The following is a 72,089-nucleotide window of genomic DNA, read 5'->3' on the forward strand; positions in this document are numbered from 1 at the left end:
AAAGAAATGAAAAGTATTACAAGACGCCGTTCTGCATTTATTTATATTATTGTCTTTAATACTTCTTGCAATTACATGATTATTAAAATAGGTTTATCATTTTAACAACAATGGCGTCGCTGCAACAATGGACTTACACAAAATGGCCAGGGCAACATTTAATTATTATGTAAATGATAATTATGGGTCAGAGAAGGTACTTTTGCTTCTAACAAAACACGCATACTACCAAGCTATTTGCATATAAATTTAAAAAAAATTATCATGACACTATATATAACTGAAATAATTATTTACAGACCGTGATCTACATGCGACCGTCAGATAGGACGTCAGAACCAACCAGACACAGAAGACAAAGAAGAAGACAAGAGCATGAAACAAAGAAATCTTTTTCTTATATACTACGATACAGAGATAATAGTAATTACAATTCTATGAGCACGTATAGCGGTTCCATTGAAACATATCGATAAGTTGATTTACATTACTTTTTTCAAGAAGCGATGCTATAATGTGTCGTGTACTTTATGGAATGCCGGTGTTAAATTTTATGTAATTTATCGTCCAGTTTGTATTTCATCCCCACAGACATAGTAGCCCGTACTCTGCTGCTTTGTAAATCATGAGGCTCCATTTCGACGTAAACGCCTCTCATGAATTGAAGCTTCAGATTGCGTTCATGTTTGGTAAATTTATTTACAAAATTACTGAGCTGGGTGGAATTTCAGAAGCGTACTTGTTCTCTGAAACTGACCACTGAAGCCAGTTGCGCTCTGACCCAGTAAGCTTACATGTGGAGTAGGGAAGCTTTCTTCTAAATTCTATCTTTCGTTGTGTGAGCGATCATGTGAACGTGGTGTGTGTGATCGTCATATATCGTAACCAGTAATTTATCAGACAACCCCTTAATAATGTTTCAATGAAATTTATCATGATTATTTTATATTGTATACATGGATTGATATTTTATTAAATCATCAAATGATCTTTGAGGTGGCGCCTTTTATCAGTTTAACTAAGTAATATTTTAATAAATAAATAATAAATCAGAAATTTTGTGTTTAGTACGTGCTCAAGGAAAGGTTCTGCTTGCATAGTCATCCTGGGCTTTAGAAAATCAGAAAAGACATATTTTCCGAAGCTGATCCTACAAGTACCTTGGAGTAGTAAAAGACGACACATTCATAATATTCTCACTGCAGTTTACTTCTACCCATGACCAGCATTCTGGGGCTTCATGCAATGACTCATAGTTTTCCTGTCTGGAGATATTAGGAAAGTTATAGACTTCTTTACCCTCATTTCTGGAGCATTACTGCTCCAGTTCTGATTTTGTGGCCACTCCTACCTGTTATCTTTCCAAAAACATGAATTACGATTAATGGCATTATACTAATTATAACAATGTTATTGCCTCTTTTTTGCCAGGGCAATGGTGAGCTAGATGGACTACATTTGGACGACTCCCCTGACAATTTTTTCTGCCCATCACCACAGAAATTCAGTTGTCGTTGCCACCACTACCAACTGATCCATTATTACTATTGTGCCGATTGTTTGTTGAGCATGCCAGGTTGTTCCTATCATGACGAACATTACTGATTCCTTCTTTCACCTCTTCTTATTTGACGTCAGTGGAGTTCAACACTGACATAAACTCCTCCAGGTTGCTTTCTGGTTCAATGATTAATCAGGGTGTATACGACCCGGGACAACCGGGAGATCCGGGAAAAACCCAGGAATTTTTCTCATCCGGGAGAAAACCAGGAAAATCCCGGGAATTTTTTAGAATTCCGGGAATTTTTCATTGTTTTAGTTTTCAGTTAAATTTTTGTAACTTTGACTGGTGAGAACCAATACTCTAACAAAGAACATTACTGTATCTCGCTACTGCAGAATAATACTGCAGCAATAAAAAACGAACGAGAGAAAAAAAACGAAAATAAAATTTAAGCTGCAAAAGAAATTCACCATATAAAGAACAAAACACAGTGCTCTTACAAGCGTCTGCCAACAGCAAAATGTGTCAAAGCCTTTATGAAGACTATGCAGTGTTTCATAACAACAAAATGCCTCCGATTGGCGTGACGTCACAACTTTACATTAGATTCGTTTGAGCGGTCGCGAGCGAGCTTATCTGCATGTGCAGTTGAGTCTGCTTCCGGCTACAGAAGTGTGGCAGTTACCTGTATAAGCAATAGCAGCAAGCAGCCAGATGCTGTCCGGAAAAATTTCACAGGTGCGCCTCAGCTGCCAGATTCACGTATGCGCAACGGGCCCGGAACTAGCGGGCGGGGGAAAACCGGGTTATCTACCCCGCGCGGTAGTTTCAGGGGGGGGGGGGGGGCGCCAAATTCATATTATTGAGGAAAAAGACCTTGTTTCACAAAGCCCCTAGCACTTCGTGAATTATATTCCGTCGTGTTATAAAAATGACCACTTGTGCCAAAACAGTCTCGTTTATTTGGTGTGTGTAACAACTACTGCAATATTGAGCAGGTCTATTTCGTTTTATATAGCAGTGACAAAATACACGTAATCAGATCGAGAAACCACACCAGTCTTGGGTACAATTTGTATTAACAGCTTTTCTGGTATTAGACAACGACATTTCGTTTTTTCATGTAGCAAAACGTTGACCAAGTTTGATGAGGCAGTAGATTCTTTCCCAGAAAGGAAACTACGCCATATAAAGCTGTGGTAAGACTAGAGAGAAAAGAAGCTAGGACTTAACGATTGAAGAAACATGTACTGTCTTGCTTGTCCTATATTTAATTTTATGTCACACAAATCAGCAAGTTATTAGCTAACAGGCAGTAAAGACTGCAAATTTTCTGAAGAGTTCTTGTTCTGCCGGTTACAAATAATACCAACCAGTATTAATTCCAAGATTTTTTTTAAAGAGGAGCAGGATGTCAATAAAGAGGAGCAGGATGTCAAACCGGCCGACTGGGAGCAGGAGAGGCACCACAGGACATTTTAATTTCCACTGGCGTGAATATAGTTTGATGGCACCCAATCCATTACAAAATATTACATGTTTGAATTCCACAGAGTGAAATACAAGAGACGTGCGATGGAAGAATGCTGTGTGGAGAGGCGTGGCACTGCACTTTGCCACACTTAAGACCAAATAACATGTCCTACGTTTCCTCGAATATATATGTTTTATGTATCAGACTCTTCAGAAAAATTTGTGCTACAAAATGAAATTTTTGAGAAGCCGTTTTTTAAAACCTCAAATGCTCAAGGGAGGAGGGAGCGCCACTATCTAATATCGCCCGGGTTCAGAAATATGCTAGATCCGGTCCTGATTTACATAGCAGTCTGAGTTGTAGTGGGAGGTGGTAGTCTCCACGTGACCCGTGTTTACGTTAAGTGATTTTGCTGTTTCCTCTTCATTTATTGCTCTCACTTCAAATGAAAACAAAACGAATTTCTGTGGCTGGGAGCTATCAAGTGAATTAAAATACAATCACATAATTACGGAAGGCTAAAATATGTAATTAGTTTCAGATTTTATTTTGTTTCCATCTTTCTGACAGTCAAGCGTTAATCGCCTTGCACAACAATGAAGTTATTTTTGTCTGTTTGTTAAAGAAATTTGACTTTTACTAATCTTTTCTGCTGAGGCAGTCAATTTATTTGAAACTAAGTGTTTAATTCCTCACTATTGGCTAGATTCAACTGTTCGCTGCATTTCAGGTTCACGTTTTCATCATCATTATGCCTTAATAAAGAACCAAACATGGGATAACACAGTACAGGTACTCCAAGAAAATTTACATCTGAATCTGGACATACGAACGTGCACTTTAAACCGAATGATGCATTTTAGTATAGTTCACAAAATTGCCATGCCCTTGGAGTCTCTACATCTACATCTACATGACTACTCTGCAATTCACATTTAAGTGCTTGGCAGAGGGTTCAAGAAACACAATCATACTATCTCTCTACCATTCCACTCCCGAACAGCGCGCGGGAAAAACGAACACCTAAACCTTTCTGTTCGAGCTCTGATTTCTCTTATTTTATTCTGATGATCATTCCTACCTATGTAGATTGGGCTCAACAAAATATTTTCGCATTCGGAAGAGAAAGTTGGTGACTGAAATTTCGTAAATAGATCTCGCCGCGACGAAAAACGTCTTTGCTTCAATGACTTCCATCCCAAATCGCGTATCATATCTGCCACACTCTCTCGCCTATTACGTGATAATACAAAACGAGCTGCCCTTTTTTGCACCCTTTCGATGTCCTCCGTCAATCCCACCTGGTAAGGATCCCACACCGCGCAGCAATATTCTAACAGAGGACGAACGAGTGTAGTGTAAGCTGTCTCTTTAGTGGACTTGTTGCATCTCCTCAGTGTCCTGCCAATGAAACGCAACCTTTGGCTCGCCTTCCCCACAATATTATCTATGTGGTCTTTCCAACTGAAGTTGTTCGTAATTTTAACACCCAGGTACTTAGTTGAATTGACAGCCTTGAGAATTGTACTATTTATCGAGTAATCGAATTCCAACGGATTTCTATTGGAACTCATGTGGATCACCTCACACTTTTCGTTATTTAGCGTCAACTGCCACCTGCCAGTCTTGTTTCTTTTATGATATAATGTAAGATCTTTTAATGTTTTACACGTGCGAACGTACGGGCTTCCTGCGTCATCGTAGATGCGCAAGCGCTGCGCACCTGTTATTTGGCGCGCTCTGGCAACTGCTGAATCGATTCTATTTATAACTGGTCGCGGGAAAATATTGCGAATGGTCGTTTAGAAAGCGTTACTTTCAAAGTAAATTTCCTTTTACGCAAGATGAACTCTGTGCGCGCGAATGTCCGATGTATTTATTAAATCACAGAGCATTTGACTCTCATTCAAAAATCAGATCTTTGAGGGTGACCATTTAGAATATTTTCGAGCCCAAAAGATCAGACATTTATGTCGTTGTTAAAAAAATTTACTGGCAGATTTTTGTGGTGTATTTTTAAAGTGTAACACGCGCAAAAATGATCATTATGTGTTGAAGCTTAGCTTCTCTTGCAGCTTATTAATCTTAGTGACCAATATTAAACGTAAAAGCTTTTCTTTCATTGTAGCTACACTATATAGCTATATGTGTATATTAATTTAAACATTACCTTTTCCTATTTGTGTGTTCGCGCTACTTAACAGTGATGTTGCTATTGGCTGACTACATCACGTGTCCTACGATCTGAATATCCGCTGTCATCGGCTGGCGAGATCGCTTGACATGCTGGGTTACAAAAGCGCATCGCAATCTCGCTTTCAATCCTTCGGAAAGTAACATGCGGTATTTCGTGGAATTAGAATTTATACTTTCGTAATACGAAAATATGCAGTGTACATGTTGCTGCACATCAGACATCTTTCTAAAATGTGTTTTTTCTCCTGCGTTTCGTTTCCAAAAGTGCCGGTAAATTCTACGACGGTGTATGAAACCACAGCCATTTAAAGGATTGATAAGTTTTACAGTTTCGAGGAAATGTATACTGTTACTTAACACGGAAAAAATGTATTTTCATCCGGGAGAAAGTGTATTTTTAACCGCTAAATCCGGAAAAAATCCGGAAATTTTGTTCGTCGTCCACGTATACACCCTGTTAATGTTTCCCCTATTTGCCCGCATCTCGTGGTCGTGCGGTAGCGTTCTCTTTTCCCACGCCCGGGTTCCCAGGTTCGATTCCCGGCGGGGTCAGGGATTTTCTCTGCCTCGTGAATGCTGGGTGTTGTATGCTGTCCTTAGGTTAGTTAGGTTTAAGTAGTTCTAAGTTCTAGGGGACTTATGACCACAGCAGTTGAGTCCCATAGTGCTCAGAGCCATTTGAACCATTTTCCCCTATTTCAATAAGCAACTCTGCCTTAAGTATTCGTAAATCCCGTCTGTTTGAGATTAGTTGATACTAGTACTTTTCATTATATACTTTTCAAGATATTTGCTGAGATTGCCTTTCTTTATGTTGTATGGATCAGGATTAAATACTTCCCTGCAAAGCCTCTCCTCAATACCCTTGGACCAGTATTTTGCAATGAAAGCACATTTGAAATACTCTTAACTATCACAGACTCTGCTGCCTCAATGGTCCAACCCGTTGTATGCATCTTAGAAACAAATTTGCCCCTGCGTATGTTTCTCCATGAGTGCTGCTGTACAAACTCTCATATGAATACTACTGGATGCTGCTTCCCTTATCAGATACAAAAATCTGCAATGGCCTCTGTCTGATTAGATTTTCTTCTAATAGTGCAGCCATTAGCGATGGTAGTGTGGCATCAAGCAATAGGTTTGTTCAATGGGAATCTGAGCTGCTGGCTTTTTATAGTTGTAAAACTATTGTAGGCTACCAAAGATTACCACAAGTAAATGTAGACTAATGTGGTTTGATCAGCCTTCGTCAGTTAATATCATAATCGCATTATCTGTGCATTAGGTATATTGCATACTTATCGAGTGTAAGCCCCTTTCGATCACTTTGTTTGAATATGTGCTCAGTGTTACTGAGCACATATTCCCCCACAAACTGAAAGCAATGAATGGTCTAGAAACTACGTGAGGATATATGAAGGGCTGCATAACCTATGGAACATTTTCGTTGCACGTAGTTACTGTCCTGTCTGTCGCTTAAAAACAAACAGTATTTGCAACAAAATTAAAAATGCTCACTTCAGGATTTATGAGAAAATTGATGATATGTAATGCAGCACAGAGGGGCGTTGAAGGAAAAAAATGTAGATTTATCTTATAGTTCTAGAAAAAGCAATTTCTTCCAAATAATTTTAAAATTTTGCAAAATCACTTCATGGAATTTTTATAAAACATGTTCCTGTTACTCATAAACAACTTTCCCACTTATCAATAGTAAAAGAAAATGCTTGCCTTTGATTATGATGATGTACATTCTACTGAGTACAAAAACAATAATTATATGAACGTTTTTATGTTTTTGTATTTAAACTGCACTTGCATTAAAAGAAATTGCTTTGCCTATGTAAAATCACATAAGTTATGTGATCAACTAATTTTTATTTCTCATAAAGAGCGATTTGTATATTTTGTAAGGATGTAAAATACGTAATGGACTGAATGATGTGCAGTTCTAATTATGTGCAAAATAAACAAACAAACAAAAAACCAAGAGAAATCGTCACCTCCCACTTCCTCTTCGACAAACCCATTTATGTTTCTTTCCTTACCGACGCTGCTAACATTGTTGGTAATCCTACCACTTACTACATCGTTTATGTGCAGTGCCAAAACTGCTGAAACCTAGATTTGATAGAGCGCAATTATACTTGAACCATAACTCTTTTGTTGTATTGTAACTCAGGGCAGACTGAGATGTTGCATCAATGCTATGTGCAACTGACTCCATATCCCACATAATTGCTCACATTTAACTAAATTCCTTTTCAACTGGCCGTATGTTCTCTCTAATGGTATTCAGCAGAATCTGAACCTGTGGTTTCTCTTAAGTCTTACCCAATTCAGCGCTCTTTATCAGAGTGGACTTCGTTAAGTTGCTTGTCACTGCTTCTTTAAATTTATTTTCAGTTTCTACTTTGTTAGTTGTTTATCAGCCTTTTGCTCATATTCATTAAATTTTGTGCCAGTCATTTCGCCACTTTATTTGTTCTACTTCTCCTTTTTCCCACGCGCCATTCGAGAATGGAATGGTAAAGAAGTAGTATGAAAATGGTTCGATGAACCCTCTGCCAGGCACTTAAGTGTGAATTGCAGAGTAACCGTGTAGATGTAGATGAAATCCATTTACAAAATTTCTGGACCTGTTGACGCTTATGTGAAGCAGACTGCTCTTTTAAAATTCTTTCCTCTCAACTGAAATATTACTTACTTGAGCTCGTAATTTCTGGATAGATGCTGCTACTGCCGTCGGTCTTAAGTTAATTTGAGAAACCTGACCTGATGTCCTAACCAGGACTGTCGAAATTTCGCCTATGTGCGTTAGCCCAGTAGACATTGTTCAGGTCAAAATATATATTTTCTTATAGATATTTGCCAGCGTGTCGGTCGCTTTGATTCTATGAAACGATAATGCTTCCACTTCCATATCATACACAACATCACTTAATTCTTCTCTGTCCTGTTTTTGTTTTTGTCACTCTTTACTAAACACAATAACAATAACAGTCACAATCATAATCTTCTTTTTAAATTAATTACCTTTCATAATAATTCTAATTTTAATTTAAAAAAGTACGCACCTAATGGTGTACAATGTGATGAAACAATCTAGCAGCAATCTTGTCTCCACAAAATGCTTCGAGTAATAGGTAAAACCACGCTATTTAACAAAAAAAACCATTAGTTCTACCAGTTTAATTTTGAATACTGAGAGCACTAGTGCAAACTCAGAAGCAAACGAAAGACAAGAGTAGTAACACTTCCTTAATTTGTATGCCTCAATCCATCAAAGCTGATCTCATCTTAGAAATTTGTTTTTGATTCTTTTTCCTGGATTCTTCCAGTCAATAATCTAACAATAAAATTTTTCTTCTCTAGTACAGCATAATTTTTTTGGTCATGAAAGAAGTAGGTAAAATTTGTAATTACAAACGGTATTATAAACTTTCACAATTATTATTACTTCACAATAATATAATGATAAAAAGTTACAGGATATTGCACCTTGTATTTACCGTTCCTGCAACTTTGGAAACCATTTCTAATATTCCTATCATTTTTTTTATTTTAGTTCCTATTATGTAAATATGTTACCAGTTCAAGCATGAAATTCTGCCTTTGGTGACCAAGTAGGAATCTTAACATGTTAAAGAGAAAGCTAAATCCGTGAGATACCGATCGATGTGAGAGAGAGGGGCTTGTGAAGTGACTATGTACAATATGGCAGAAGATGTCGTCTCATGTCAACAGCGAGAGGTTATCACTCGCTGCGAGTGAAAATGGCGTCGCCTGTAGAAAAGTACTGTCTTCTTCTCAAGGTAATGGACAGGAAAACTGTAGTCTGACTCTAGACGGTAAGTGCCAAGAACAGAGAGAGTTCTCTTCTAAGTCCTCTGACAGCGCCAGTTTGTCCGAAGAGAAGATGGCAAAGTGGGAACTGGGATAACAGTGCTCCAGGGTTTTATGATCTCAGAGTGCCCACTCTTCAGTGAGCTTCTGACCTCAAAACACATGTCTGGTACCTGCTGCTGGCAGTAGCTGTGACCAAGCAAGGACTAGCTGCTGGAACTTTTAGAGAACAGACAATATATTCCATCCGCAGAGGTTTCACATCCTAACTTGGACCCAGACATCAAAACCCAGTCGCCATGGCGTTAGTTTCCCCCTCAAAGAAGAAGAAGAAGAAGAAGAAGAAGAAGGTGTTTGAATTTTTATCTGAATTTCGCTATTGCCGCCATCTTTGCCATATAATAAATTGCTCTTAAAATGGGCAATTTAGAAATGAAGTTCTGGAATTCTTTTCCTCAGTATGCCAGGAAACTATTTATTATTGTTTCCTTCTTCTCTGAAATTTTAGTAATGGTTTAATTTGCATTTAAATTTTGGGAAACATAGAAATAAATTAATAATAGTAAGTTCACCAGCGATTTAATCACACACATTGGGTTCGTAATATGCAATGATGTGTGCGAATTATTAACTATTCGGGATATTTTTGTCTGTAAGAGGTCTCGCACGGAATTACATGTAGGTATGGCGACATGAGGGCAGCCTCGCTAGCGTAGGTATATTACAGTTTCTTCCTTATTGGTCGTCGATAGGTTACATTTGTAGTGTAAACTAAGCTCATTAGTCTGGCCCAGTTATGCAGAAGATATCTATAGTAGGCACTCGTCTTGAATTTGTTTTGTGAAAATTCTGTTTTCTCCGCAAGTATAAAACTAGAAAGAACATCTATATCTCATTCATTCGTTCGAAGTTCAGACACAACATGAATAATCAAAGAGTCCGTACTGCATATAAGACGTAGCAGATGATTTACTCACAGTTAACAATATATTCAGGACTATTACGCAGTGGTCGGACGAATTTCACATTAAACCCAACATTTCGTCCTCATCTGTGGAAGATATTTTCAAGGTGGATGGTAGCTTCTCTGAGCGTTCGAGACCATTAGCAGCAGGGTAGTAGCTTCGAATTCAGTTCATTCCAAGCAATGTTGACAGTGATTTAAAGAGATAAGGCTCGGATTGTTTGCCCTGATCGGTAGTGATGTGGAGGAAATGCCGAAGCGCGAAATCCACTAATGAAAGAGGGTTGTGGCTACAGTTACTGTTTTTGCATCTTTCATATATTTCATTGGATAGGCTTCAGGCCAACGAGAGGAATGATAAATCGGTGTCAGCGAGCGTTGACACCCTTTTAACAGCGGTAAAGGTGCAATGATGTCGACGTAAACATTCTCAGATCGTTGATTCAGTGCTTTGAAAGTATCGAGCAAAGATGTAACGTGCAGAGTTAATTTGTTGTGCTGACAAACACTGCACTAACGGACAAATGTCTTGCAATCCCTCTCGATATTTGGTCAAATAAATAACTTTTTTTCACTTTTCTTACAGCAATCCTTACTTCTGGATAACAGAGGATGAGGAGAGAGAAAACTGCTTACTTGCGAAAATCTTCTGTAACAAACGGTCCCACTTGTGACGTTGGTACGTTGCAGTGCAGAGCTACATTCGTATTTGAACACGTCAGAGCTGTAAGCCTGACATGGCGATGTCTTGTCTCTCTTCTGAAGGAAGGTGAATATGAGCTGCTCATGGTCTGTGATAAGTGTGAAATATCTACCTTCAAGTGTGAGCCTACACTTCTTGGCTGAGGCATATACTATGTAGGCCTCATGGTCGTGTGTTGATCAATTTCCCTGTCAAGGTGGTTTTTTACTTAAGAAAGCTAGAATTTGTTAGTCATGTAGTACATGTCATTGTAATACAGCTCCAATGGCGGTCGATAATTCTTTTATCATAAATACAAGAGTTGTGTCAGGAAGAGGATGAGTTAATAATGCAGCCATTGCAATAGGAGTTTTCACTCTGAGGATGGATGCTTTCTTCTCACCGGTCCGCTGTAGCCTGTCTCCTGATTGCAAGTTTCAGGAATCTGTTGAGAAGCTCTGCCAATAATGTATGCTTGGCACAAGACGTCGAGAAAAATTTGTCAAGCCCAATAAAAGGAGTAATTCACGTGTTGTAGTTGGCTGGGGAAATTGATAACTACCTTCCACTCTTTTATGGGATAGCAGGATTCCTTGTACACTGATACGTTGCCCTGAATAGTTTATTTCTGTTACTCACAGACAAATTATGATGAGTTGATCACCAAGCCACGTTCACGTAGTCCATTGAACTGTTGCTGTGTGGGTGTTAGATGCTTTGCCTTGTTAGATGACATTACAAGCAGGTTATAGATATAGACCTATCAGATGTCTAAGTCTCTAGTTATTTCATCCATGAAGCACTGTAAAGTCTCGGCGGCATTGCTCAATGCGAATCACATTTTCAGAAATTTCTTAAGTCCAAATAGAGTACAAACAGTGGTTTGGGTATATTATTCGGTATGGAGGGTAAGTGATAAAAAACATGGAGAAAATTCTTTTTATGAATGTACATAGTAAAGTACAACATGTGGCGTAGGGAAGCTATCAGATATCTTTCTGGCATTAAGATGGCGATATTAGTAAAGCTATCCGAAATCTGGAACGCAATGACCAAACTTGAACCCTGGCAACATTACGTGCAGTCATTGACCCTCAAAGTACGACGTCACAAGTCATGCCCTCTTTTCAGTTACTACACACTGGTGGGATATCCCTGTTCAATCCAAAAACTGGTATTATGTTTAAAAAATACATAAACCTCACCTGAATTGCAGAAAATGGCGCCATGTACAAAAAAACTGTTGCCAATATGACAATATTCCCATTATGGTAAAAAATGTAAGCTTCACCTGAATTACATAAACTGGTGCCGTTCAGCAAACCCATCTCTCTCTCTCTCTCTCTCTCTCTCTCTCGCTCGCTCGCTCTCTCTTACACACACACACACACACACACACACACACACACACATACATACATACACAAACACACGTACCTGCATTTTGCGCCATGTTCAAAGATTTTCCAAACGAATTGCATTATGTATCAAAAATTTACAAGCTGCTACTAAATTCCGTAAATTGGAGTCATGTTCAAGGTGTCCAGACGATCTGTATAATTTATGAAATATACGTTTATTACATGTACCTCCACATCTAAAATGCATGTCAAAAATACATGACCAACAAAATTTTTGTGTCAAGTGTCACAATCTTATTTTCACGTTTAAAACATGTAAAGGGTGTTACAGTACTTCCGTATCTCAATTGTTCTATTATTTTACAAAGCACATGAGGGTTATGTATAAATACGAATTTCGGAGGAAGGCTGCAACATTTATTGATCAAAACTACGAGATGTAAACACACAACATATCCAAAACAAACGAACTGATCAAGCATAATTTTGGATGGAAAGAAGGCGTTTTGAAGCCTATTTCTTTAATATGCAAATGTAATTTCATAATGCTGCGAATATGAAACGTAAACATACAGCATGGCCAAAGAATATGTTCGACAAAGTTCCGCAGACATAGAGGAACGCTCGATAATTAGGAAATACCACCTTTGTGGCGAAATAAAATTACTTATCATATAAGTAAGAATTTCGATTATCAAAACGCAAGTTAGTTATTGTAATATTTAAGTTTAATTCCAGATCTATGATCATGAACGGAAATTCGATCTTGCAACAATTGTTACTCAAAATACGTATGGTTTTGTGTACAAAACACGTATGGCACTAACGTATTAATTTAACCGTTTTGTAAACTACCAAAATATACATCAGTCATATAAAAATCTCTAATAAAAATTGCAAGTTAAGCAGTATTTGTCGATGACTAGAGTACAATATTTGTGCCACACTTACTGATACACATTTATCCCTTAAATATTTCCAGAGCTAAATTGTCTGTATTACTTATCAAAACACTCGCAGTCTGCTCATTGACACTATTCCCACGACTTACACGTTTGTCGATGACCTCAGTTTGATCTCTGCACCACACTTTAAAGAAATTGAAATACATAAAATTTGTTCTGTAACACTACTGCTGCTCTGACTTCCAGCTTGAAGTGTCGCTATTGGTAAGCATATTTTGATGTTTGTACCAAAGTAAGCTAAGCTATTTCTACATCTAAATTTGTCAAAAACTCGTCCTAGTTTTATTAAAACCGATACCAGTCAGCCAAACATTTTAGAGACAACACCTATGCTAGGGTATTAACATTATCCTTCAGTAGAAAGCATTTATCATCTTTTCCGGATAATTCTATGGTAACTTACCTTGGCACACAGAGGAGGTTATGTGACACTTCAGTGAAATAGCTTACTTAAAATCAGTAATAAACATTTTCATGGATAATAAATGAGGGTTGCTATGCTTTCGAGTACTTTTCAAAGACACTCAAACTTTATGGCTGGGTGTTTGTCTCACAGTATAAAACCTTCATCATCATCTTCTGATAATGTTAACTTATCTTGTTACACAGTGTAGGTTACATGATACTTTGCTACTCTGTAGATCAACATGTTACAGCAAAATTGCGACAAACTGCATTATAATTCTGGAGCAAAATTCCAACAAAATTCTCCATATAACACAATGTTTGTAAAACATGTGTGGGTTTCATATAATGTGTTTAAAGTAATTTTTAAGCTTGGTTTGTTCTTTTTCCAATAGAGACAGGAAGTAAAACAAAAACAAGTTCTGTTGTAAACATTATTTACTGATGCGTATGATTTGTTTTTTTTTACCGTTTTTGTATATTTTGCGTTTTTACACACTAGTGGTGGTAATGGTAGTAATAGTAATAGCAGTAACCGTAGAATATCCTTCTTTTCATAATACTCCTTGGAAGCTGTTGATGTCATAACATATGGCACATACTCCCTCCTTTGTCTTTTATAAGTAACACAGCATCTTCAGGGAGTCATTGTTTCAAATTTTTTGTGCAATGTCTGAGCGTCTTAGCAAAAACAATTATGTCCACTTTTTGACACGTTTCCCATCTTTGAATGAGTATGCTGCTTCAGCTCTACAACTAGTTTGTGAAAACCTTCCATTAGTTAACTTCTGCCAATAGGGACTCTATTCTTTTAACTCTTCAAGATTCGCGTAACTAACTAAGTTTCATATTTTTCAATCAGTGTACAGGAGGAGCCATTTGTATTTGAACTGGACATTTTTCAGAATTTTTATACCTCATATTTGTTATGGGATATTTGTACTGTTTACTAGCACTAGCTATGGGCTATCAATCTTTTTACTGCTCCAAACACATGAAGCAATTGATGTTCTACATAGCTGAGAATCATTTTTTTATTTCCCCTACTCAATCTGCATATGGAGAACTGGAACAAAAAGTATGATAAGCAGGAGAGGCAGCGATAGTTGACACAAATAAATACGCAATCATAACTGAAAGAGTGTTCTAACCTGAAAATAGGGGTCAACTACTCGATCTTAAAACTGCATTGCTACAACAGAACTTCATAGTGTGTTTCTGCAGTGCGTGGCAGCTACTGGATATTAAAACTGTATAGTAACACCAGTAGCTGAAAGTGTGTATGTGCAGTGTATGTCAGCTTCTGGATCTCCAATTGTATTGTTATACCAGTGTGTATGCACAGTAGATGATACTATGGCGAAATTATGGTCAATTGACAGGGTGACAACCTTTGCACCATGTACTATTGGATGCAGCAAAGATGGCCGCTTTATAAGGTGACTGCTATAACCCTGAATTCTTGACAGTAGTAGATGTAACGTAACTTGACAATGAGCCTCAGCTATTGGATCTTAAAACTCTGTTCTACCATCAGCAGCTGACAGTGTATGTGCTATAACTTGGTAGTGGATGTTGGCTACTAGGTCTTCCTCGCTTTATATTTGGTTCCAGTTAAGCATCAAATGAAACTGTATCATACATCATTGTCTCCCTACATCATTGTGTTACACCAAAACCTGTAACAATATACCTCCAGCATAGCAAAATAGTTAGAAATTGCCGCATACATCGCCATGTTACAGTAAAATTACTACATAAATCACCATTGCTACTCGAAATTTTAATAAATGGCCCGGTTATAGCAACAATTGAAACAAATCGCCACATACATCACTAACTAAGCAATCTCAGAACTGTTTCAGCAAGTAGCAACTTGCTCCACTATGAAAAACTGAGTGCTAGTTCCGCAAGGTCTGCAGAAAAGACGGCCGGAGTGGCCGTGCGGTTCTAGGCGCAACAGTCTGGAGCCGAGCGACCACTACGGTCGCAGGTTCGAATCCTGCCTCGGGCATGGATGTGTGATGTCCTTAGATTAGTTAGGTTTAATTAGTTCTAACAAGGGAACCTCCCCATCGCACCCCCCTCAGATTTAGTTATAAGTTGGCACAGTGGATAGGCCTTGAAAAACTGAAAACAGATCAATTGAGAAAAAAAGGAAGAAGTTGTGTGGAACTGTGAAAAAATAAGCAAAATATACAAACTGAGTAGTTCATGGGAAGATATGCAACGTCAAGGACACTGGGAATGCAGGAGCGCCGTGGTCTCGTGGTAACGTGAGCAGCTGCGGAGCGAAAGGTCCTTGGTTCAAATCTTCCATCGAGTCAAAAGTTTAAGTTTTTATTTTCAGTTTATGTGACAAACTCTTATGTTTTCATCACTTTTTTGGGAGTGATTATCACATCCACAAGAAAACCTAAATCGGGCAAGGTAGAAGAATTTTTTTACCCCTTCGCCAAGTGTACAAGTTAGGTGGGTCGACAACATATTGCTGTCATGTGACGCACATGCCGTCACCAGTGTCGTATAGAAAATATAAGATGTGATTTCCTGTGGAGGAATCGGTTGACCTATGACCTTGCGATCAAATGTTTTCGATTCCCATTGGAGAGGCACGTCCTTTCGTCTACTAATCGCACGGTTTTGCGATGCGGTCGCGAAACACAGACACTAAACTTATTACAGTGAACAAAGACGTCAATGAACGAACGGACAGATAATAACTATGCAAATATAAAGAAACTAAAATTTTCACCCGAGGGAAGACTTGAACCAAGGACCTCTCGTGCAGCAGCTGCTCACGCTACCACGGGGCCACGACGCTGCTGAGCTCACTTCGTCCATGATGTTGCCTATGCGGCCCGTGGACTACTCAGTTTGTATATTTTGCTTATTTTTTCACAGTTCCACACAACTTCTTCCTATTTTCTCAATTGATCTGTGTTCAGTTTATCAAGGCCTATCCAATGTGCCAACTTATAACTAAATCTGAGGGGGGTTCGATGGGGAGGTTCCCTTGTAAGTTCTAGGCGACTGATGACCTCAGAAGTTAAGTCGCCTAGTGCTCAGAGCCATTTGAACCAAGCTATTTTCTGCAGGACAGCTTCTGTGAAGTTTGAAAAGCAGGAGACGAAGTATTGGCGGAATTGAAGCTGGAAGGACGGGTTGAGTCGTGCTTGAGTAGCTCAGATGGTAGAGCACTTGCCCGCAAAAGGCAAAGGTCCCGAGTTTGAGTCTCGGTCCAGCAGACAGTTTTAATCAGTCAGAAAGTTTCAAAAACTGATTAGTGAGCAGGTTGAGACTTTTGATGGCATTAAGTCAAGACTTGCTCCAGAAACCAAAAACGCTTAGTCAGATTCGTGATGTCACGGGTATAGGTCACTATCCTACCCACGCGATCACAAGTCATGCCCCCTTTTCTCTGTCACATGCGGGGTCATTGTCTTCTAACACATGATGTCATAAAGACAGGTGGTAAATAAATGTCGTGTGACTAGGGTCTCCCGTCGGGTAGACCGTTCGCCGAATGCAAGTCCTTCGATTTGACGCCACTTCGGCGACTTGTGCGTTGATGGGGTTGAAATGATGATGATTTGGACAACACAACATGCAGTCCCTAAGCGGAGAAAATCTCCGACCCAGCCGGGAATCGAGCCCGGGCCCTTAGGATTGATATTCGGTCGCGCTGACCACTCAACTACCGGGGGTGGACAAGACAGATGATGGAATCCATTATATCATGGTGGTGTTGTATGGGTAATGAAAATAAATCAGCCATTCACACTGCAGTATTTGACTCGCGATTAAAACGATTGTCACTGTGATGTCATGTATTCTGCCATCTTAGACTGTGACATCATACAGTCAATCGCAGTGATATGCACGTAGATGACATCATAGTAAATCTGGTGTTGTATCACCACATCCCCCTTTTAGGATGTAATTTTTTAAACAGACAACATCAGCAGATATCTTTCCTTACACCCAGCTGTTGAAACCTTTCAACCAGGTGCGTATAATAATTCAGCTTGACTGTTTCAGACTTCTTTCCCAGACGGGCATCACAACGAATTTGAATTTCTGCAATGAACTGGTTAAATTAACTTCCTGAAAGCTTGGAAGAAGAGAGAGACAAAAAGTGAATCATTCGCATAACATCATTTTCATGAAAGTTCCTTGACTTCTCAAAAGTTGACATAATTCGTAGTAAAGGGAGTGTTGTGTCGCCACGGCCCCCGTTTTGGTATCTTATTATTCAGACAGACAGCATCAGTAGACATCTTACCTACACCCAGTTGATGAAACTTTTCAATCAGCTACGCATAATAATTCAGCTTGACTGTGAAAGGTGGCTACACTGAGCCACAGCGCCAGAGATCGCGCTAGAGAGTATTGTTCTGCCGCCTCCACTGGCAGTGATTATTGAGAACTCGTAGTGGGCAGTGCTTTGGGAGAACTCGTGGTAGTCAGTGCTGAGATGTCGTAGTGAGGAGTGTTTGTTGAGATGAGCTAGTAGGCAGTGCTTGCTGAGATGTGATACTGAAAAGTTCTTGTTGAGATGTGATAGTAGCGAGTCGGTGTGGAGAGATTGTAATGTCTAGAGTGCTTTTCATCAATATAAATTAAGGTAACAAACTACTTTTCTTTTCTTTCTCATTATTTCAATGTCCTGAATAATGCGTCATTACAGGTTCAGTCAACAAAGCATCTGGCTTGTGTTCTTGTATTAGAGTGTAATTCTGGTTTTCTTGAGTAATTATGGTATTTCTATTTTCTTTAATTAATTCAGTATAAATGATATTTAAAATTTCTTGTGTTGTTGAAGAAGAACCGTGCCAGATGCGTACGTTGAGTCATACTTCCACACACAGAACAGTTACACTTGTGCTTTGGTTTCGTAGGTTTTATAGTTGCTGGGGACTTAATTAATTAATTATGTTAATGAAAATTTCCATTTCATTCTTTGTTGTTGTTCTATGCAGTCAGATTGCGTAATAATACTAGTCAGGGCCAACCGTTACGAGACTTCGTAATCGGACAAACTACTAAATCAAAAAATTAAAATTATTTGCATTATATTTTTAATTAAGCCCCCATGCACGTGGCGACCGCTGTTTCGGATCGTCCCTTGGAATCTTCTGATTGTAAAAATAGTAGACAGTAGTATTGTTGTAGTAATTTGTAGTTTAGTAATTGTAGTCTATGTTGCATGTGTAGATTTAGTAATTGGAATTCTTCTGATGGATTTTTCAAAATTTAATTTTTATTGTCTTGTCTACGGGTTTGATAATTTAGTGCAATTATTTCAATTGTTCGCTAATCGTGTTTGAGGGAAACATTTCGTGTGAATGGTATTGTTGGAGATAAAGAGTCATTGTGTGTAATTTTCATATAGTGACGAGTTTTGTACATTTTGTAAATGATTACGCGATCAATGAAAAAGGCAACAATGATGAATAGTCAGAATAACGAAATTGTTGGCATGGCGAACTCGCCAACACAGGAGAACAGGATGATGAATAATTAAGTGGAAAACAATTTAATAAGTCGGGAAAATAGTCCGGAACCATTTCAAAATTTTTCTCAAACAGAATACGAGATTAACGATAGAAGATTCTGAAATAGTATCGAACACAGATAGCTTTACAGTCATGACGAAAGAAGTTGGTTTCGCGGGAAATGTTAGGGGCGAAAAGAATTTCGAACCGGCTATTATGGAGTAGTTGATGGGTGCAATATTAAATTTGGGATCTGAATTAAAAACAGTGACAACACGGTTAGACTTACAAAGGGGAACAATGGAAACACGGTTAGACTCACTGGGATCACAGTTGGGATCACAAATAGGAACAATTAAAACAGAGATAGGAACAATTAAAACCGAGATGGGAACTTTGGGATCTGAATTAAAAACTGATATGGGAACTTTACGATCTGAATTAAAAACTGATATGGGAACAATGGAAACACGGTTTGGATCTGAATTAAAGACAGAGATGGAAACAATGGAAACACGGTTAGACTCACGAATAGGGACGTGTTTCAAAAATACGAATGTTGAATCAAACAAAGAAATTAGAGAAGAAGTACAAACGGTTTTGAATGCTCACGATAATAGTTTAATTTCAACAGGAATTAGACAAGAGGAACAGGACAGGGAACAGGAAGAAAAAGGTCGCGTGATAGTACAAACATTTTCAGAATTAAATTTACAACGAGCACACGATAAGGAAGAAATATTTGAAAGAATTGAGGAATCCGTACCAAATGACTTAACGCAACAGTGTGAACAGTCAACTACTAAATGTGACAATACCGAAACCCGAGTTGCGGCACTTACGGAAGACGTAGACTTGTTGGAGAGAGATGAGGAGATTTCGGATAAATTGGCAGGTCTTGGTTTACATGGGGACAGAGATTCGGATGATACAGCTCCATTACCATTTGCAGAAACCGAAGAGTACCAGAACATAAATAAGCATGTTGAAAATCAGGCAAAATCTAATGAACGCGTTAAAAAGGAATTTGAGGCATTACAAAAGCAAGACAAATATATTAAAAGCGAAATCGTAGGAAAAGACAGCAGACGAATTTTAGTATCACAGATAGCAGAGGGCTTTGAAGAAAGTAATTTGTTTCATTTACGTGATGCAACAAGAGAGCGCCAGGCGCGCGAACTTGACAATAATCGACATTCGGACTGGAACAGACGCGGTAGGTCTTTGTCGCCGCGAGGCGGAAGCTTTGACTGTAAACACTTCTTGACTGTTCGGAAATTTAAGATCATTCGCAATTCTAAGAATGACATGCATCCATGTTCATGGTTAGATCAATTTACGTACGCACTTCCGCCAAATTTGCCACTAGTTCACAAACTGAAATTTATGTGCAGCTATCAAAATCATCAGGGGATTCACTACACTATGTGAATATGTGCCGTAGCGTTCACAGGGCCCCGAGCTGTAGTGGTGCTATTTCCCTTTTAGTTTTCTGCACCGCTGCCTACTCTTTCACTATTCTTTGCATCTAAAAAAAAAAAAAAAAAAAAAAAACAATTCTTCTACTATCCATCTATCTAGACAGTAGGTAAAGAATAACCGGATTTGACTGTTTTACCCAAAAGTGACTTTGGAAATTACCGTTTGGACTTACTGTATTTTCTGCAGCATTCATTCGTAATTTAAATGAAATTTTACCTGTTTATTTTCGTGACAATATTACTTCATATGTTGACGACATTCTTATTGCTAAACGTTCTTGGAGTGAGCATAACAAAATTTTGGATTCATTATTACGTATTTTTGCACGAGTAGGCATGACAGTGAACTTGGAAAAATCTGAATTTGGTCGTTCTCAGGTGAAATTTCTCGGTCACATTATTTCTACAGAAGGTATTCTTCCTGATCCAGAGAAACTAGACGCTATTCGTAATTATGCTGTTCCTTCCACAAAACGTGATGTTTGTAGTTTCCTTGGTGTCTGTAATTTTCTTAGACGCTTTGTTAAATTGGACGATTTGGCCACACCTCATTTACGCATTTCAGTTATGCGCACTTTGGTCCCAGAAAATGCTTTCATAAATTACGAGAAAATTGTTACTTCAGTAATATGGAAAAACGTATTCGATCTGTTCTTGCCAAATGCAAATTATGTCAAAAGGCTAAGCCGCCAGCTATTTCTCACAGAGCACCGTTGTTTCCTATCATTCCAGCGAAATTAAAGGAGATGGCTGCAGTCGATTTGTTCGGTCCAGTGGTTCGTTCTATTAATGGTTTTGCGTACATTTTCGTAGCAGTGGAATTGACATCAAAATATGTGTGTTTTACACCTTTACGCAAAGCAACAGCTCGTTCAGTATCTAATGCTTTCATCAAACACTTTCTTAAGGAAGTGGGTCATGTTGATAAGGTTATATCAGATAATGGATCACAGTTTCGCTCTAAAATTTGGCTTCGTACTCTACGGCGTTGTAAGATTAAACCAATTTTTATTTCCCTTTTTTCATCCTCAATCTAATGCTTCAGAGAGATGGATGAAGGAAATCAATAAATTGTGCCGTCTTTATTGTCATCAGAATCACAGAACTTGGGATCAGTATCTTCATATTTTTCAAAACATTCTGAATGAACTTCCTAATGACTCAACTTCTTTACCGCCTCTATTGATATTAAAAAATAAAGTACCAACAAATCGCATTTCTGAAATCGTTCCTTTCCCGCCTTCACGGAAACTGCGGCATTCTGAAGTTGTGAACCTGGCTCTGCAAAATATTGCATCTGCGGCTGCAAGAAGAGAGAAATCAGCTAAACGTCCTGGTCGTTTAAAAATTTTGTCAGTTGGTCAAAAGGTGTTAATTAAGTCTCATCGTTTGTCTCATAAAGGAAAAGGCTTATGTCGCAAATTTTTTCTGCTTTATAACGGTCCATATAGAATTCGCAAAATTATTCATGTAACACAGTTGAAGTAGAAACTCTTAAATCTCGACGCTCTAAGGGAATACATCACATATCGAACGTAAAAATTTTTGTGGAATGACATACTTTTGAGAAACCAACAGTTATACGTAAACAGGTGGAGAATGCAAGGATACCGCGCCGTGTTCCGGCGGCGGCAGATACTCAAAGCAACAGTGAAGTCTGCGCGCCGCAAAAGGCAGTCGTTGACCGCAAACAATTACTTCATACGTCACGCGCCTACAGCTGATCGAGCGCACAGTGTGAATGCACTGACAGCCGTAAACAAATACACAGTCTAATTTTTCCGACTAAATTCTGTATAAAGCTATGGTGACTTTATAAATTATGTTATTAACGTTCAGTATTTTTCAGGATACGGTTGTATAAAATATTTAAGACCCTTAGGTAAATTCTGTGCGTGTCCGACGTTAAGACGACTTGCTATGGAGAAAATTTCAGGAAGAATGTAATTTCGAAAAAAAAAGTAATAAACTAAAAAGGGTAACTATTAATTGAGTTTATTTTTCAGGTAACATGTTTCCACTTAGGTACGTACTTTAGACGTAATTTGCTGCTTGCGATTACGTGACTCATACTTTGTGCTAAATTTCATGTTCTATGAATTTACTTGTGAAGCGACGTGCTTGTGTACATTTACTGATTTTGACAATGTTTTATTAATGAACAGTGTTATTACTTGCGTATATTATGCATCGCTTGGCTGCTATGCTTTTTCACTGATGTCATATTTTTTTATTATGTGCCTGTTGTGTTTATTTATTTAAGTTATAATTGTCACCTGATTAATTGTGCTGACAGTGGTTATGTATGTAGGTTACACTTTGTGATTTATCTGCTTGCGCCTTCATGTTTACTTATTAAGATTGCATATGAACATTTATTTGCTTATGCTGAATGATGCTAATGACTTGTTTATTACGTAAGATATATGTTTGCTGCTGTGCGTATGGATTGCATATTTACACACTTCTGTTTTGTTGTCATAACTACTCTTTAATTTAGAATATAGAAATGCTGATATACTGTGTACGAACATAGAGTTTAGGTTACACTGTGGTATTAATTATAGATTGTTTGCTTGGCAGAGCCTCGTTGTAGGGATTGTGCTGCATCCACTTGTTGACATTCTGTTCTCTACTAGTATATTTACTCGCTATTGCATGTTTTGCTTACGCTCGGTGCTTTATATTTTTAAGATAAGAAAATGAACTGCTATAATTCGACGAACGACATTAGTACGAGAAACTTCATAGAAGTCACATGAGCTGGAGGTTTTATGGAAGCTGTATAAATTTATGCTAATAGGAAGGAAGATAACGACATGACATACCAACACTAGGTTTAGACCATCGACAGTTATTACACTGCATTTTTCGTGAGTAATTGAAATAGGAAGTGACACTTGACACAAGAAATACTCCACATGTTTGCTTCTGCCATGATTCTTGAAGTGGTGTACACACTGTGAAATATTATGATCATTCACACTCCGTAATCGTAATTAATTACTGAGAGTTATTCGAACTAAGTCTGTTAGAGGTCATGTACGCATTTCTTTTATTTAATGATGGACAAGGTAAACAAAATGTATCTTATAATTTATAATGAGTAGCAGATTTGGATCAGATGGATTACACGAGAGGTTGTGTGTTGACATTGTGTCTTCGGATTGTATGAGATGATGAATTGAGGTTTGCATTAGGATTTTGTCTGCACTTGTTCGAGGAGACTGACTAGAGGAAAGAGTTGTTATGGAAGTGAAATGATATTGGTGCTGAGGTTTATATGTATCGACGTATTATTGAGGTATTGAGATTATGTGAAGTTGATGATTATTGGAGTTTCGTGGACAAGAGGTAAGGTAAATGAGGTATTATTGAAGTATTGAGATTATGTGATGCTGATGATTATTGGAGTTTTGGTGGATAAGAGGTGAAGTAAGTGAGGAGCATATTTTTTTTTTTTTTTGTTGGTCTATATGGAACAAGGAGGATAAAGATGGCAGACTAGAACACTCAAGTAGAAGGAAGATTGTCTACACACACACTTTGTTAAATCACTAAGCAGTATATTCTTTTTTTGAAGAGAGGAAGTATTTGCATATCTTGGCTCACTGACAGTTGTTCAGCAACCGTACATTTTGATCTGGCTTGGCAAACATTGGTCTTGACATGATGACTATGACGTTGACTAACTATTATTGACTGTTACACATTGCTGCCACTACTACTTGATACACATGATGAACATAAAATTTTGACAGAATTGCATCTACACAGTTAACACTATTCAACTACACAGTAGCACTTAATGTGGATGAAAGATGAGTGAGTGTGTTTTGTGTGTTTTCCTTTTATAATCCCAGAGAAGTGATCCCAACCTATCTCCTAAATATTATTTTACTTGTTGTTGTGGCTTGCTCTGACACCCATAAATATTATAGGTTTACTGGTATTTGTGTATTGTAATAGTTAATAGGACAATTATCTGATATCATTTGTGTGTTTGTTATGATTTGTATGTTTAGTGTAAAAGCATTGTATGTGTATTCAAACTATTGTTCATACCTGAACTGTCTGATTAGTGATGGTGCTGCACTTTTCAACATGATTGGTGCCACTAGGACACGTTTAATTTCTGCTGATGAACAGTGTGATTAGTGATAGTGAATTTTATGGACTGCGGTCAGCAGCTGGTCAACATTACTGGGTGCCACTGATGGACTGCTTCTACCGAAATGGTGTTACTTGTTGATGTCTGCACCTGCTCAACATTGCTGGGTGCCACTGATGGGCTGCTTCTACTGAAAAGATGTCACCTGTTGATGTCTGCACCTGCTCAACGTTGCTGGGTGCCACTAATGGAACTGCTTATACTGATATGGTGCTACTTGTTGGTGTCTGCACCTATTTAACATTGCTGGGTGCCACTGATGGACTGCTTCTACTGAAAAGATGTCACCTGTTGATATCTGCACCTATTCAACATTGCTGGTGCCACTGATGGAACTGCTTATACTGAAATGGTGTTACTTGTTGGTGTCGGCAACTGCTCAACATTGCTGGTGCCACTAATGGAACTGCTTATACTGAAATGGTGTTACTTGTTGGTGTCTGCACCTATTCAACATTACTGGGTGCCACTGATGGACTGTTTCTACTGAAAAAATGTCACTTGTTGGTTTTTGCACCTGTTGACCATTGCTGGGTGCTACTGCTGGAACTGTCAACTACTTGTTTCTTGGGCTATGGAAAGCGTTTATGTGAATATTTGTATAAACTGATTTTTTGTGTATTACTGTTTGTGAAAAGTTATGAGACTCTTACCTGCACATATTCGTCATTGCTGACGCTATTGATTGAACTGTTTAACCACATAATACTTGTGTAAACTATTATGTAAAGTCACATGTATGAAAGAATTTGTATTGCTTACTGTATTTTATATATTAGGTTATTGAAAGGTCAGTGCAAAGCCAAAATTTTATCTAGTATGTGATATTTACGTATTAATATTATCTTTTATTTTTGTCTGTATTTTTTTGACGAATTTGGTGGTATTTTCACCACCAATGCTGGCAAAAATACCATCAAATTCTAGCCTGTGGAGGAAGGGCATATGAAAGGTGGCTACACTGAGCCACAGCGCCAGAGATCGCGCTAGAGAGTATTGTTCTGCCGCCTCCACTGGCAGTGATTATTGAGAACTCGTAGTGGGCAGTGCTTTGGGAGAACTCGTGGCAGTCAGTGCTGAGATGTCGTAGTGAGGAGTGTTTGTTGAGATGAGCTAGTAGGCAGTGCTTGCTGAGATGTGATACTGAAAAGTTCTTGTTGAGATGTGATAGTAGCGAGTCGGTGTGGAGAGATTGTAATGTCTAGAGTGCTTTTCATCAATATAAATTAAGGTAACAAACTACTTTTCTTTTCTTTCTCATTATTTCAATGTCCTGAATAATGCGTCATTACAGGTTCAGTCAACAAAGCATCTGGCTTGTGTTCTTGTATTAGAGTGTAATTCTGGTTTTCTTGAGTAATTATGGTATTTCTATTTTCCTTAATTAATTCAGTATAAATGATATTTAAAATTTCTTGTGTTGTTGAAGAAGAACCGTGCCAGATGCGTACGTTGAGTCATACTTCCACACACAGAACAGTTACACTTGTGCTTTGGTTTCGTAGGTTTTATAGTTGCTGGGGACTTAATTAATTAATTGTGTTAATGAAAATTTCCATTTCATTCTTTGTTGTTGTTCTATGCAGTCAGATTGCGTAATAATACTAGTCAGGGCCAACCGTTACGAGACTTCGTAATCGAACAAACTACTAAATCAAAAAATTAAAATTATTTGCATTAAATTTTTAATTAAGCCCCCATGCAACTGTTTCAGATTTCATTTCCAGAGGGGCGCAACTACGAATCTGAATTTCTTCTATGGACTGGTTACGTTAACTTCCTGCAAACTTGGAAGCAGAGAGAGACAAAAAGTCTGTCATCTGCATAACATCAATTGAATGAAAGTTCCTTGTCTTTTCGGAAGTTGACATAATTCTACTGTCCTCAACAAAACTCAATCATGAAAATTATGAGTCTTCTCCTGGGGAAATCAGACGCAAATTCCATCTACCGCTTCCACATAGACATTCACTTTAGAAACTTTGATAGACAAGAAACAATTTTTCACTTCACCAATGCTTTATATATTAACATAGTCTTTTCAATAACAGTTATGTTTATCATAAGTAGTCAAGCCAAGGACAAAAACTCAGCTAACTACCATTACATTTCCGCTACAATACTGACCGTCCATTTTTAACTTGTGTCATAGAATTAAATACATTTAATTTAATTTATTTGAATCAGAGGGCGATACCCCACACCAGCAATATCTTATACCATGCGAGGCCTTCACCTGGTGAATGATAATGGTCACTTCTCTACTTGGCAGCTACACCAAAGTTGCTGTCATCGTCCTGTTGTTGTGCTGTTCCATGACATGAAACGCACACAAAACAAATAATTTAAAAACACTATTCCAATTTTACAAATGAACAAATACATTGAACAGCCAAAGAAACTGGTACACCCGCCTAATATCGTGTAGAACCTCCTCGAGCACGCAGAAGTGCCGCAACACGACGTGGCATGGATTCGTCGAAAGTCTCAAGTAATGCTGGAGAGAACTGACCATGAATCCTGCTGGGCTGTCCATAAATCACCAAGTGTACGACAGGGTGGAGATCTCTTCTGAACAGCAAGTTGCAAGGCATCCCAGATATGCTCAGTATTGTTCATGTCTGGAGAGTTTGGTGGCCAGTAGAAGTGTTTAAACTCAGAAGAGTGTTCCTGGAGCCACTCTGTTCCTATTCTGTACGTGTGAGGCGTCGCACTGCACTGCCAGAATTGCTCACGTCCGTCAAAATACACAATGGATATGAATGCATGCATGTGATCAGATAGGATGCTTACGTACATGTCACCTATCAGAGTCGCATCTTGACGTATCAGGGTTCCCATGTCACTCCAACTGTACGTTCCCCACACCATTACAAACCTTCCGCCAGTTTCAACAGTCCCTGCTGATATTCAGGGTCCATGGATTCATAAGGTTGTCTCCATACCCGTACACGTCCATCCGCTCGATACAATTTGCAACGAGACTCGTCCTACGAGGCAACATATTTCCAATCATAAACAGTCCAATGTCGGTGTCGACAGAAAAAGTTGATGAATAAAGCTTTGTGTCGTGCAGTCATCAATTGTACCCGAGTAGGCCTTTGGCTCCGAAAGCCCATATCGATGATGTTTCATTGAATGGTTCTCACTCTTACATTTGTTGATGACCAAGCACTGAAATCTGCAGCAATAGGCCGAAGGGTTGTACTTCTGTCAAGCTGAACGATTGTCTTCAGTTGTCGTTGGTCCCGTTCTTGCAGTACCTTTTTCCGGCCGCAGCGATGTCGGAAATTTGATGTTTTACCGGATTCCCGATATTCACGGTACACTTGTCAAATGGTCGTACGGGAAAGCCACACTTCGTCGCTACCTTGAAGATGCTGTGTCCCATCGCTCGTGCGCCGACTACAACACCACGTTCAAACTCTCTTAATCTTGATAACCTGCCATTGTAGCAGCAGTAACCGGTTTAACAACTGCGCTAGACACTTGCATTATATAGGCGTTATAAATTTATATAAAATTTTTTGTTACTTCAATTTGGATACTTTCTGTATTTCTACTGACAGTCAGGTGCCCTATCTTATTTTAGAAGAAGAGACAGACGTTTAGATTAGGTCATACTCTCCTAATACACTTTGTAGTCTATTTCTGTTCTATCGCTAGTTACCATCTAATACCGTTATGACAACAGATGTTACTATCCCTTTCAAGTAGATAACAATAATTATCAGTACTTCTAGTATCACATCTTCTAATGCTACTACCATTTATTATAAATCTTGAATACAGTAAAATACCTTTAACACTTATAGTTATGTTTTGGCGAAATTTACAATTATCATTTTATGTTCTGTCATGTACAGTATTTAAAATAAGATATTACCTTATTGCAACTGGTTTGGAGCATTCATTTCCATGATGTCTTATACCATTTATCATTTGTTAAATTCTTTTTTGTTTTCAGTCTATCAAATAAGTAAATTAATATTAAGTTGATGAATGTATACAAGGAATATACTTCAGATAATTCAACGGTTAAAAATGAGTGGCTGAAATAATACTTGAGTGTATTTCTTTCGATTTTTTTTTTCGTGAGGACCTACCTAAATCTGAATCTGCAGCTGAAAACATGGAGAAACTGCACACAGTGTTATTGGACGATCGGCAAATAATGTTACGTGAAAATAATATCTTAGAAGTATTGGGACAAAATCTAAAGCACAGTTTAGATAATTAACCATACGAAATGCAATGTAAGTTCAAAAAAGTAAAGGAAAGAAAGTGAAGTGAATGTAATCTGACGACCTGGTCTCAAAAATTGTGAAATCAGGGTTCATCTTAAGGAAAGATTATAGTCCTTGTTTTCCGAAATTCAGAGCATAGTTTTATTGATTATCTTATGAAGGACAAAACAATAACTGGCAAATGCTTTGAAATTCTTGTGGACCAACTAGATAAGAAAAGTAACTTCGCCAGCTGGAGTGGCCGAGTGGCTGTAGGCGCTGCAGTCTGGAACCGCGCGACCGCTACGGTCGCAGGTTCGAATCCTACCTCGGGCATGGATGTGTGTGATGTCCTTAGGTTAGTTAGGTTTAAGTAGTTCTAAGTTCTAGGGAACTGATGACCTCAGAAGTTAAGTCCCATAGCGCTCAGAGTCATTTGAACCACCAAAAGTAACTTCCTTATAAGCCTGGATTCAAAGAAAATATGCTATTCCTCCAGAACTATGGAACTATGCACAAAACTGTTTGGCAATAGGAAACCTAAGGAGTTTGAAGTGTGTATTGTTGGAACGGATACCCGATTCACCATACTTAGTACTCTCTGATATCTACCTCTGTGGGCATTTGAAGATATTTGTAATTTGTGGCTGGATAACGTTATGAGTCCAATTAAAATATTGTGGTAGAGGCAATTGGACATTCTGCAAAAAATTAAATCAAAGTTAGAGTATACTGTTAGAAAAAGTCAACACGCTGTAGATAAAAGAAGAATGCGTCGCAAAGTAATTACAGTTTCGAGGTAGAAACGGTTCTCTGCTGTTGGGTTAAAAAATTTACACCCTTTCCTCCTGTAACCTTTATCTACACACGACTGGACGAGCTTCCAGCTTGGTTCGGAAAGTGGTAACTACATTCTCTTGCTACCATTTTGCAACGAACATAACTCCTTCTTCATGAGTCAAAGGAATTCCGCATCTACTAAAAATTAAATTTTTAATTAGCACTGATATTTTTGCTTGTTAGGTAACACTTTGTCCTCTTTTAATGTTTTAATTTCTTATGCTGAAAAATGGTATCTCTTTTTCGAATTCATTAAACTATATAGCGCCGTAAGAGCAGAATAAGTCATCAAATTGAGCTTAGAAAATAAATGACAGGAAGCAGTCCTGAAACATATCGTTACTTAATCGCGAAGCCAATATTCGTATTGTCAGGAACGAAACGATGAGTTGGCAGCAATATATAAGGAAAAGGGCCGTGGGAGAGATCTGGTCTACAGTTGTTGCTGAAGGGACGTAGAGGTGAGTCAGCAATGGATTTTAGCGCATTCACCGCCACATCGGCGGAAGTGGCTGCTTCAGTCGCTCTTCAGCTTGAGAAACGTTTGAAGCACATGAGAGAGTGTAAACCGGGGCGCCGTCGTAGCCTTACCGGACGAGAACTGAATTTAAGTGCTCGAGGATACGTTTCTCTTCCCAGCGACTGCACTTTACCACTTGGTCCATTTATTACAAAATATTTGCCTGCAGGGACGAGAAACTAGTAGGTAGAACACAGAAATCTAAGGGTTCTGATTTAAAACTTGTCTTGGAAAGAACAGACGAAATTACGCAAAGTATCTATCAGTTGATTTTTAGGTCCTATTTGTGTTTGATTTTAATTATGTTCCCGCACTATCGTTTCCCAGTCGACGCTTGACCTTCCTTTTACACTGTACGATATTTTAATATTCCTTCTTTCATTACTCAACCACTTTTGTTTTGCTCATAAAAGAGAAATCATTTTTGCGATTTATAAACATACAGCAGCTTCCGATTAACTGGACGTCCCTTAACGCCCACTCATCATTACCTGCGAAGAGCTAGTTCCTTGAAACTTCGTGGTAGATTAAAACTGTGTGCAGGACCAAGACTCGAACTCGGAACCTTTGCCTTTCGGGGGCAAGTGCTCTACCATCTGATCTACCCAAGCACGACTCAGACCCCGTCCTCACAGCTTTTCTTCTGCCAGTACCTCGTCTCCTACCTTCCAAACATCACAGAAGTTCTCCTGCGAACCTCAAAACTAACACTCCTGGAAGAAAGGATATTGCGGAGACATGGCTTAGCCTCAGCCTGGGGGATGTTTCCAGAATGAGATTTTCACTCTGCAGCGGGCTGTGTGCTGATATGAAACTTCCTGACAGATGAAAACTGTGTGTCGGACCGAGACTCGAACTCGGGACCTTTGCAGGAGAGGTTCTCTAAAGTTTGGAATGTAGGAAACGAGGTACTGGCAGAAGTGAAGCTGGAGGACGGGACGTGAGTCGTACTTGGGTAGCTCAAATGGTAGAACACTTGCCAGCGAAAGGCAAAGGTCCCGAGTTCGAGTCTCGGTCCGGTACACAGTTTTAATCTCCTAGGAAGTTTCATATCAGCGCACACTCCGCTGCTGAGTAAAAATATCATTCCAGCTAGTTCCTTGTTACCCTACTCCATTTAATGGACTATATATGCAAGAGTAGTATGACTATGATAATAATTTTGTGTACTTTAGTTTTGGTTATGTTCAAACAAATTCAAAGAAATAAATTGTACAATGTGCATTTAGCATACATAGAGAGCAACAAATGGATGCATAAATAGGACAAAAATTAAAGTAAGTAAAAAACATAATCGTACACATGTTACAGTCACATTGATGTGGCCACCACCAATGTTCGACGTCAGCGGGCAACCACTCACAGACATCAAGTAGCAACGCTAGCAGTGGAGGGTATGTAGAGCGTATCGGGGGGATTCGGCAAACAGTGAGGTCGTCGTCATAATGCGGAAACGGACTAATTTATCTAACGCCCACAAGGGCATGACCATTGCCTTCAGGCCAAGGGCGGAAGCATTTCCGAAATAGCGAAGTCTCTAAAACTGTTCGCGTGTCCCCATGGTTAAAATATACTGTGCATGACAAAATGGTGCTATCCAAAACCAACACCGAGGAAGCTGTGGTACACATGGGCCATACATGACAGAAGTGAATGACGGCTGCAAAGAAATGTATGGGCGATTAGACGTGCAGTTGTTGGGTAGTTGAGCGCCCACAAGAAGGGGCTACCAGAGATGTCTCCTCAAAGACAGTTCAGCGAACGTTGATGTTAATGGGCTACCTCAGCAGGCCCTGGTTCGTTCATACATGCTGGCTACTGTTCATCGTCCACGAAGGTTGGAGTTTTCACGCCATTGCCGCAGTTGGACGTCCACTGAGTAGCGACAGGTGGCTTTCTCAGATGAATCATGTCCTACGTTCTAACGGACAGATGGGCGTCTGAAAGCAAAGACCCTGCAACAACTATCGGAAGGGTCCAGGCCGGCGGAAGAAGCGTTATGGTCTGGGGAATGTTTTCGTGGCATTCCTTGGTAAAGGAAGTCATTCTGGAAGGCGCAGTAGATCAACGCCAGTTTGCATCCCTCCTTGGGGACCATGTCCATCTCCACACGCAGTTTGTTTTCCCTCGGCACGATGGCCTCTATGTACCAGCAGGATAATGCAGCGTCTCACACAGCTCGCAGCGTAACGTGCGTGGTTTGAAGAGCACCGGAATGAGTTTACCTTATTCTCCTAGTCACCAGACTCCCCGGATTTAAACCCAATCAAGAAATTTTGTAACACATAGATCGGATTGTCTATGTCATGGATCGTCAACCGCGAAATCTAGCGCACCTGACCATGGCACCCTAGTCAGCATGGCTCCACACTCTTGTTGGTACCTTCCAGAACCCCATTGATCCTCTTCCTGCACGTCCAGCAGTGGACCGCGTTGCAAAAGGTGGTTGTTCAGGTTTTTTACAGGTGGTCACATTAACGTGACTGGACACTGTAACTGTAAATAGAAATATCTAGATTTAAATAAACTGCCAAAGAATTACTACCAATCTCATTTCAAAATATATAACACTATATTATTTTCTGTGTATCGTTGATCAATGAGGTTGCCTAGCATAAATAGGCGAAATATGTTTGGTAAAAACAAATTCGGTACCAATAGAACTCTGCAAATCCTTGTGAAGTGTATGGCAGATGGTACATAGCACAGCACCACATCTCAGGTTTCTGCCGCTCCAGTCGCTAATGAAGCGCAGGTAAAATGATTACTTAAACTCCTCTGAACATACTGTAATTAGCGTAATCTTGTTTTCGAGGGCCCGACAGGAGCGATATGTAGAATAGAGAAGAATATCTCCAGATTCTAGTTCTGGGAACTTTGTTGTCAGTAGGATTTAGACGGATCATTGAGGACTGTCTTCGAACGTTGAAACCTTCCCGTCGAATAAAGAAAAGAAAGAATGATTGAATTTAATGCGTTTAGTCGATAATTGTCACGCCTAGAATAAAATAATTTAACTTACTTTCCGTCTAATGAAAGAAAGAAAGAAAGAGAATTGAACTTTTTGTGCCTTGCAGCTTTCCTGTCTGGACTTGCTTTTGACAATGTGTCTGATCTGATAGTCTTTAGCGTACACAGTGTTGTACGCCTTGTGCCTTTATTGGCAACAATATTAATGTGATTGATCAAAAGAAGATTATTTCGACGTGAACACGTAAGCTTACGCCATGGCCCTTAGTACTGGTTGTGTATGCAGTGAATCTGAAAACATACATATATATTTTCCTTAGCTTTTATTTTACTGGGTCACCTCTGGCTATGTATCAATGCGCGGGCTCTCCCGCCAACAAAGAGCTTGGTTGATTTGCTATCGACGTATTTCAACGTCTTCCAATTAAAGATTTTCAACATTTCTGGGTGATTCAAACAAACCTGTGACCATTCGTACCGCCCTCCTCTCCCCCGCCCACCCCCCCCCACCACCCCCCCCCCCTACTTCGTCAGTTTCCGCTGTAGGTCATATTTGGCGCGGCTGCCACACACTTGAGCAATATTCTAATACCGGACACAAAAGTGGTGTGGAAGCAGTCCCCTTTGTAGATTGATTGCATTTTTTCAGTATTCTGCCAATGAACTGAAGTCTGACACCTGCCTGACCTATGAGTGAGACTATGTGATCATTCGACCTCATATCGTACAAATGTTTAGAACCAGGTATTTACATGAGTTTGCTGATTTCATTTGTGATTCATTGGTGTTTCAGTTACAGAATACTACTCTTTGAGTTTTGTAAAGTTCACGCTTTTACACTTATCATCATTTAAAACAAGTTTACAATCATTGAACCCATATGAAATCTTATAAGGAGTGGAGAGCTGAGCAGCTTTTTTCAGACATCAAATGGTTCAAATGGCTCTGAGCACTATGGGACTCAACTGCTGAGGTCATTAGTCCCCTAGAACTTAGAACTAGTTAAACCTAACTAACCTAAGGACATCACAAACATCCATGCCCGAGGCAGGATTCGAACCTGCGACCGTAGCGGTCTTGCGGTTCCAGACTGCAGCGCCTTTAACCGCACGGCCACTTCGGCAGGCTTCAGACATCACTTCATTATAAATAATAGCATACTATACAAAAAGTCTGTGGTTGCTATTAATGTTTTATCCCAGATCATTAGCATACAACAAGGAACAAGAGGAGTCCCTGTAACACTCCTGAAGCTAGTTGTTCTTTGTCACTTCACTGTGGTTTGCATGTAAATGCAGATGTGTGAACAATTAAATTGCTGTTTGGTTCTAATTAAACTTACCCTATTTGGCACATTATAACACGGAAACTAATTACCGTACGAGTACCAGACTTGGAAGTATTAATGTCAAGGACATGGGGAAGAGAAACAATGCAGAATCAATTCAATTGAAACACTTTTAAGGTGCTGTTACGTTACCATTACTGCTACAAAAGGGGCTCAATATGATGCCGATCAGTGTCGAGAAGAGCCTGAAAGCGCAACATATATTCTGCACAGCAGATGTAAGCATGTCTGTGGGTATTCTGGCTACCTCTCTTGATACGCTGCTATTCAGATCAGCACATGTGTGAATGTTCCCCTAGTAAACCCTGTCCTTCAGGTAGCCCCACAACCACAAATCACATGGAGTGGGATCAGACGACCGTGCCAGTTAAGCGTTTGGAAACGATTGGCTGATAATTAGATCGTGTTTCGGAGAAGCAGGTGAACTTCAAGAGCGATGTGCGAAAGTCCCCATCTTGCATGAAAACTGTTGAGTCAATGAGTCTCTCTCCTGTAGGGAGAAAGACATTCTGGCCAGTCACACTGCACGTCTTTGGTCCTTGACCGCCAATCTGTTGAAAAAAGAATAGGCCAATGATGAATGTAGCCGTGAAGCCACACCATACGGTGACACGTTCACCATACAGAGAGACTTCATGTACAGTGGATGAAAGTGAAGATATTCACAATCGGCAGTTCTGTGTGTTCACCTCACCCGACACAGAAAATGAGCTTCGTCTGTCCATAGGATGATCCAGGGCCAGGCCTCGTCTACTTCAATCTTTGCAAGAAAGTGGAGAGCGAAGTCAACATGCCATTGTGCATCCTGTGGTAGAAGCCGCTGTACAGTATTGATCTTGTACAGATACCATTTGAGAATGATTAGAAGCACCTTCCGTTCAGTGGATCACGAGATGTTCAACTGCCGTGACGCAGCACGCGCACTGCCGTACGATCGGGATTTGCGCTCAGCGTTGCCTGCCATAGCCACAGCGATTTCATCAACCACCTGTGGTGCAAACGGTCGTCACCCTCTTTCCGGAGCGACGCCCAGTTCTCCAGTTGATTCGAACTTCTTCAGCATGCTGCGCACAGCAGGTGGAGAAAAAGGACCCCTCCGTAATCCTTTCAGCAGGCGATATTCTCGAAGTGCAGCTGCAGCATTATTCTTATTTTGATCTTCACCAATAATGCCCCGTTCCTTTTTGTCCAAGCTCATGTTGACACGTCAACAAGTGCACTGCGACTGGTCAGATGTGTGTGACTACGAATCACGATGAGTGATCACGGCAACGGTGGCCATAGTTGGAACAGGACGGTGGCGCCGTGACGCAAGGAAATCATCCACCCCATACTCTGCAAATTAATGCTACCAAGTCTGAAACTCGTATGATAGTTTCCATTTTATAACGTGTTAAATAGAAAAAGTTTAATTATGACCCACCCAGTGTTATGTTTTATCATACAGATAAGAAAAATTCCGACCTTTGGAACCAAATTTATTTGTTTGTACCAACCATATTTCGCGTATTTATGTTAGGCATCCTCAGGATCAACGATTCATAGAAAATAATATAATTTCACATGTTTTGATATGAGATTAGTAGTGATTCTTCGGCAGCTTATTTGAATCTAGTTATTTTCATTTAAAGTTACAGTGTCCAGTCACATTAATGTGACCACCTGTAAACAACCTGACCTTTTGTAGTGTGGACCACTGCGAGACGTGCAGGAAGTGGATCAGTGAGGTTCTGGAAGGTACTGACAAGAGTGTGGAGCCATGCCTATTCCGGCGCTCTGTACATTTCTTGGTTGACGATCGATGGCGCAGACAACCCGATCGATGTGGTCCCAAAAATTCTTGGTTGGGGTTAAATCCGGGGAGTCTGGTGGCCAGGTGAGGAAGGTAAACTCTTTCTGGTGCTCTTCAAATCACACGCGTTACACTGCGAGCTGTGTGACACCTTTCATTTTCCTGCTCGTAGATGCAATCGTGTCAAGGGAAAACGAACTGTGTGTGGAGGTGACATGGTCCCCAAAGATAGATCTGTACTTGCGTTGATCCACTGTGCTTTCCAGAATGACTTCCTTCACCCAGGGAACGCACGAAAACATTCTTCAGACCATAATGATTCCTCCTCCGGCCTAGATCCTTCCGACAGTTGTTGCAGGGTCTTTGATTTCAGACGCCCATTTGTCCTATGGAGCGCAGGACGTGATCCATCTGAGAAGGCCACCTGTCACCATTCGGTGGATGCCTAGTTGCGATACCGGCGTGCAAACTCCAGCCTTCGTGGACGATTGTGTATTACCTGTCTTTCCCTATACTTTTCCCTTATTTTTCTCATAACCGAACACCTTGCACCGTTTTACAATGACAAACACTTTTTCCAGGTCGACAGATCCTATTATCATGTCTTGCTTTTTCTTTGGTCCTGCTTCCATTATCAATATTAACGTCAGAACTGCCTCTCTGGTGCCTATATCTTTCCTGAAGACAAACTCGTCGTCCTCTAAGACATTCTCAGTACTCTTTTCCATTCTTCTGTATATTAATCTTGTCAGCAACTTGGATGTGTTGTTAAGGTATTGTACCACAATTATCGCACTTGTCGGCTCTTGAAATCTTTGGAATTGTGTGGAAGATATTTTTCTGAAAGTCAGACGGTATAATTCATACATTCTACACAGTGGAATAACACATACATTCTACACACCAACGTGAACAGTCGTTTTGTTGCCATTTCCCCAAACTATTTTAGAAATTCCGATGGAATGTTGTCTTCCCTTCTACCTAATTTGATTTGATTTAAGTCTTCCAGAACTCTTTCAAATTCTGATTCTAATACTGGATCCCCTTTCTCTCCTAAATCGACTCATTAGACAAGTTCTCCCTCTTATAAAGGCCTTCAATGTGTTCTTGCCACCTATCCACTCTCTCTCTGCATTTAACAGCAGTATTCCCACTGTTCTGTTAACGTTACCGCCCTTGCTTTTAGTTTCAGAGAAGGTTGTTTTGACTTTCCTATATGCTTAGTCATTCCATCCACTAATCTTTTCGTTTTCGATTTCGTCACATTTTTCATGCAGCCATTTCGCCTTAGCTTCCCTGCACTTCCTGTTTATTTCATTCCTAAGTGACTTGTATCTCTGTATTCCTGCATTCCCTCGAACATTCCTGTACTCTTTCATCGATCAGCTGAAGTATTTCTTCTGTTAGCCACGTTTTCTTCGCAGTTACTTTCTTTGTACAGACCGTTTCCTTTTCAACTTCTGTGACTGCCCTTTTTAGAGATGCCCATTTCTCCTCAACTGAACCTCCTCCTTGGCAGTCCCCTCCCAGATATCCGAATTGGGGACTAGTCCAGAATCTTTTGCCAACGGAGAGATCATCATGACACTTTTCCAATTACAGGCCACATGTCCTCTGGGTACACATAGTGGTGTCCATTGTCTTCTGCATCCTCATTTCGTTGATCATTGGTGAGTCTTCCGCCTTCAGAAGCAGTGTCCCACCCCAAAGGCACCAGAGTGGCCTAAACCTCTGTCCGCTCCTCCGCCCTCTTTGACTAGGCAGTTGGCTGAATGAGGGGTGATTTCTTATGCCGGAAGTCTTCGGCCGCCACTGGTGACGATTTTTTATCAAAAATTAATAGGGGACGGGGTTTGAACCTGGGCCCGACGATAATCTAACAACCAACCAAATACACTGTCCTTAAACCACGGGAGCACCTCGCACTTTTCTGATCCTATTATTTTATGGTATCATTCTTTAGCACCGCATTCGATTGCTTCAAAATTGAAATGGCTCTGTGCACTACAGGACTTAACGTCTAAGGTCATCAGTCCCCTAGACTTAGAACTACTTAAACCTAACTAACCTAAGGAGATGACACACATCCATGCCCGAGGCAGGATTCGAACCTGCGACCGTAGCAGCAGCGCGGTTCCGAACTGAAGCGCCTCTACCCACTCGGCCACAACGGCCGGCTAGAATGCTTCCAAATAGTGACATGACGCAGTGGTTATGGCACAGTATTCGCGTTCGCGAGGAACAGGGTTCAAATCCCCGTCCAGCCAACCAGATACGTGTTTCCCGCGGTTTCCTAAAGTCGCTTGTGGATAACGACATTGAAAAAGGCTTTCCATCCATGTCTTGTTCAAAGTTAGCAGTCCGTCTACAGTGACCTGAACATTTTTCCTCTTTTTTATCATTCCACGTTGCTCGAGATAGTACGATTGGCATGTAAATATGAAATCGATGGGTTCAAGAGGGTCATAACCGACACCTTTCTGGATCTCGGCAACTCCATCCGACTACAGCCCATGAGGCCAGACGTAATGTACGTTCGATCATGCGGTAATGTACAGCCACATGACACATCTTGACTCAGAAATGGTCTTGCTTGCAACTAGACATGAATCTGTGTGAACAGAGCGGCGACGTCCGGAGCACCACGGACTGTCAGTATGGCGAACATTGTTACGATTTCCCTTGACAGAGCAGCAGAGTTTATGTGTCAACAGTGCTGCCCGCCCTCCCTCCCCTTCAAACGACAACACAGGACACATCAGTTGCACCACATTCCCTTTTTACATGAGCTCCAGTTCTGTGAACAGCATCACTATGAACGTGTCAAATGTGGAGGCTCTGAAGAAAACGAATGCTGCCAGACTGCATGAGTCACTGCCATACGGGCCAGCGTAATGCTAGAGGCGCCACTGGATCACAGGCTTTACATTTATGACGTATATGGGCTGGTTGCTGTGTCCTATCTTCGAGGTCTTCATGATATTACCTTTCGAAACGGTAATGCAAGACCTCATTATGCCCATGCTTTACTTACCCATCACAATAAAGAAAGTGTTCGACTGCTGTTCAGGTCAGCCCGTTCCACACGTCTAATATTCATTGAAAACGTGAGAGGTGCCAAGAGGCAGGAAAGACACATCTTCACAGCCACTGCAGCTCATGATCTCAAGTATAGTTGAAGAGCATGAAATGACACGATGTCCAACCCACTTAGAGCCATTTCTGCCAGAAGAGATGGCAGCTCCATGTACTAAATTTAGCACCCTGATACTCCCAAATCAGCTACAAATTTAATCATGTATTCTTCCTACTATACCGTAAATGCACAAGAAGAAAATTTCGTTAAATGTTGTCCTTCCTTCGTTGCAATTATTGTAAGGGCAGTCAGGTCAATTCCGTCTTATCATAGTATGTCTCATCGTAGTATGGAACTGCTCATTCATTTCGAGCCTTTCAGTCGCTCGATTCGGTTGGAAGCCATGAAAGCTGCATGAATCTTCGTTAAACATTTCAACACAATGGAATGATTAACATTCCTGTTTACTAGGGCAGGTGCGAAGTCTCACTCTGTAGGGTGTGGTCCCACGATGGATAATGAGACGCGGTACTCTCCCTGAGGGTGGGAAGCTCCGATTAGAGCACTTCCAAATTAGGAATCTTGGATCATGGATCCCAGGCGGTGGTCATTGGTGCCGTACTCCAGGCCACCTTTTCTGCTTCTCCATATGGTGGTTGACAGAAGATTGAACTTCGTCTTGCCCTCCAGATCTGTAGGATTGGGTTGATAAGACGTGGAGGACATCAGGATCTGTGGCCTGTTAGAAAACCCAGCTCCGTTTCTTCTACATGATTTTCTAAAGCCATCCCGCGCCCGGGTTCCCGGGTTCGATTCCCGGCGGGGTCAGGAATTTTCTCTGCCTCGTGATGACTGGGTGTTGTGTGATGTCCTTAGGTTAGTTAGGTTTAAGTAGTTCTAAGTTCTAGGGGACTGATGACCATAGATGTTAAGTCCCATAGTGCTCAGAGCCTTTTGAACCATTTTTTCTAAAGCCATTAAGCCATTAATTATCCAGTTTGGATGCTAATGGGTCTTATAGCATATGTCTCTTCCCTTTTTAAATTGGAAAGGGCAGCTAAAAAAGAAGTTAAAGGTTTGAAGAAATGAATTATATTTATCAAATCGTCCATATATTCTTGTCACGATAGCCCTTCGAGACAGGATCTAAATATCTGCTTTGGAAACGAACTCACATCACTAAACCTTTTGTTTAATACTCTGGGATAATTTTACCTTGATTCCTTTCAGTATTACTGTCTCAATCTCTGTATCTGGCAGTCCGTTACTATTTTTTTCTTACAGTATGTCCATAGACTAGAGAACCACCCATGAAGGTTATTTTCTATGATGGTAGTACTGTTTCCCTTAACTATAATGGGAAAAGACGAGGGACGATCGGAAAGTAACGCACGATAATTTTTTCCTCCCCCGCTATTGCAGTCGAAATGCTGAAATTTCACGACGATATAGATTGATGTTTGCGCTACAGAGGGCTTTTTGTTTTCATCTGGAGCTCTAGCAAGAGCAGCCTAAACTACGAAACAAATATGGGGCGCATGTTACTGTAGTCAACTTGTGAACAGCAGGAAATCTAATTGTATATATTTGTGAGCCAAACAGCATAAACCGAGTGAAATTCACAGAGACATGCGTGGCGTGTGTGGGGACGACTGTAAGACCGTAGCAAACGTCTCTAGATGGTGTGCCCTCTTCCAAGAGGACCGTGTGAACTTTAGTTATTCGCCGCGTTCCGGGCGGCCGGTAATAGCTGCAACCGCACAGAATGTCGAAGTCATTGAGGCAACAATTTTCAACGACCGGCTTGTTCAGCTTACCGCAACAGTTCAACATTATCTATGGTGAAGTGTACAATATTGTTCACGACAAGTAGAAATTTCGTGCTCGCTCGGTGCATAAGGATCTGACAGACAAATACAAGGGGAAGAAAATGATGACAAGCTTGGATCATTTAACGCTTTACGCCGCAGAAGGGCATGACTTTCTGAAAGGAATCGTCACTAGTGAAGAGCTTCGGGGGTAGCCCTACACGCCCGAAACCAAGCAGGCCTCTATGGAATGGAAACATGCTGGTTCCGCAGTATGAAAAAATTTCAAAGTGACTGAGTCTGCTAGGAAAGTGCTTGTGACAGTGTTTTGGGATATGCATGGACTTCGCTGAACACGGAAACACTGTTAATACTGTAGCCCACATTAAAACTTTGGTTAAGTTGCGTCGTGCCCTTCGTGACAAAGGCCACAACATTAATCTGACGGTGCCAAACTTCGTTATGAGAATTCTCGCCCCCATGTTGCTGCTCCTGTTCGTGAGAAAATAGCCAAATTTGGGTGGGAAGAGCTCCAGCATCAACCATATAGTCGGGATCTTGCACCGTCTGACTTTCGTCTGCTTGGTCCCATGAAGGAAATCCTGGCCGTCCAACGCTTTGCGATAGATGCGAAAGCGAAATCAGTATTCCGCAAATGGCTACACTTCAACCAAACGGACATCTACCTACAGGACATACTGAAATTGCTAACAGGATTGGAGAAATATGTTGAGAACGTTGATGATTATGTAGAAAAGTAGGTAAAAAAAGGTAAGTTAATTTTCTATTTCTTTTGTTACCTGTTAAACTTTTTGGTATTAGAATTATTGTGCATTACTTTCCTACCTTCCCTCTACATTGTACGTACGACATTGTAATATACAAGTAATTCTATTAACTTTTTTCTCTGGGGAATCCATCAGAATGTTTATACCGAAATTTCCACACAATTCAAACTCGCGTCTTTCCTCAGAACCTACTCTAAACAGAGTCAAGACTGGAGGGGAAATCACTCTAGTCTGAACTGGAGGATCTAAAGAGGCGTATTATGAAACGATTGCTTCCTGGAAAATTAATACTCTCCTGTACAACCTTCAAATATTTGTTTTTTACTGTACTTTGATATGTTAAATCTTTTGAACAAGACATAAAGTTTAGCATAAATGCCCACTCCTCCCTTCCTTGCATAGCAACCACACCAGTTGAACCTTTGCAAAGAAGCCATCAGTATTTCTTCGCTAAATAGATGATTGTCTGTCATTGTCAAGATCTGTTAGCAATTCATTTGGTTGACCTTTAATTCCCCTAATATTTAACGCACTATCTCCCAGCGTTATAAGAAACATCCTCAAGCAGTGAGACATCCTACCCGACTTCGTCCTTAAAATATCTAGCTCTTCCAACCGTTATCAATTTGGTCTTAAGTGAGCCCAAATGCGCGTACTATACTGTTACTTACAAGCTTGAGCTACCATTCCTTCCCAGTCCTCTTCAGATGTAGGCCACGTATAACACAGTTGCGTCTATGGATACTCTCAACTGGTACCACCGAAATGTGTTGCTTGCACCGATTAGTAGCACCCTTTCATGTCACATATTAACTCGCCTCGCGGCACTGTTAAGATGGTGCACCTGTATAGTGAGAACATTTGTGTCCGGAGTATAAGCAGCAATCATGACCAAGTCACAGTCTGTATCATAAGCCCGCTCCCCGCAAAGACCAGTCCTAGCATCTCTGACTATCACTGTTCAACCACTGTAGTACATGAAGCCCTCAAGTATTGTGTCACGTGACTGAACATAGCACATTGTTTAAAAAAACTGGTGACTTGATACACCTCACCTAATGTCTCCTGCAGCTGTGGGTCTGCACCGCTACAATGAGTGCAATCTAGCAACATGATCCTCTTCTTAATTTTCCTGTTTAGCTTCTGCTTTCTAACAACGTTGGGTGACTGGTGTATATTAGAGGAGATGGACAAAAATATGCAAACACCACAAATCCAACACATTGCCATGCCTAATATGGTGTAGGAAACCCGCTGATGTTCCATAACAGCTTCCAGTCGTCTCGGAATGGATAAATTCAGATCCTGAATGGTTTCCAAGGGAATCGCATACCATTCTTCCTGCAAAATAGTGGTAAGTTCGGGTAACGATGATTAAGGTGGGCCGGCCGGTATGCCGCAGCGGTTCTAGGCGCTTCAGTCTGGAGCCGTGCGACCACTCCAGTCGCAGGTTCGAATCCTGCCTCGGGCATGGATGTGTGTGATGTCCTTAGGTTAGTTAGGTTTAAGTAGTTCTAAGTTCTAGGGGGCTGATGACCTCAGATGTTGAGTCCTATAGTGCTCAGAGCCATTTTAACCATTTATTACACATATTTTGATTAAGGTGGATAGCGACCACCCAACCTTCTCTCGAAAGCAGATCAGTTAGGTTCAATAATATTAAGATCTGGTGACTGTGACGGACAGGGAAGATGTGACAGTTCATCACTGTGCTCACAAAACGAGTCCTGGATGAAGCGGGCTGTGTGAACTGGCCCCCTATCATCATGGGACACAGCATCATCATTGGGGAACAAACATTGTAAGGCATCCAGATTTTACAGACCTTACATGTGCTTGATCATAACGACAGGATGATACAGTATGAGATCCTCAGAAAGTAATAATTTCATTATATCAACAAAAGGCAATTGCTGTTAATCTCATGTACCGAAAACTAACAAAACAGTCTCTACCAATATGCACAATGGCATGGAACAAACAAGTTAAAGCGAAATGCATTTTGGAGGTGAACTGAGTAGCTGGTTAATTATATCGTAAAACTCCCATTTTCCAAGAGAACGGAGAGCTTCAGCGCAGAAAGGGATAAGGCCAGAACAATACATAATTTCTTTTAACGTAAATAAGGCCGGGACAGGGGATAAGTGGCGGCATGTCATTAACAGGGCTAGGCTGCGACCCAGAAAAAAAAATGTTTATTCACCTCTAGCGATGATGATTGGCTGAAGCAATACTTGGCGATGCAGACGCGACACGGTGGGGAGATCCACATTATATAAAAGCATTCTGAGACCTTAAGGCTCTCTCTCTCTCATGGCGGACCGCACAAGTGTGTGGAAATAAGCAAGGATATTGAGAGCTACTACAAACAGCATAGTGAACGCATTATTGTGGCCAAGTTAGACACAAAGCCCATGCCTACTACAGTAGTACAAGTTTATATGCCAACTAGCTCTGCAGATGATGAAGAAATTGATGAAATGTATGACGAGATAAAAGAAATTATTCAGGTAGTGAAGGGAGACGAAAATTTAATAGTCATGGGTGACTGGAATTCGTCAGTAGGAAAAGGGAGAGAAGGAAACATAGTAGGTGAATATGGATTGGGGGGAAGAAATGAAAGAGGAAGCCGCCTGGTAGAATTTTGCACAGAGCATGACACAATCATAGCTAACACTTGGTTCAAGAATCATAAAAGAAGGTTGTATACCTGGAAGAATCCTGGAGATACTAAAAGGTATCAGATAGATTATATAATGGTAAGACAGAGATTTAGGAACCAGGTTTTAAATTGTAAGACATTTCCAGGGGCAGATATGGATTCTGACCACAATCTCTTGGTTATGAACTGCAGATTGAAACTGAAGAAACTGCAAAAAGGTGGGAATTTAAGGAGATGGGACCTGGATAAACTGAAAGAACCAGAGGTTGTAGAGAATTTCAGGGAGAGCATAAGGGAACAATTGACAGGAATGGGGGAAAGAAATACAGTAGAAGAAGAATGGGTAGCTCTGAGGGATGAAGTAGTGAAAGCAGCAGACGATCAAGTAGGTAAAAAGACGAGGGCTAATAGAAATCCTTGGGTAACAGAAGAAATATTGAATTTAATTGATGAAAGGAGAATAAAATATAAAAATGGAATAAATGAAGCAGGCAAAAATGAATACAAACGACTCAAAAATGAGATCGATAGGAAGTGCAAAATGGCTAAGCAGGGATGGCTAGAGGACAAATGTAAGGATGTAGAGGCTTATCTCACTAGGAGTAAGATAGATACTGCCTACAGGAAAATTAAAGAGACCTTTGGAGAACGGAGAACCACTTCTATGAATATCAAGAATTCAGATGGAAACCCAGTTCTAAGCAAAGAAGGGAAAGCAGAAAGGTGGAAGGAGTATATAGAGGGGCTATAGGTGGGCGATGTACTTGAGGTCAATATTACGGAAATGGAGGAGGATGTAGATGAAGATGAAATGGGGGATATATACTGCGTGAAGAGTTTGACAGGTTTCTGAAAGACCTAAGTCGAAACAAGGCCCCGGGAGTAGACAACATTCCATTGAACTACTAACAGCCTTGGGAGAGCCAGTCGTGACAAAACTCTACCATCTGGTGAGCAAGATGTATGAGACAGGTGAAATACCCTCAGACTTCAAGAAGAATATAATAATTCCAATCCCAAAGAAAGCAGGTGATGACAGATGTGAAAATTACCGAACTATCAGTTTAATAAGTCACAGCTGCAAAATACTAACGCGAATTCTTTACAGACGAATGGAAAAACTGGTAGAAGCGGACCTCGGGGAAGATCAGTTTGGATTCCGTAGAAATGTTGGAACTCGTGAGGCAATACTAACCTTACGACTTTTCTTAGAAGAAAGATTAAGAAAAGGCAAACCTACGTTTCTGGCATTTGTAGACTTAGAGAAAGCTTTTGACAATGTTGATTGGAATACTCTCTTTCACATTCTAAAGGTGGCTGGGGTAAAATACAGGGAGCGAAAGGCTATTTACAATTTGTACAGAAACCAGATGGCAGTTATAAGAGTCGAGGGGCATGAAAGGGAAGCAGTAGTTGGCAAAGGAGTGAGACAGGGTTGTAGCCTCTCCCCGATGTTATTCAATCTGTATATTGAGCAAGCAGTAAAGGAAACAAAAGAAAAATTCGGAATAGGTATTAAACTTCATGGAGAAGGAGTAAAAACTTTGAGGTTTGCCGATGACATTGTAATTCTGTCAGAGACAGCAAAGGACTTGGAAGAGCAGTTGAACGGAATGGACAGTGTCTTGAAAGGAGGATATAAGATGAACATCAACAAAAGCAAAACGTGGATAATGGAATGTAGTCAAATTAAATCGGGTGATGCTGAGGGAATTAGATTAGGAAATGAGACACTTAAAGTAGTAAAGGAGTTTTGCTATTTAGGGAGTAAAATAACTGATGATGGTCGAAGTAGATAGGATATAAAATGTGGACTGGCAATGGCAAGGAAATCGTTTCTGAAGAAGAGAAATTTGTTAATATCGAGTAAAGATTTAAGTGTCAGGAAGTCGTTTCTGATAGTATTTGTATGGAGTGTAGCCATGTATGGAAGTGAAACATGGACGATAACTAGTACGGACAAGAAGAGAATAGAAGCTTTCGAAACGTGGTGCTACAGAAGAATGCTGAAGATAAGGTGGGTAGATCACGTAACTAATGAGGAGGTATTGAATAGGATTGGGGAGAAGAGAAGTTTGTGGCACAACTTGACTAGAAGAAGGGATCGGTTGGTAGGACATGTTCTGAGGCATCAAGGGATCACAAATTTAGCATTGGAGGGCAGCGTGGAGGGTAAAAATCGTAAAGGGAGACCAAGAGATGAATACACTAAGCAGATTCAGAAGGATGTAGGTTGCAGTAGGTACTGGGAGATGAAGAAGCTTGCACAGGATAGAGTAGCATGGAGAGCTGCATCAAACCAGTCTCAGGACTGAAGACCACAACAACAACAACAACAACACTGAGAGCTTTGCTTTCTGCGAAGTGTGGACGATACGCTTCACGTATCGTGGCGATAGATAAAAAAGTGGTAGTTAATTATTCCTGTGGGAGTTTTTGCGGGGAAAGAAATTGTGCATGTTGCTCCAACCCATAGCGAGTTTGAAGTTGCCATTATTTCGAATAGGGAAATATTAACGTTCAACAGAACGCAGGAAAGTTGCGACTGAGTGAATTCAGTCAAGGCCAGAGTAGGGAATTAGCATTTCAGATCCAGCACAGAGACAACACTGTTGCAGATGCCACTTGGTAAAGTACCACCACACATTAGGCCACAGTCAATGTTGAGTCCAGATTTTGCTCACTCTAGCTTTCATACACTTTGACCATTGAATATCGAAAGCTAGTATACTAACCTACGCTCACACTGAGTACATGAGAGTTTTTTTTTTCATTGGTTCAAAAAGTAAATTTATTCTCCAACAGCTCAGTGCATTGACCAGCTATGACAATGTAGATTTAAAGGAGCTGATGAGGATTTTTAATAATCATTCTTTTCTGTGATAAAAATTTGTCATGTGTAGATATAACGATTTTAATAACTGTCAATTCAATAATTCCAAGAATTAAACATTTTGTCATTGGGTGTCAAAAGTAATTGAACATGAATGTTGTTTATCACTTGACCCCTGAAAGCAATAGTTGATAAATTATATGTAGAATAAAAAAAGGGAATAGCTGTTTTGCCTTTCTAGAAGAGACCCCAAACTTTCACTTTTATGAATTCATGCATACTGAGTATGTGATAGTAGTATTTATAATGATTTTGGTATGATCTGTGCCCGATATTAGGTACCTTACAGGGCCAGGGTCATATTTATTTAGAATGTCAGTTTGACACCCTGGACTTGAGAAGACAGTACAGATGTTTTGTCCGTTTACACACGTTAGTTCACTCACTGTGCAGATACAAAAGTCAGACATACAACAACATTGTACAATAGGTTGGACCCGATCAGTCAAAATGGACACATAATCCTTGTCAGTAAAGCAACCTTGCAGAGTAGCCATGGAACCCATGGAATACCACGATATGGCTACCTAAATCACCAGCCAACCCCCGCCATTTTGCGCTCTTTGGGCGTAAAATCGGGCAGAAGCTAGATACAGCAACAAGACTCACCCGATCAAATGCCATTCCTCCATTGCTCCATAGAGCGGGTTTTATGGCTTTGGCACCATGTTTTTCTTTTACGTGTAATTGCAGGGTGTAACACAATCTTCTCACAAACAAACAACACTGATGTGTGATTTCTGAATGAGAAACTTGTTGTTTAATCTTTTCTAATGTACACAAGGTCGATGACGTTATTCCTATCCACTTTGTGCGGATATGGCTGAATGCTAATAATTTGCATATCCAATTATGTGGTAAACGTAATGCCGATTTGGTATTTATTCCATACCCAAACCAACCTTGGCTTGCATAATACCCGCTCGCACACGGCGAGAGTTTCTATTGCTTGTGTTCGTGCTTGCCAAACCCTACCATGGCCAGCAAAATCACCTGATCTCTCTCCAACTGAGAACTTTCGGGGCACTATGGGCAGGGCCCTCCACCAAGCTCGGGATTTTGACGGTCTGACACGCCAGTTGGACAGAATTCGGCGCGATATCTCTCAGGAGGATCTCCAACAACTATGTCAGTCAATGCCAAGGTGAATAACTGCCTGCATAAGGGCGCAGGGTGGACCAATGCGTTATTGACTTGCTCAATTTGTGAATTCTTCCTCTTGAATAAATCATCCAGTTTTCCTGAAATTGTAATAACTTCGTTGTCTGTAGCTACACATCACCTTTACCGATTTGCGCCCCATTCGGATAATTTCCTTCGTGATTCGTCATTCTTTTGTCTTAGAATGTGCCGGCCGCTGTGGCCGAGCGGTGATAGGCGCTTCAGTCCGGAACCACGCGGCTACTACTGTCGCAGGTTCGAATCCTGCCTCGGGCATAGATGTGTGTGATGTCCTTAGGTTTACTTAGTTCTAAGTCTAGGGGACTGATGACCTCAGATGTTATGTCCCATAGTGCTTGGAGCCATTTGAACCATTTGAATCTTAGAGTGTATTTAACTGCAGCAGTGCTGCTTCTGACGAAAATGTCGGTCAATAACGGACGAATCACAACCAGTATATCGCTTGGTCTGCTGCTGTGAAAAACTGCCAATGCCTCTCATTAATACAAGAAATGTAACTGTGTAGCCGTCCAGCTGAAGGCGATGATGGGACTCATTGATTATTGTAGTGATTGAATAAAATAATTGGGAAATTTGGGCTCATTAGGAAGGCTATCAACCATGTTTCTTCCCACATACCATGCGCCATTGGAAGAAGATGAATGTGGGAGATTGAAACAGGGAAAAAGAGGGGGATACGCGCACAGTATTTACCCTCCGCCATTAGCCACACATCGTACAATGAACTGCGAGTTACAAATGTCAATGTAAATTATAAAGGCAACCTGCGATGAAAGGTGAGAGAGGTATGTGCATTCAGTTGTCTTTGTCCTGTGCTGGTGCTTGAAGCTTGCGATCGCTAGTTATTTAAGCTTGTTTTTGTTGGAAATGTACACTGAAGAACAGGAGGTACGTTTCACTTCTTTAATAGCTGTGGAGAAGCCGAGGGAGCACCACCGCCATAAACAGCAAATGACTTGAGCTTGACTGCTAACACAACCGCAGCGCATTTACACCTGTCCAGCCACGCAAGTAAATATCGGTGAAAGGCTATTAACAATGCAGTATTAACCATGAAAGTGAGTTTCTGTGCGGATTTTGCATGAACAATAAATAAGTATTATGTTACGTACACTAAAGCGGTTTCTATACTCATCACAGACAGTAGGGCTCATAAATTCAGTAAACTGCAAGACACTGTTCAGTCTGCAACCATTCCATACGCTATTGATGTCTGCAGACTAACATCAACTCACGCAAAATCTAAGAAATAAACTGCTAGAGCAATGGCGTACCAATTTGAGGTTTAATTTTTTCATATTAAGCCTCTATTTCAGTATTGTTTTGACTTCATTAAACCGCTACACGCAGCCATCCGTCTAATGGAGATACAGCAAAACCTACACACTCTTTGCACTTGAGTAGCCTGCGCGGTGTCTTCATTCGTGAGCGGGTCGGTACGGTTACGTGGCCGCTGTTCATTTTGGCCTCGAAAGTTCGTTTCAGGCTTAAACTATGCGCGCATTGTCACTTGGAGTTGTTAACACAGAATCTTCCCCACCTAATTAACGCACCACCGTGACATCATTGTAACATTCAACTGTTATCGAGACGCATAAAACACTGAAGATCTGCCTCATAGTTGTTGCCCTCAGTGAACAACTACTTACAAATTGTGGTTTGTAAGTTGCGTGAGCATTTCGTGGATGATGTTCTCCTATACCGAATTCCGCTTGAGTTGATGTTAATCTGCAGACCACAACACTGTATGGAATGGTTGCAGACTGATCAATTGCTTGAAGTTTACTGAATTTGCCACCGTCAGAAGGTGGTAGGGGTAAAATACAGGGAGCGAAATGCTATTTACAATTTGTATAGAAACCAGGTGGCAGTTATAAGAGTCGAGGGGCATGAAAGGGAAGCAGTGGTTGGGAAGGGAGTGAGACAGGGTTGTAGCCTCTCCCAGCTGCTATTCAATCTGTATATTGAGCAAGCAGTAAAGGAAACAAAAGAAAAATTTGGAGTAGGAATTAAAATCCATGGAGAAGAAATAAAAACTTTGAGGTTCGCCGATGACATTGTAATTCTGTCAGAGACAGCAAAAGACTTGGAAGAGCAGCTGAACGGAATGGACAGGGTCCTGAAAGGAGGATATAAGATGAACATCAACAAAAGCAAAACAAGGATAATCGAATGTAATCGAATTAAATCGGGTGATGCTGCAACAAAAAAATGGTTCAAATGGCTCTGAACACTATGGGACTTAACATCGGAGGCCATCAGTCCCCTAGAACGTAGAACTACATAAACCTAACTAACTTAAGGACATCACACACATTCATGCCCGAGGCAGGATTCGAACCTGCGACCGTAGCGGTCGCGCGGTTCCGGACTGAAGCGCCTAGAACCGCTCGGCCACTCCGGCCGGCGATGCTGCAGCAATTAGATTAGGAAATGAGACGCTTAAAGTAGTAAATGAGTTTTGCTATTTGGGGAGCAAAATAACTGATGATGGTCGAAGTAGAGAGGATATAAAATGTAGACTGGCAATGGTATGGAAAGCTTTTCTGAAGAAGAGAAACTTGTTAACATCGAGTATAGATTTAAGGGTATACGGAACGCCCTATGCTTACAATGTTAAATTGAGCTAAAAGTTAGGAACATTTTCTCATTTGTTATTTGGACGATACTCTTGATTTTTTCACAGAACGCAGAGATATGTTCTGCTTTTATGCTGAATTATTAATTTTGAAACAATAATGTATAGTTTTTCAGATATTTTATTTTTTGTAAATGTTAAAAAAGTTATACATTTTAACAAGTATTTTAAAATGTACATCCATTAATACAAAATAATTCCACATATCTTTTAATTCAGATATATTAGAAGGTCTTAAGGAACAACTACAGAAAATTTCATCTTTCTACTATAAATAGACCCTGAGAAAATGTACCTTATACACAAAAAAACTAACGTTACGGGAAATTAGCTTCAGTACAAGCCTGCTCCATAGCTTGTATCATCAGAAAAGTCCAACAGCTTCCTCTTGATGGCTCTGCTATGCTGTCTAGCCATCTTTGAATATACTTTTATGGCATTGTCTGAAGACCTGAGCCGTTCCTTGTCCATACAAAGAATAGCTGCGGCAGTTCGTAGTCCTACACAGAGCCCCAACTTCTGCAGAACTTTGCACTTTGTTATATTTCCCTGATTGAATGATGAAACAGCATCATAAACGCCAAAGTGAAGTGTGTTTATACCCACGAACACAGTTTTAGGTAGTCTATTCCATATCACATGGTTCACACACTCATTTGGATTTTGAGTCCGGCCATGAAGACATTTCTTTAGTAGACTAATATCTGCGAGGTCTCGGAATATTGGTTTTATTTCATCCATTATGGCAGGTGGCAGGTGATGAGGGTGATTGCATTGTTTCTTAGTTACCTTGCCTCTGTTGTACTTGCACCAACTATCGTCTCCTTTTGGACATAGCCCATGTTGTGGATTCTCATTGTTTGAAGCTGTATGAAAAAACAGAGCCCAGACTCCTCTGCTCATTAATTCTGCATCTGCTGTATTCTGTCTTATTGCTAGACCATAGCACTTCTGAATATGATCTATTGTAGCATCTGTCAGTCTATTTTTCCCATCTAAAGTTTTTCCATCGCTCAATTTCTTGCCTTTCATGCTAGCCTTGAGCTGTCGAAGTCTTGATCCCATCCTTTTGTGAAACATGGCCAACACACACCAGTCTGGAAATTTTCACACCGTTACCATAGGGTCTCAGTTCCTCAATTTCTTTGAAAGCCTTTGAGTCACCATCTCCAAGATAATTTATGTATCTAACGTTGTACCATTTTACTGAGCGTTGATAAATACTTCTTACACCAGCAACTTCCATACCACAACTTGACCCATATTAATTTGCCATGCACTCCTCTTCATGTTTAGTTTTCATTTTCTCCTTGAATCTGCAATGCTTGGAAAGTATTGCCACATCAACTACCTTACCAGTGTCCACACTTGTAGCTGTTACTACACCATTCAGAGATGTGTGGCCTCTCTTCTGCCAGCTTCCATCAAAAGCTATGGACAAGTCTCTGCTATTATTATTTTCAATAACTGCTTCCTCAACAGCATCTTTCATGTTTTCCTGTGCCACATCTTCTACAGCAGAGCCTATTGCAATTATGTGTTTGTTAAATTTTGAAAGTGGAGGAGGGAGGTTCACCACACCACGCAACATGGCACCTGCAACCCTGCCCTTTCCTATACACCGTAATCCATAAACCAGTCTAATGTTTATATCGTATAGTTTACCTGTATCTGCAGTAACATGTGATTAATTGAAGAAAGTAACACTGTGTTTGCAATAACTGCACATCAACTCTAATTCACAAGCAAGTCCTACATGTAAGTTTGTTTTCAATGAAACACCACATTTTCCACATTGCTTGCAGCACACATTGTTCTCCAAAACGTCTGATAATAAAGAGACGTTAATTACCTCATATTTTGTAGTCCCAGCATTTAGTTTCTTGTATTCTTCTTCAATTCCAGCTAGTTTTCTTCTTGAAGCACTTTCCGGTGTAGTGGCAGCAGCATCACTCAATGTATCACTACCAGTGTTGAGGTTAGTCGCTACTGGGACATCAGATACTGATGAAGATGAACCAGACGAATTTTTAGTACACTTTACTTTCTTGCGCCAATGTACACGCTTTCTAAATACCGTCATACTAGGTCTTGGCATGTTGAAGGAAAGAAAACTCAATGACTTCTCCACATACGACTTTCACAACAATGACATGGATGTACTCACAAACGAAACAATACAAATGGTGCAGAATCTATTGTCAACTGTATAGCAGTGCAGCCAACAGAAAAGCTAGCTCTCTTGTGCTCAATTATATCTCTGGCAAGGCTGTCTATATCAGGTATATTTCGCGTCTCATATACAAGGAGCGGAACATCGTGTGCGGAAATTATTTTAAAAAATTATTTAAAATAGTTCTATTCACGTCATCCAAATATTTTATACATGGTGTTAAACAGGAGAGTCTAAATTTTTCGAAAATGCATTTACTCAAAAATCGATTTTTTCATCGAAAAACTCATTCCGTATACCCTTGTCAGGAAGTCGTTTCAGAAAGTATTTGTATGGAGTGTAGCCAAGTATGGAAGTGAAACATGGACGATAAATAGTTTGGACAAGAAGAGAATAGAAGTTTTCGAAATGTGGTGCTACAGAAGAATGCTGGAGATTAGATGGGTTGATCACTTAACTAATGAGGAGGTATTGAATAGAATTGGAGAGAAGAGAAATTTGTGGCACAACCTGACTAGAAGAAGGGATCGGTTGGTAGGACATATATCTGAGGCATCCAGGGAAGACCAATTTAGTATTGGAGGGTAGCGTGGAGGGTAAAAATCGTGGAGGGAGACCAAGAAATGAATACACTAAGCAGATCCAGAAGGATGTAGGTTGCAGTAGGTACTGGGAGATGAAAAAGCTTGCACAGGATAGAGTAGCATGGAGAGCTGCATCAAACCATTCTCAGGACTGAAGACCACAACAACAACGTCCCGTGACCGTACTTTTCTATAAAACTTCAGCAGTATATTGCTCCCATCCAAGCATGTCACGAGAAAAGATCTTGAAGATACGAGGGAGTGATGAAAAAAGTAATGCCCCCGAATTTTTTTATGAGAAAACTCTTAAAGCTTTTCAAATAAAACAAATGTTATAAACGTTCTACATCTTTATACTCCGTGTCTACATATTTGCAGCCCTCTGCCACTAGAGGGCTCCGAATTGTACCATGTAACATGGCGGTGTGTAATGTAACGATGTCGATGCATGAGACACGTCGTACTGTAATCGAGATTCAAATTAGGAGAGGTCGTCTACACATGGAGCATTCTCTCCTATAGCACGGTGGTGCCAGACCACACATGAGCGCTGAGGCAGTTGCAGCAATCCCATGCCTTGGGCTCAGGTGTCACCGATCATCCTCCTTATAGACCCAGTTTTGCCCCGTACGATTTTCATCTGCTGCCAAAACTTAAAGAACACCTTCGAGGACTACCCTTTGATAGTGACGAAGCTGTACAAGCAGAGCTGAGGTTGTGGCTCCGTCAACAAAGCCAAGCATTCTACGGTAACGGCATCAACAAACTGGTCTCTCGTTGGTGAAATTTGTACGTCACCAGTGTGATTATGTTGAGATATAAATATGTATACATGAACAATAAAGATGTAGAATGTTAAAAAGTATTTTCTCATTTAAGAACTTAAGTTTTCACATAAAAAAATCGGACGTGTTACTTTTCTCGTAAAATCAGAGTGATTTGAGCTCACACGGAATCTTACCAACAATCGTTGTTCTCGCAGATAATTCGCGACTGGAACAGGAACGATGGGAAGTCATATTTGTACACAAAGTACCCCAGCCACAAAACATGAGGTGTCTTGTGGGGTATAGATGTTTATAGGGATGAAGAGCTCACTCAATCAGTTACTGAAGTATTGTCACCATATTCGAATCACCAGTCGTATTTCTTAGGATGAGTACAAATATCACGGTGTCAATCATATCTGTGTCGCTTAGCTACTTAACGGAACAGATTTCATCTACCCTGTTTCTGTTAGTACTAATAGCGCGTGGCTGCTTCTGTTACATGTTTCTCAGTCTCATTCTTATTCAGCATACACACTAAAACAAAAGAAAGCGACGCACCACGAAGAAATTACCCAAATGGGACGGAAATCGATAGATGTTATGTGCATGTACAGCAAAATAATCATTAAAATTTCAGAAAAATTAGGTCATTTACTCAAGAGAAAGAGCTTCACAAACTGATCAAGTCAATAACGCGTTGGCTCACCTCTGGCCATTATGTAAGCAGTCATTCCGCCGGAGACAGTCAGATTGTGATCCCACCGCTGTCTGTGGCGTCTCCAGATTCGGTATGGAATCTCACTGACTGGAGCAGAATTGTCTTCAGTGATGAGACCCGCTTCGAAATGAGCCCCAGTCACCAGTGGAGACGCGTCTAGAGACATCCCAGCGAGGAGCGGGATCCCAACCTGGTTGTCGTCCGCCATACCGCCCGACAACCAGAGGTGATGGTCTAGAGTGCCATTTTTTTCCATAGAGGCACCCCTTTGATTGTATCCGCGGCACCCTTGCAGGACAGTTGTATGTCGATAACATTCTACCCTCCGTTTTTTTTTTTTTGCCCTTCATGGCAAGCCATCCTGGGCTTAAATTTCAGCAAGATAATACCCTAATGCCCACCCGTACAGAGGGGGGGGGGGGGGGGGGGAGGGGAGGGGAGTTCCTATTGTCTTCGTGCTTGCCAAATCCTACTTTGGTCAGCAAGGTCGCTGGACCTCTCCCCAACTGAGAACCTTTCGGTCATTATGGCCAGGGCCCTCCAACCATCTAGGGATTTTGACGATCTATCGCTCCAATTAGACATAATTTGGCAGGCCATCCTTTACTAATACGACCAAGAATTCTGTCAACCAAGTATAAGGGCCACAGGGGGACCATCGCGTTATTGACTTGCTCACTTTGTGAAGCTCTTTCTCTTGAACAAATCGTGCTAAACTAAAAACTCCGTCCGAACAATCTTCGGAAGGTCCAACAGTACAGACCGACAGCCGTTTCGTCCTCAACCGCTAGACGTCACTGGATGCGGATAAGGACGGATATATATGGTTAGCACACCGCTCTCCCGTCTATCGTCAGTTTTCGATCGGGACCGGAGCCGCTACTTTCAGCCACATAGCTCATTAACTGGTCTCACAATGGATGAGTGCAGCCCGCTTGCCAGTAGCGCCCGACAGACCCGGACTGTCAACAACCTAAGGGCGACCACTGTGGCCAGGGTGATTTTTCATTTTTCTCCCTCTTTCTTAGACTGTATTTCCGTTAATAGCAACACAGCGTGCCTCTTTCAGTTACGTGTTACTCAGTCTCTTTGTTGTTAGACGAGCGCTGTCTATTGTAACATTATGTGATTGCCTTATCATTTTAAATCATTCACTAATCGAGCAGTCGCTCGGCAACAGCTACAGTTAGCAAATAATGTTGCGAAAATGTAAAAGGTGAACGACCTGTGACGTAACTTGTTTATTGTCGAAGCGCCGTCAGAGATGCTGTGAGTTATTGACTTTGAAAACCGCGGCGCGAAAAACGGACAGAAGAAGAACATTTTTACACATTTTGTTTAGATGTACGAGATATTCTCGATGAACAGTTACTCATTCTTCTCTTGTCTCCTGTAACTTGTGTCGGACGCGCATGTCTTGCCGCCGTATTATTATTGTCAAAATTAATATTGTTCTAGTGTAAAGTAAATGTGTAATACTAAAAGTGCCTAGCAGCAGATTTATTGTGCGCCGTGTATGTGAAAACGTCAAAGGATTTGTTTTCATTAAGAGAAGTGCCAGTCAAAACGGCATCCATGTTAAATCCGTCACTGCAGTGTAAGTTTGTCTATTACTTGCCATAAATTCAGAGTTAAATGGAACTGGTGTATGGACTATTCATTTACTGTAGAATCTATGTCTCACTTCTTCATGAAATTATTTAATTTTCTATATGTTTCTGCCAAATAGAGAGTTCACAGTCACGAATTCTTTCGTCGAGTTCGGACGGAAGTTGCATGCGGCGAAATATTTTCTCCGCGCCACATTCTATTGGTAAATGCATGATAAACTACGGTCCCTTAGGAAATTCATGTTGAGCTATCCAAAATAATTATATTTTGAATAGGCATTTACTCTCCTCTGCAATGCAACTTCCGACTGATCAGACGATCCAACGAGAAACAGCCGCACACGGTCGGCGTTCGCAAATATGTTTCCACCGCTGATTATAGCTATATGTTACAGCACAAAAGTAACATATTGTTATAATTAGAGACTACGAACGGGGACATTTATAACTGTATGTTTATGTATACACATTACGTAAACATATCGTTATACTATACCGCTTTATATCGATTGGGTCATAATATGTTCTATGCGGTTGTGTATATTATTGACGAGCCCGGCCGGAGTGACCGAGCGGTTCTAGGCGTTACAGTCTAGAACGGCGCAACCGTTACGGTCGCAGGTTCGAATCCTGCCTCGGGCATGGATGTGTGTGATGTCCTTAGGTTAGTTAGGTTTAAGTAGTTCTAAGTTCTAGGGGACTGATGACCTCAGATGTTAAGTCCCATAGTACTCAGAGCCATTTGAACCATTTTTTTGACCTGAGAAGTTAAGTCACATAGTGCTCAGAGCCATTTGAACCATTTAATATTGACGAACAGCGTAACGGGACATGTTTTTGTTAATACAATTTTTTTTTTTTTGTTGCAGCAGGTCAACGGTCACCACAACTTGTCTGAGTGATAATATTCTTCCACTAGACTGATTTAATATACCTGCATTTCTTTCATTATGTTTCAGCTTGCATATACTCATCAAATCACAGAATAGTAAGATCGTAATGTGTTAGTCGATCACAGTCACGGACACCAGCTGTAACTAGAATAGCAGCACCATTTACTTTAGACTATTTTCGTAGTATGTCAGTACTCTTGTACCGGTTATGTTTGAAAATCAGGAGCCGTTATGGTTCAAATGGCTCTGAGCACTATGGGACTGAACATCTGAGGTCATCAGTCCCCTAGAACTTAGAATTACTTAAACCTAACCAACCTAAGGACATCACACACATCCATGCCCGAGGCAGGATTCGAACCTGAGACCGTAGCGGTCGCGCAGTTCCAGACTGAAGCGCCATGAACCGCTCGGCCACTCCGGCCGGAGGAGCCGTTATGCTGTGAGTCAGAAATGTATGACATAGTTAAGCAGGTTCAGTTGAAAGCCTACCCCTTTTTTTTGAATTAGGCTGAGTGCATAACTGGTATGACTTCAGTAAAATGCTCGGAATGTATTCCCATTTGTCACTAATTTTGACTAATTAATGAAAATTAGTGCACTCTAACTACTATCTGATTGACATACTCAGAAGTAGGAAAGACTTTTTTAACACAAAGCAATTTAAATGAACCTTAAGCATATATTTAAATGGATGTATATTCCAATCAACACACACTAACATCGAGAAAGTATATCCGCATCCTCCCATTTAGAGTATATACATGCAATGAATATGTAACACCTCACTTAGTATGGTCTAACATCTATGCGCGATGAACGTGAATCACAATAATCATTCAGTACATATTCAGAAATACTCGAAGTTCTCGGCAACCCAAGCCTGCCTTAATCTTGCTGCAAAATGCATACAAACAAATTACATCGATCCCTATGGATGATATATCTGAATAATGATTCCGCTGATGGCAGAACATCTTTAGTAAATTACGCTTGCATCAACTATTGATTGTAATAAGCATAAGGTGCAGATGGGAACAACCTAGGTAAAACGTAAACAGTGTAAATTGCTTCAAGGTAAAAAAAATTAAAAATTTAGAATAACTTCACAATGTTACTCAACAAATAATTGAGAAATTGCATTAGTAAGGTTAACAAATCATTTGAAGTAGAACAAAAAGGAACCGCACATAATCTTAAATTATTAGTCATACTAAATAATTAGGATATCAATACGTTTGCCGCGCCATAACTGTTTAAAAACCGCTGTGAGTACTGAGCTCTATTGATATGTTGCGCTTTCTGGTAGTAAACTTACATTTTAAAACCATTGTAATTCAGTAATGTTATAATTTCTTGTTCAGATGACCTGAAGGTGCCTCTCCACTGATGCAAAACTGGTAGTGTTTTTTTTTTCTTTTTTTAATAAAAGTATTTTAACAGCCAGTGCGGAAGATTTTATTCATCATACGAGTAGTAACATGCGGCGCTACATAACCAACATTCATGGCTGAATAAGCAAAACATCGATATTGATCTTGACCATGGAAGAAACCTTCTCGCTTTGAATAGTAGGTTCTTTTTTCTTTTCTTTATTTTTTTTCTCGTAGAGAAGGAAGCTACATAAGTAAAACTGAAAACACTGCGAATGAAATGCTACGCCAATGTGTGCTTTCAAACAACTATTTCACCGTAAATTTCTGTATGTTGCAGCATATAAATGGCCACCAAAATGAAAGATCAGATAAGGTCATCGAGTAAGAACAGGCAGCCTCCTTGTGACACATGCCACGTCTGGTCCTAACGATCGCGGAAACATGTGCGAGCTTTCTCTGGCCACCTACACGGACACGCTCCTCAAAATTCTGCCAAGCTGATCCTGGATTAGTCAGGCACCTATCCCTCCAAAGCGCAGCGCATAGGTACACACCTTCTGTACGCACCCAAAGACTGCGGCATTTGTAGCAAATGAAATCCGTGCATAGCGTATCTCTGCACCTCACCAGCGACTAGTACCTCGCATAACTATAGATAATTTGAAAGGCATTTCGTAATAGACAGCTTTCACAGTGTCGTATTAACGAGGATGATTCTACACGGCAAGGCCCAGTTACGTTAATGAGACCACCAGCTATGTTCGACGTCAACGTGGAATAACCAGTCACAGACGGCAGTTGGCATTGCCAGCGGTGGAGAGTATATAAAACGCGTGGGGGGAGGGGTGGGGGAGGGGACGCGGGAAAAGAGTACAGTCTTTGTGTAATGCGGAAAGGGAGCGATTTGTCTGAAGCCTGATCATTGGCTTCTGGGACAAGGTTGGAAGCAAAGTTTGAAAACTGTTCCCGTGGTGCCGTTAAAAGACTACCGTGCGGGGTCAAATGGCGCTATACAAAATCGGCGACGAGGCAACTTTGATGCACTGGTTCAAATGGCTCCAAGCACTATTGGACTTAACAGCTGAGGTCATCAGTCCTCTAGACTTAGAACTACTTAAACCTAACTAACCTAAGGACATCACACACATCCATGGCGGAGGCAGGATTCGAACCTGCGACCGTAGCAGCAGCGCGGTTCCGGACTGAAGCGCCTAGAACCGCTCGGCCACACCGGCCGGCAATTTTGATGCACCATGGGCCATGGATAACAGGGGTGAACGACGACTGCGGACATATGTACGGTTGAATAGACGTGTAACTATTGAGCAGCTGACCGTCCAGATAAAACAAGGTGCTACCAACAGTTTCTCTTCAACGACCGTTCAGCGGAAGTTCCTGCGTGGGCCTCTGCAGCAGGCACCTGGCTCATGTACCTGTGTTGACTGCTGTTAATCGACGACGAAGGTTGGAATTTCCACGTTAAAACGCAACTGGATGTCGATGGAGTGGCGGTAGATGGCGTTTTTAGATGAATCACGTTTTACGCTCCATCGGACTGATGGCCGTTGGTGTGTACGGCGTGAAACGTGTGAAAGCAAACACCCTGCAACAATCCTCGGAAAGACCCAGGCTGCAGGAGGGAGCCTTGTGGTCTGTGGTATGTTTTCATGGCATTATGAAACGCACAGTGAGTCAACACAAGTACGTATGTATCGTTGGGGACCATCCACCTCCTCGTGCAGTTTGTTTCTCCTCAGCAAGATGGCATCTACCAACAGAACAATGCAAAGTGTCAGACAGATCGAAGAGCACAAGGATGAAGTTTCCGTACCCACATGGCCACAAAACTCTCCAGATTTAAATCCAATCGACACTCCCTGGGCCCAACTCCATAGGGCTATACGCGGCACGGATCTCCAATCGAGAAACCTAGCGCAGCTGGCCAGAACACTGGAGTCGGTATGTCTTCACATCCCTAACCTCACTGACTGTCTCCCTGCATGTGCTGTAAACCGTGGTTATTCAGGGTTTTGACAGGTGGTCACATCAGTGTCGCTCAACAGTGTATTTTTATTACAATTCGTAAGTGATTATTCTGAAGCAGTGTAGCAAGTAATATGTGGCAGCCAGGAACACCAGAGCGGTGAAGTCGCACACACACACACACACACACACACACACACACAGTCCACATAATACTATTCACAAGATCCAGAATTTTGTAGTCCATTCCCAGCAACTTCAAATTTAGATCTGAAGTGAGCGAATGCCTTCCCGTTGCATTCCTCGAATTTTACCGCTGCGTGAACACAGAACCCTTCAAAATTACTGGACCAGGGATACGAAGCGTCGCGGTGTGTGTGGGTCGCAGCGCCAGACCTGGAACGTCATTGTCGTCTGCGCTGGATTTCGGCTGCAACTCCGAGACGTCTCCGCTGAGGTGGCTTTTTTGCAAGTGCCGCCGGCGTCGCCAAAAAGCGGCGGCGGCCAACGGCGCCGGGCGCGTCAGCCGGACCTCCGCCGCACTCCTCCCTCGCCCCCTGGCCGCGTCCGGGAATCTCCGCTCCGGCTTCCCACACAGCCCATTCGAGACGCCAATTAGGCGGCAAGGCCGCAGGGCTGGAGCGCGCTTCTTGCAGTCGCCAAACCGCGCCACGCCTGCATGTCTTTGTCGGTGCCTTCGCGGGCTGCAGGTGTGTCCGCAGTCCCGTACACCCTCTTAGTCGCCGGGATCTGTTGTTGCCAATCCTATATATGACACGTAATTTGTAGCCGGCGTTTGTGGAGTTTCTCCTGTTTGTCCGAACACCCTCCAAAAGCACCACGTGATCAAAAAGTCAGTATAAATTTGAAAACTGAATAAATCACGGAATAATGTAGATAGAGAGGTACAAATTGACACACATGCTTGGTATGACATGGGGTTTTATTAGAACCAAAAAAATTCAAACGTTCAAAAAACGTCCGACAGATGGCGCTTCATCTGTTCAGAATAGCAATAATTAGCATAACAAAGTAAGACAAACCAAAGATGATGTTCCTTACAGGAAATGCTAAATATGTCCACCATCATTCCTCAACAATAGCTGTAGTCGAGGAGTATTGTTGTGAACAGCACTGTAAAGCATGTCCGGAGTTATGGTGAGGCATTGGCGTCGGATGTTGTCTTTCAGCATCCCTAGAGATGTCGGTCGATCACGATACACTTGCAACTTCAGGTAACCCCAAAGCCAATAACAGCACGGACTGAGGTCTGGTGACCTGGGAGGCCAAGCATGACGAAAGTGGCGGCTGAGCACACGATCATCATCAAACGACGCGAGCAAGAGATCCTTCACGCGTCTAGCAATATTCTGTTTATTTTCTTTTTTCTTTTTTTTTGGTTCTAATAAAACCCCATGTCAATCCAAGCATGTGTGTCAATTTTTACCTCTCTATCTACATTATTCCGTGCTTTATTAAGTTTTCAAATTTATACTGACTTTTTGATCACCCGGTAAATTCAGAGCCACAAAGAGTGTGCAAGTCCTCAAAAATACACTACTATTTGTAAAAAGTGAAATATTCAGAAGCAATGGTCTGTAATACGCCACGACAGGAGCACTCCTAGAACAGTGGAACCATAACAAGTGGTTTAAATGGCAGAGGGGTGGCGTGCACGTAGGCCCAATAGCGCACTTTCTTGTGTGATCCGACAGGTCAGTGTTATGCAACGCTCAAACGGTGCGGGATCGTCGTACGAAGTGGAAACGTGTGACCAAGTTCCACCACTCCTCGCCGACATCACAGGGTGTAATATCAGCATGTGAAACCGTTCGAACGGGACAGAACGATTGCTCTCTGAGAGGCGAGACTGTCGTTCCGTGACATTGTGGCTACGGGGCTCGCTACTTCGACAGTGAGGCGTATGTGGATCCAGTGGAGAGAAGAGGGCCATACACAGCGCCGATGGGCTACGGACGACACAAAGTGACCACTGCGCAAGATGACCGCCATCTTGTTCGTTTGACCGTAACGAACAGAACAGCTTCGTCCACAGTGTTGGCGCGATGTTGGAGCACTGCAACGGGTGTGGACATGTTTGTGTCGACGGTTCGACGTCGTCTTCTGCGGCCTTGACTTATGGCATGCGTGCCATTTCGGCCTCTCCCATTGCCAGAACCCACCAACACCACAGAGTGCAATGGACTCGTGAATGTCGACACTGTCGTGCCGAGTGGCAAAATTTTGTGTTTACACAAGAGTCCCGCATCAATGTGGACTACACTGATGGCCGCATACGCGTTCGACTCCGCCGTGGAGAACGGAATCGCGCAGACTGTATAGTTGAGCGGCATAGCGGACAAACATCAATTGTGGTGTTTTGGGGCGCCATTACTTATAAGACGCGATCTCACCTACCACGTCTTGAGGGCAATCTGAACAACTACAGCTACATGAAGGAGTTTTTACAGCCCGCGGCACTGCCTCTCCTGCAGCCCGTTCCACATGCCGTATTTCAGCAGGACAACGCCTGGCCGCATATGGCGATGAGTGTGCAAGCCTCCTTGGAAGAACGACAGGTACTACTGCTTCCCTGGCTGCCCGTTGGCACGACATGTCGCCCGTCGAACGTCTCCTGGAGATAGTCGGTCTGCAACTTATTCGTTCAGGTTCTCCTGCAGCCACAGTTAATCCTTCGAAGGCGAAACCGCGTAGCAGAGTACTCCCCAGTAGCATATTCAGGCACTCTTTTATTCCATGCTACGACGCCTAACGGCTCTGATTGCAGCACATGGTGGCACAATTCCGCGGTGAATTTCCATAGCCACAGTGCATGTACAGATCTGTAATGCTAATCATTTATGTAACGTCATGTCCCTAGTCGGTCGAAAAAATTTCTTTCTGATCACATCACTCTGTTTTGATGAACCACTTTTTCCAAGCAGTAGTGTATTTTGCGACTGCTGAATTTTCTGAACAGCTTCAGGTGTAGTAATAAAATACTTTGCTGGACATTAGTATTGCGACGCCATGAAGAGGCATGCAACAAACGTGAAACTGACACGAAGTGTACTACAAGTTTGAGTTGCAAATCACTAACATTTCAGCGCAGTCGAATAAAGTAGGTAGCAGTAAATGCGTCTACCATTCTGTATATAAGGAAAGTTTATGCAGCGAAATGCGGAAAGATCTGCAGCGGATAGGCACTTGGTTCAGAGAGTGGCAACTGACCGTTAACATAGACAAATGTAATGTACAGCGAATACATAGAAAGAAGGATCCTTTATTGTATGATTATGTGATAGTGGAACAAACACTGGTAGCAGTTACTTCTGTAAGTCATATCTGGGAGTATGCGTACGGAACGATTTGAAGTGGAATGATCATATAAAATTAACTGTTGTTTAGGCGGGTGCCAGGTTGAGATTCATTGGGAGAGTCCTTAGAAAATGTAGTCCATCAACAAGTAGGTGGCTTACAAAACACTCGTTTGACCTATACTTGAGTATTGCTCATCAGTGTGGGATCCGTACCAGGTCGGGTTGACAGAGGAGATAGAGAAGATCCAAAGAAGAGCGGCGCGTTTCGTCACAGGGTTATTTGCTAAGCGTGATAGCGTTACGGAGATGTTTAGCAAACTCTAGTGGCAGACTCTGCAAGAGAGGCGCTCTGCATCGCGGTGTAGCTTGCTGTCCAGGTTTCGAGAGGGTGCGTTTCTGGATGAGATATCGAATATATTGCTTCCGCCTACTTATACCACCCGAGGAGATGACGAATACAAAATTAGAGAGATTCGAGAGCGCACGAAGGCTTTCCGGCAGTCGTTCTTCCCGCGAACCATACGCGACTGGAACAGGAAAGGGAGGTAATGACAGTGGCACGTAAAGTACCCTCCACCACACACCGTTGGGTGGCTTACGGAGTATAAATGTCGATGTAGAAGTTTCTTATTCATAGATCGTATACTCTAAGACAAAAAAGCGACGCATCACTAAGGAATTATCTCAATAGGATGGAAATCGGTAAATGTGACGTACATGTACAGAAAAAAAGTGATAATTTCAGAAAAATTGATTGATTTATTCAAGACAAAGAGATTCACAAATTCAGCAAGTCAATAAGGCTTTTCTCCACCTATGGCCGTAATGCAACTAGTTATTCAGCTTGACATTGATTGATGGACTTGTTGGATTCCCTTCTGAGGGATGTCAGGCCACATTCTGCCCAACCGGCGCGTTAGATCGTCAATATCCCATGCCCATAATACTCCAAACGTTTTCACTTGGGGAGAGATCCGGCGACGTTGCTGGCCAAGGTAGTATTTGGCGAAGCACGAAGACAAGCGCAGAAACTATCACCGTGTGCAGGCGGGAAGTATCAAGCTGAAATTTAAGCCCTTGATGGCTGACTATGAAAGGCAACAAAACTGGTCGTACAATATCATCGACGTACCGCTGTGCTGTAAGAGACGTGCGGATGACAGCCAATGGGGTCTTGCTGTGAAATGAAATGGCATCCCAGACCATCACTCCTGGTTGTCGGTCTGTATGGTGGATGACGGTCAGGCAGGTAACCAACCACTGTGCGGGGATTCTCTAGGCACTTCTTCGATGGTCAGTTCGGCTCAGTTCTACTCTAGTCAATGAGATTGAATTGTAAGGTGGCTATAATTTCGCACCTTACAAGCACTCATCCACATACTTTGCCGTGAACTACAACCACAATTAGATATCATTTGACAAGTTGTACATCGTATATATGAATATTTAAAGGAGACTGACAGTGTCACGTACGTCTTGTAAATAATTGTTAACGATTATTGCATGAAAGGTGACGGAGTGTCTTTATTATAAAACCGGCGTAATGAATGATTGCCTATACTAGTTGTGGTTGGAACGCCAGTGGAGATGAAACGGCAGGCAGAACTCAAGCTCTGGGTGGAAAGCTCGCACAGGTGCTGGTCCTGCTTAAACACAGGAAGTAGATACACGGACGTCTGGAGCACAATAGGGTGACGGCTGGCCGCTGTTGTAGTAGGGTTCGGAAGGATAACCAGATAATACTTCCGAACGCTGAAAATCATGGGTGAGAGGAACGAAGAAGCGGCACCTCTGAAACCATGCAGGCTGGCTTATTTCCAAGGATTTTTACTCAGAAGCGTACCATTTGTACGAGTATAGGTTTCTCCTTGCAAACTTTCCGTGCTGGACGACAAAAGACTATAATATGGGTGGTCGGCGTTCGGAAGAATCTTTAGAAAGGGAGAATATTCCGTGGTTTCGGGAATATGATTCGTTTTCGGAATTACGATGGTGGGGAGTCGAGTCTTGCTGGGAAGCCAGAGGTGGAGAGGAGAGGTCTCCCGTTGTGAGCGCCTGTGTCTGATGGTCGCTCAGTATCAGCTTTCTTGCTACAGACGGACTTGCTGTCTTTCCTCTCAGGAGAGTTTATAGTTAGAACGGTAAGGCACTGTGCTGTTGCGCACTTACACTGTTCTGGACTTCGCTTCCCGGTTCGAAGTCGTCGTCGAGAACGCAGCGTTCAGTGATTGAGAGCTCTTCTACTGTCTATGCTCACATAGAGACGTTATCTGAATTCCATTCTTGTGGCTGGGTGTTCGCGTCTCTTGTCTGTAGAACACAAAGAGGAGGAGACAGTATTAGATTATACTAGTCAGAGGACCGCCTCCTGCCGTCCTAACGTTTGAAAGAGTTTATTTTGTGGTTGGAGTTCTTCCATCGTTGCAGACGTGTACGAGAAGCATCACTGACGCACCGGAGGCAGTACATATGGTAATATTGCTAATTGCTTCGGCTTATTAGGGCTGTAAAGCTAAACAGCTGTGATCACGTAAATTTTATTTCCACTGAGGTTGCACACCACTGTAGATCATCTTTGAAAGTATTGTCTTCTAGTGTTTGGTACGTAGATTATGTCAGTTATCTCACGTTATTTATATTAGATTGCGGAGCCATAAAAACCGGCAGATTTGGGCAATTGATCAGTAATATTAGTTAAGAAATTCATTTGTCTCTCCCTATGTCCATTGCAAAAAGGTGGGAATTTAAGGAGATGGGACCTGGATAAACTGAAAGAACCAGAGGTTGTAGAGAGTTTCAGGGAGAGCATAAGGGAACAATTGACAGGAATGGGGGAAAGAAATACAGTAGAAGAAGAATGGGTAGCTCTGAGGGATGAAGTAGTGAAGGCAGCAGACGATCAAGTAGGTAAAAAGACGAGAGTTAATAGAAATCCTTGGGTAACAGAAGAAATATTGAATTTAATTGATGAAAGGAGAAAATATAAAAATGCAGTAAATGAAGCAGGCAAAAAGGAATACAAACGTCTCAAAAATGATATTGACAGGAAGTGCAAAATGGCTAAGCAGGGATGGCTACAGGACAAATGTAAGGATGTAGAGGCTTGTCTCACTAGGGGTAAGATAGATACTGCCTACAGTAAAATTAAAGAGACCTTTGGAGAAAAGAGAACCACTTGTATGAATATCAAGAGCCCAGATGGCAACCCAGTTCTAAGCAAAGAAGGGAAAGCAGAAAGGTGGAAGGAGTATATAGAGGGGCTATAGGTGGGCGATGTACTTGAGGTCAATATTACGGAAATGGAGGAGGATGTAGATGAAGATGAAATGGGGGATATATACTGCGTGAAGAGTTTGACAGGTTTCTGAAAGACCTAAGTCGAAACAAGGCCCCGGGAGTAGACAACATTCCATTGAACTACTAACAGCCTTGGGAGAGCCAGTCGTGACAAAACTCTACCATCTGGTGAGCAAGATGTATGAGACAGGTGAAATACCCTCAGACTTCAAGAAGAATATAATAATTCCAATCCCAAAGAAAGGAGGTGTTGACAAATGTGAAAATTACCGAATTATCAGTTTAATAAGTCACAGCTGCAAAATACTAACGCGAATTCTTTACAGACGAATGGAAAAACTGGTAGAAGCGGACCTCGAGGAAGATCAGTTTGGATTCCATAGAAATGTTGGAACACGTGAGGCAATACTAACCTTACGACTTATCTTAGAAGAAAGATTAAGAAAAGGCAAACCTACGTTTCTAGCATTTGTAGACTTCGAGAAAGCTTTTCACAATGTTAACTGGAACACTCTCTTTCAAATTCTGAAGGTGGCAGGGGTAAAATACAGGGAGCGAAAGGCTATTTACAATTTGTACAGAAACCAGGTGGCAGTTATAAGAGTCGAGGGGCATGAAAGGGAAGCAGTGGTTGGGAAAGGAGTGAGACAGGGTTGTAGCCTCTCCCCGATGTTATTCAATCTGTATATTGAGCAAGCAATAAAGGAAACAAAAGAAAAATTTGGAGTAGGTATTAAAATTCATGGAGAAGAAGTAAAAACTTTGAGGTTCGCCGATGACATTGTAATTCTGTCAGAGACAGCAAAGGACTTGGAAGAGCAGTTGAACGGAATGGACAGTGTCTTGAAAGGAGGATATAAGATGAACATCAACAAAAGCAAAACGAGTATAATGGAATGTAGTCAGATTAAATCGGGTGATGCTGAGGGAATTAAATTAGGACATGAGACACTTAAAGTAGTAAAGGAGTTTTGCTATTTAGGGAGTAAAATAACTGATGATGGTCGAAGTAGAGAGGATATAAAATGTAGACTGGCAATGGCAAGGAAATCGTTTCTGAAGAAGAGAAATTTGTTAAAATCGAGTAAAGATTTTAGTGTCAGGAAGTCGTTTCTGAAAGTATTTGTATGGAGTGTAGCCATGTATGGAAGTGAAACATGGACGATAACTAGTTTGGACAAGAAGAGAATAGAAGCTTTCGAAATGTGGTGCTACAGAAGAATGCTGAAGATAAGGTGGGTAGATCACGTAACTAATGAGGAGGTATTGAATAGGATTGGGGAGAAGAGAAGTTTGTGGCACAACTTGACTAGAAGAAGGGATCGGTTGGTAGGACATGTTTTGAGGCATCAAGGGATCACAAATTTAGCATTGGAGGGCAGCGTGGAGGGTAAAAATCGTAGAGGGAGACCAAGAGAGGAATACACTAATCAGATTCAGAAGGATGTAGGTTGCAGTAGGTACTGGGAGATGAAGAAGCTTGCACAGGATAGAGTAGCATGGAGAGCTGCATCAAACCAGTCTCAGGACTGAAGACCACAACAACAACAACAACATGTCCATTGGACATTGATAAATAAACATTTTTAATATATGAAAGAGGTTTTAAATAAATGTATAAGCAGAATCAACATTTATCATTTTGTAGTCACTAGTTCCCTTAATCATTCATTTATGTAATTTGTATGAGCAACAAGGAGGAAATAGTATCACAATTAAGAGATCCTAAGATCTGCTGGAGGGGGTAGTCAGACAGAGCCAAATCTTCATTTTCGCGTTCAGTATTTTCCGTTGCGCAAATTCATTTTTACACCCGCCTGGAGTAGCATCTTGGAACCTGCATGAATATCGATTTGTGACCAATTTGTACAACTTCTTTGTAGTACACCGTCCTTTCTTTTCTTTTTTTGTATTTGGATGAGGATTGTTTGAGAGAAGATCGTGATATGCCTCGTGTAAGAAGGAGAAACGTCTCACAGTACATATTGCAATTCGGCAGCGTCAGGATCGCGAGCTATGGAACTAAGATTTATCGTTACTCAATATTGCTCCTCGCGTATTCGGGAGCCTACGACTAAAGTAGAAATATTGCATCGACAGATTCAAGTGGGTTCAGGTGGTCCATACTCAACACCATGCAGGATATCAAAGACTCCACGGGATTAGCCCTTGATAGGACAGGCATGTTCTTCGCTCGGACGTGCAAGATCGTGCCGCCGTGTCACGACCCTTCAGTGAGGAAATCGGCATGTATGCAGCAAAGAGTTATCCATACGAACAATGCAACGACGCCTGGTGCACTAAGGAACCTCAGCACAGTGAACACTGTTCCGGGGTCACTTGGCGCACCAGCAGGGAGAAGTGTTCGACAGTGATGGGCCCAACATAACCCGACACAGGATTGGGAGCACTGGTCTTTCCAAAAAAGTCAGATTTTGCGTAGCGGACCACGATGCGTTATCTGTGTTGGTAGCTCCAAGGGGAACGAGCGTTGCCAGATTGTATTTGTCATTGTCTTGCAGACGAACACCTAACGTGATGGCATCGCTTACACATTTAAGCACGTTTCGTTCGTACTATATTCCATAAGTACGATAGTAAAAGTTTCACTGTACTTTATCCTTCCAGGTAGTGCAACGTTAATGGCCAGCAGTGTAATAATACATGGCGATTCATTGAAAAACAAATAGAACCGGCTGTATTCCCAGTAAATTCATTTCACTGAGTTGTGTTGTTTTTGTCGCACTGGCTTCTACAAGGGCAACTTACTTATTACACGGCCCATTCACTTTAACGCGACCACCGCCAATGTTCGACATCAGCATGCACTATCAGAGAGTGGCTGGCAGCACTATCAGTGGAGGGTATATAAAGGGCAGCGGGGGGCTGCGATAAACAGTGCAGTCATTGTCTTAATGGGGAAACTGTGCGATTTATCTGAGACCAAAATGGCGTGATCATTGGCTTTCGAGTGGAAGTATTATCAAAATGGGTGAGTTTGGGCACTTTTCGCATGCCACCATGATTAAAATCTACCGTGCATTGCAAAATGGTGCTATACAAAACCAGCGTAGAGACAACTTGGTGCACCAGAAGCCATGGATGACAGCAGTGAATGCCGCCTGTGGAGATGTGTACGGGTAAAGAGGCGTGTCACTGTTCAGCAGCTGACTGTCCAGATGGACCAAGGGGCTCCCAACAGTGTCTCCTCACTGGCCATTCAGTGAGCTTTGCTGTGTATGTGCCTCGGCAGCGGGCGCCTGTTTCATGTACCCATGCTGAGTGCTGTTCATCAGTGACGAAGGCTGGAATTTGCAGGGAGTTACCGCTACTGGATGTCCATGAGCGACGACAGGTAGCCTTTCCAGATGACAGATGGCCGTTGGCATGTTTGTCGGAAGGGGCCAGGCTGGAGGAGGGAGCGTCTTGGTCTGGGGAATGTTTCCGTGACATTCCCTGTACGATCTCGACATTCTGGAGGGCACAGTGTTTCACAACAAGAATTCATCTTAACAAAAAATGAAAACACCTACAGCCGTCCTTATGATTTTATTTTATTTTGTCGCTACCAGTTCCGACGCTTCATTGCGTCATCTTCAGGCTGTTTTGTGTGGTACAGGTTCATACGATCACCACGCATAACCCATCAGTTTCCAGCATTACAGGGTTCGCAGACAATGTGTCAGCACTCCAACCATCAAATGCCAACTGATGGGTTATGCGTGGTGATCGTATAAACCTGTACCGCATAAAAACAGCCTGAAGATGACGCAATGAAGCGTCGAAACTGGTAGCGACAAAATAAAATAAAATCATAAGGACGGCTGTAGCTGTTTTTATTTTTTGTCACGATAGTAAACGGCCGTCGTCCCAGAGACCTCCTGCTAAAAGGATGGACATACAAAAGAATGCATCTATCCTTGGGGACGACGTCCACCCCTACATGTTGTTTGCTTTTCTTCGGCACGATGACATCAACCAACAGAACAATGCAGCGAGTCACACAAGTCGCAGTGTACGTGCGTGGTTCGAAGAGCACACGGACGAGTTTACCGTACTCCCCTGGCCGCCAAAC

Source organism: Schistocerca nitens, chromosome 9 (genome assembly GCF_023898315.1).
Source record: "Schistocerca nitens isolate TAMUIC-IGC-003100 chromosome 9, iqSchNite1.1, whole genome shotgun sequence".
NCBI lineage: Eukaryota > Metazoa > Arthropoda > Insecta > Orthoptera > Acrididae > Schistocerca > Schistocerca nitens.